The sequence below is a fragment of the Durio zibethinus genome, chromosome 5, assembly GCF_047325235.1.
Source record: "Durio zibethinus cultivar Kanyao isolate XHJ-2024 chromosome 5, ASM4732523v1, whole genome shotgun sequence".
NCBI lineage: Eukaryota > Viridiplantae > Streptophyta > Magnoliopsida > Malvales > Malvaceae > Durio > Durio zibethinus.
Window position 1 is genome coordinate 1,966,165 of NC_143166.1, and position 72,089 is coordinate 2,038,253.

The window sequence follows — 72,089 nt, forward strand, 5'->3', positions numbered from 1 at the left end:
TAAATTATCATTTTATTATACAAGAGATACACAAAGGTACCATTGTGCTACCGCATATTTCTTCCGAATCATAAGTGATAAATCTTTTTACAAAATCTCTTTTAAGTTCATGTTTTTGTTATTTAGTTTCTAAACTCTAGATGTTTCATTTCGAATCATCTTCAGTTTGAGGGATTGTTAAAATGTATATTATATTTAGTTGACTTATAAGGTTAAGTTTTATTTTTGAATACATCTTATGGGCTTTAAACCCATTGATACATTTATATATATATATATATATTTTTACACTGTTAGAAATAATATTGGTTTTTCACTCTCCCAGTTATCAGTTACAGGTAAAAAAGAACTTAATTAACAATTTTTAATTCTTTACTTAACTTGACCTAAGAAAAGAAAAAATTTTCGCAGTTGACTCCAATTATCCGATCCTTGCTAGATATATCTCTCTATAGCCATCCGGTCTATCTTTTATCCTTTAAAAGAATAAATTACAAATGTGGGGATTTGAATCAAAACCGTTAATTATATGGATAAATCGGAGCTGGAACAGATGCAACTTTGCTTTCCAAGAAAAAATAATAACCCATGAAGCAATCCTGTCACTGTCAACACAAATTAATTTACGGAACCTTCCAAGAATTGTAATGGTTTTCTAGAGAAGAAAAGTTTACCCAATTACTTTCTGTGGAAGACTAGAAAAAGACTTATTGTCAGTATTTAATTAATGAAACTGTGAAGCTAGTATTCTCAGTTGCAACAGAAAGATTCTTATAATTTCCCTGTTTTCATTTCTTTAATGGCTATGCTTTTATGTTATGACTGTTGAAATACAAGTTACTTTCCAAGTGCAATGAAGCAATTGGGACTTTTGAGGAATAATCAAAGAAACATCCGCGTGCTTTTGCATGGAACTATGCTTTCGACTTGATTCTCGTCAATTCGAAAATGAAAGGCCAAAGTTTCCAGGAGGACCCAGCCAATAGCTATGGATCAGACAAATTTGGAATGGGAACATCGGACCAACGACCCCTTTACATTTGATTACCAATTTAACAACCTAGTTATTGGATGTTTCGGCTACGCTTGCCTATCTATCTTCTTCTCTTCCTTGAGCAGCTGTTACAATCTTGCCTCTATGAAGAAAATTTCCAATTCCTACGCTTCATGCATATCACTTTTTTCTTTGCTTCACCTCAGCTTCTTGTTCAATTCCTGGAATTGTTTTTCCTCCTCGGACCAAGTAATTCTTGACGGCAGATATGCAGGAAACTCATCGTTTGATGGTAAACTTGGATTGGGGATGTAAATCTTTTCCCGGATTATTATGAAGAAACAAGGATCGGCCGTGTGATTTCAAATATAAACGGAAAGGTTCTGGGGAATCCATATGCAACTGCACGCTTCTTTCGTTCTTCTTTCACCTATAGTTTCCCTATCTGCCCCGGCCTCAAGTTTATTCGCCTTCATTTCTACCCTACTTCTTACACTGCCATGGACCAAATCTCCAGGGCCGAATTCTCTGTCACCTCTGGCAATTACACTTAAACAATTTTAGCCCTTCTGCAATGGCAAGCATTTTGAAATCAGCTTATTTCACTAAAGATTTCCTCCTTAACTTAAAGAAACAGTTTTTGAATATCACCTTCGCTCCATCACCAAATATTTCAGACGCTTTTGCCTTTGTAAATGGGATAGAGATTTACTCAATGTCCCTCAAACTCTCTGATTATGAAGTGAAGAAAACTTCCAATGCTACCTCCAGTCAAGACGAACCTGCGCTTCAGATACTTCACAGAATCAACGCAGGTAGTGACAGTCTGAATCAGCCGTTCGGGATTGGGCTGGATGACCATCTACACATACAGGGTTCTAGAAATGGCACTGCTATTGAAGCATATGATGTCATATAGACTACAATAAAAGCTCTTGGACATTAAGTGAATATGGAGCACCCGGGGACCTGTACAGTACAGTCAGGACAATTGGTGGTAGTGATGAGGCTGACAATGTGGGGTACAATCTGACATGGACATTTCCCGTTGACTCAGGTTTCAAATACATTGTTAGGCTTCATTTCTGAGAGATTCAACTATATGTAACAGAAGTGAAAGAGAGAGTGTTCAACGTGTATATCAACAACAAGACAGTGGAAAGCTGCCTGGATATAGTTTCTATAGCTGGTGGTCCTTTGGTTGCAATGCATAAAGACTATATAATCACGGTTTCAGGAATGAAAGAAGGAAGAAATGATCTTTGGCTTGCCTAGCAGCCTAACACTGATTCAAAGCCACAACTTGCTGATGTAATACTGAATGGAGTTGAGATCTTGAAGTTGAGCGATACTAGTAACAATCTTGCAGCTCATGTTCAAGTAGATAGTCGGGGCAAGACTACTCCATCTAATATCTACCTTGGATTGGTTCTGGGTATGGTTTTTGGAATTTGTCTAGTCTCTCTAACAGTCTACCTGGTTTCTCATTGGATTTCGAAACATTACGAGAAAAACCTTGGTAAAACAGGCAGCCTAAATGTTAAATCTTCAGATCATTGCCATTCAATTTCCCTTGGAAGATATAAAAGCTGCCACTAATAATTTCAGTGAAGCTCTTGTGCTTGGTTGTGGCGGGTTCGGTCAGGTTTATGAGGGTCTACTGGAAGATGGGTTCACCAAAGTGGCAGTTAAGCGCAAAAATCCTGAGTCCCACCAAGAAGTCCAAGAGTTCAAAACTGAAATCGAATTGCTCTCCACTTTTCGTCACATGAACATTGTATCTTTGCTTGGATATTGTCAAGAGGACAATGAGTTGATCCTGATATATGATTACATGGCTCATGGCACTCTACGTGATCATCTCTACGGGACTCAAAATCCACCACTGTTATGGACTCAGAGGCTCAAGATTTGCATTGGTGCTGCTCGTGGATTACACTAACTCCACACGGGCACAGAGCATTCCATCATTCACCGGGACATCAAATCAACAAACATACTCCTGGATCAATATTGGGTGGCCAAAGTCTCAGATTTTGGCCTGTCAAAAGTAGGCAAGACTGCGAGATCCTCTAGGAACCGAGTCAACTCAGGACCAAAGGGTACCTTTGGATATTTGGACCCTGAATATGGCAGAAACGGAACTTTAACTCGCAAATCAGATGTTTACTCTTCTGGTGTGGTTTTAATTTTGTTAGGAAAATGGGGTCCAGTCTCATGTAAGTAGTTTTGGATCAAGTAAAGGCCATGGGCCTTGATCTTTTATTTTACACAGAGCCCTAGCTATTTAATAAAAAAGATGTGGGGTTGTTTAAGGTGTGTGTCGACAACCAAGCAGAGAAAAAGAAGAAAAGCAGAGAGAGAAAAAGGAGAAGGGAGAGTTGGTTAAACGGAAGTCGATCCGTGGTTCGATTGAGTTGGAACCTTGTCAGTAGGTTTATGATTCAGAGTTATACATTCTGAACGGTGAAGATTGGGTTTTAAGCTCTCTAGGAACAAATCTAGGGTGTATTTGTTGAATCACTTATTTGGTGAGATTTCTCCAATTGTTTCTCTAGTTGTTGATTAGTTCTAGTTTTAGCTAGAGAAGAACTTTGTATAACTATTATTTGAGAGTGAAGATTTTTCTGGTGGCCCGTGGTTTTTTCCTATACACTGGAGGGTTTTTCATGTAAATTTTGGTGTGCTTTATTTTTTCTGCACATTTGATTATTGATTGTTGTTTATTGCTTCTGTATTGTTGTGATTATTGTTTCAGGCGCAACAAATTTTGTATATATTGTATAAGTTTATTTAAAGAAAATGAAAAATAAAAACAAATGTCAAACCTCTTATGCTCATTCAATACTTCATCAACAGACTGCAAGAGTTTTTCCACCGTTGCAGCGGCAACATCAAGTGATTCTTGTGTTTCAGCCTCAACTAAAACATGCAAGTTCCTATTCTTTGAAGGTTCGAGTGAAGGAGACCTAGCTCCCTCAAGTCTAACATCCAATGGCAATCCAGATGGCAACATTCTTTTAATCTCTAACAACCTACTATCCAAAGTTGGAATTTCAGGGTCAAATTGGATACCTCCAGTAAAATCTTTCATGAAATGAGGAAGGTGAATTACCGGCTTCGGCTCATCATTTGCCCACCGGGAATTTCTATTCTTGGTTCCATTGCCCAATCTCATCATTACCGCTTTGGTTGTTGTTTGAGTCGGAAGGCGGGTCCTACCTGCTCCTCCTTTGCCTTTGGCTGATGGTTTCCTCTAAAGCTTTTTTAGAACTAAACCCACAACACCGATAGAAGCAACATTGAAAATGAACAGCCTAAAAAGAAGGCTTCTTTTTTCTTTCTTCGTTTACGGAGATTCTAATTCAATAGCGCGTACCAACAGAGGTTAAGCGATCAGAACTTTGGTGAGCCATTGCCATAAATTACAGTGGTACAGAGTTGTTGATAGATTTATTTTGTTTGTTTAGTGTAGTGTTGTTGAGTTAAAAGGAGTTAGAAAGAAGAGACTAGAGAGGAGGGGAGGCGTTGGGAGTGATGGAGGGAAAAGGAAAGGATTAAGAAAAGCAAAAGGAAGGGAATATCTGCCTGTAACGTAGAGTTGGCAAAACACCACCTGTCCAACTGCTGCTTCCCCCAACCCGAGCAGGTTTTCCCTAAAACATTTATAAAAAAATGGACACGTGGTGGTTTTAGAATCCTTCGAGATTCTGTATAGATTATAGTAGATTCTGAATACTACGCTAAGTTGATAAGATCCATGCACGTGTTCAAATTTGGTGAAAATGATTTAATTAATTAAATTAAATATTTAGTTGGTTAAAAATTTTAATTGAAGATTTATCACACTTACTTAGATTAAGATAAAAGACACATAATTTGGTCAATTAAAGTTCAAAAACTCATAATCTAATCAATTAGAATTCACCTTTGAATCATTATTTATTTTATAACTAATTAAATTAAAATAATTTAAAAATAAAATCAAAGTAATTAATTTTTTTAAAAAAATTTTTTTACGTTACAAATTAAATCACATTTTATCGAAAACTATTCCAATACAACTCGATCAAACCCAATTCACCATTGCACATTTTTCATAATGTTATAGACATGTATCCTTGATAATTTTTTAAGTTAATTATTTTGTCCCTAGTTAATGACTTTTTATTAAATTAAAATATTGATTAGTTTTATTTATTTTTTTATTAACACTGAAGTTTTTAATTATTAAAATAAACTTTCCTTAATTAATTTTGTTTCTTAAATTAAAATATTAACTAATCATTTTATTTTCCTATTAAGTATTAATATTGAACTAAAGTAAATTATTGTGTTTGTTTAGAGGACCAATTTCAAATTAAATTGGTACCTTAATGCTTTGATTGGCCAAAAAATCCAATAATGAGATCTTCCCAATGTCATTTCATTATAGTCTTGCAATTTTTGGTTAGTGAGAATTTGAACAGATTTTGGTAAAAAAAAAAAAAAACTAAAAGGTTAAATTAAAACATAATAAAAAAAAATCAATCAGGCGAGTATTTTGCACCATTATTGTGCTATATTTTTATGCCTTTCCACAAAATGGATGGAACATTTACTCTTGCCATAATGATGCAAGCTGCAACAAGTTAAGGACTAGCAGTTCATTTGAGAGTCTGATAAGAAGATTTTCATTGCACCGCAACGTGCATTTTATGAATGGACCCTTAAAAATTCAAAATAAAAAGCAAGAAATGGATTGATGGTGATTACAAGATTATATTAAGGTTAAGTATGAATTGTCAATTGTTGGTTATTGTTTTTCTTATAACCTTTTGATACAGGACATTTTCCAGGTAATTGGAAGACATGACTATTTTTTTTAATTTTCTTTTCTTGTTCCATGAATTGGGTATGATTATGATTTTTTTTTTGTAGGCAGATTTTAATTGATTATATCATTTATATAAAAAAATATAAATAAAAGTGTTAATAGTGATCGACTTAAATAGCTTTATAAATTTTAAAATTAATAAATTTATTCTGAAATATATATTATTAAATTATTTAAATTTAATTAAAATCAACTAAAATTAAAAATAGAGTTTACATGAAATTAAATTGCTTAAATTTTTAAAATTTTGATTCCAAAAGTGTTAAAAGTAATTGGATAAAATATCTTTACTAAATATTTTTATAAATTTTAATTTAAATGAATTAAACTAAAAAACTATTAAACGTGATTGACTAAAATATTATTAAGAAAATTAAATCCAAAAATATTAAAAGTAATTGATTAAACTATCATTAAAATTTTTTTTTTATAAAATTTAATTTAAATAACTTTTTTATTATTATACTAATTTTATTAGTAGAATGATTTTGCGCATCAAATGAAAATACAACTTTTCTTAATTTATTTATGTTTAATTTAAATCAATTAAAATTAAAAGTAGAGACTATTTAACATTTTAAAATTTTAATTCCAAAAGTGTTAAAGTGATTGGTTAAAATATATTTAGTAAATTTTTTTATAAATTTTAATTTAAATAATTTTTTTATTATTAGACTTTTTTTATAATTAGACTAAAAAGTGTTAAAGGTGATTGATTAAAATACCTTTAATAAAATTTTTGATGACTTGAATAGTGAAAAATCATATTGTTTTTAGGGTTATAAAATACACGCATATATATACACACATGTATAAATGGGTTTAAAGCCCACGAGATATATCCAAAAATAAAGCCCAACCTTATAAGTCAACTAAACATAATATATATTTTAACAACCCCTCAAACTAAAGATGGTTCGAAATGAAACATTTGGATTTTGGAAACTAAATAACAAAAACGTGAACTTGAAATAGACTTTGTAAAAATATTCGCTACTTGTAATTAAAAAAAAATGCAATAGCATGATAATGCCTTTGTGTATCTCTTGTCTGATAAAATGACAATCTATTCTAATATTTTTTGTCCATTCATGAAAATTATTATTATGAGCCAGTTCAATTACACTTTTACTATCACAAAAGAATGGAATAGAAGTAGGCATGTCAACACCTAAATCTATAAGTAATTGACACAACCACATAATTTCTGCTATAGCATCCAATAAAACTCTATACTTTGCTTCAACATGTAAACGCACCATAATTATTTATTTTTTGCTTTTCTAAGATATTAAAGAATCACCCAAAAAAATATAATAACCAGTTGTAGAATGTCGATCATTAACATCACTAACTCAGTTAGAATAAAAAAAAAGCATGAAGTTTAAGTTTAAAAGTTGATAAGAACAACAAACCTTTATGTAGCATTCCTCGCAAATATCTCAATATCCTAAGAACTGCAGCAAAGTGAATTATCTTAGGTGCTGTTATAAATTGGTTTACAACTCGAACTACATGACTAATATCAAGTCTTTAACTATCGAATATATAAGACTACCAACCAACTGTCTATTCAAAGTAGCATCATTGAGAAGTTCTCCATTAGTAGCTTTTATTTTGACATTAGTTTTGAGAGGAGTGTCAAACGTTTTATTATCAGATACACCAGCTTTAAAAATAAGATTAGAAGCATATTTTACTTAAGACAAGACATATCCATGAGAGGAATAATCAACTTCAATTCTTAAAAAATATCATAATGGACCACAATATTTCATCTCAAAGGTTTTGCTAAGATGATTTTTTATATTCTAAATACCAAGGTTATCATTTCCAGTTATCACCATATTATCAACATAGAGAAGCAAAAATACAATACATTTTCTAGATCGACGAATAAATAATGCTAAATCATAAAGACTTTCCACAAATCCTGAGTTAAGCATAATAGTGTTGAATTCTTAAGCCAAGAACGCGATACTTGTTTTAAGACCATATAAAGCTTGTCGAAGCTTGCACATTTGATTAGTTTGGCAAAACAATCCAAGAAGAGATTTTATATAAACTTTTTCACAAGTATCTCTATTCAAGAAAGCATTTTTTACATCCATTTGTGATAAAATCCATCATCGAATAGAAGCAATAGCTATAAAAGTTTGAACAGAAGTCATTCAAGCTACAAGAGCAATGGTTTCTTCATAGTCAATACCATACTTCTTAGTAAATCCTTTTGCAACCAACCTAGCTTTATATCTCTCGATAAACCCATCTAATTTAGTCTTTGCCTTGTACACCCATTTACAATCCATTATAGATTTTCAAAGAGGTAAATCAATAAGATTCCAAGTATGAGTTTTCTTTAAGGCATCTAATTCTTCTTTCATAGCTGCTTGCTAAAGAAGATTAGAACTTGCTTCACGATAATATTTAGGTTTACAAATAGAAAGAATGGTAGATAAGAAACAATGAAAATCATGATAACATTTTTAAGGAATTCGCTCACGTGTTGAACATCTAAGTTTTGAAACAAAACTGCTCTAATGAATTAGACAATGGTGGTGTATGATTACTTATGGTAGAGTCAGTAATGGGACAAGTTTTATTTAGATGAATCTACTGAGGAATTGGAGAACTTTGAGACACATGGGAAGATTAATTAAAGTCATTTAAATCAACAAAAGGATAAAAAAAGATATGAAACTCATGAGGATCATTGGTAGATTTTTTAAAATGAGGAAATGAATACATCAAAATATTTTTTTAAAAAGTAACAACTGAGAAATACGAAGTTTTTGTGCAATAGGATCATAGCAACAATATTGTTTTTGTCCAATACCATACCCTAAAAACACATAAATAGCAATTTTTTTTAGATAATTTATCACACTGAACTTTAGGAAGCAAAACAAAATATGTAAAACCAAAAATATGAAGCTTAGAATAATTAGGAGTATTGTTATACAAGCATTCAAAAAGAAAAATTCCACCAATGACAGATGAAAAAATTCAATTAATAACATAAACTGAAGTAAGTGTAGCTTTTCCCCAAAATTTCTTAAGAACCAATGAAGATAACAAGAAGGCTTTAGTGGTTTCCATAATATGATAATACTTTCTTTCAACAGCACCATTTTGCTATGGTGTATTAATATAAGATGATTCAAAAAAAGTATCTTGAGAAGCAAGAAACTCATTTAAATTACTTGATTGATACTCTCTAGCAGAATCAGCATGAAAATGTTTAATAGTTTTAAAGAACGGTGTTTTGATCATGGCGAAAAAATCTTGATAAATTTTAAGTAAATTCGAACAATGCTGAAACAAATAAATCCAATTGTACCTCGAATAATCATTAATAAAAATAACATAATAATAACCCCCATAGTAAGTAAACAAGATGGGCTCATATAGCAGAATGAACAAGATTAAAAGAAAATAAAGAAATTGATTCACTTTTATTGAAAAGTAAAATAAACTATTTTGCTTGCTTGTAACTAATACTATTATTGGACGTTTATAACTTAACATAACCTAAGTTGCTACTAGATACCAAATATTGAAGTCTAAGACAAGAAACATGTCCTAACCTACAATGCCAGAGGGAAAGAGATGAAAGCTTTTGAATGCCAGAAACTAATAAGGATTTTTGCATAAAATGATGATCATATTGACCAAAAGGATGATGTGACACATGTGTGTTTTCCAAAAAAAATAATCTTCCAATTTTATGGCTTGTCCTAACCATTTTCCTTGTTAAGCAATCCTACACCACACGACCATAAGAGTAAAAAAATGACATCAAGAATTTGATCATATAATTGACCAATAGATAGCAAATTCATAGAAAGTGATGAAACCAAAAAAACATTATCAAAAGAAACATTTTGAAAACATGAGACCGAGCCAATATGAGTAGTAGATATATTTGAATCATTAGTAGTATGAATAGAAGGTGAATAACTAATAGGACTTAAAGAGTCAAAGATAGAATTATCAAAAGTCATATGATTAAAAGCTCTAAAATCAATGATCCAATCATTAAAATCAGTACCTAGAGTAACTGATAATGCAGATGTAGAAGAATTATTACTCATAGAGTTGTTACTCATACTAGAAATAACTTTTTGAAAAATCTCTTGAGTTTGATTTATAGTGGAGTGAGAGTTAACATTAAAAGTTTCTATAGACAACGTTGCAGCAGCAACTCACCCCATTTTATGCAAGCCAAATTTTTTTTCAATTATGGGTAATTATGCTTTGTATGTCCTAACTCATGATAGTAGTAATGTTTAATCATAGAAGAATCCATTCATTGAGATGAGCAAAATGAATTGGAGATAAAATTTTTTAAACGTGCAGCAATTACTAAAATAGTATCATCTCTTCATCTGGATTGATTGAGGATGCCTCTTCTAGTTTCTTTAGCTATCAATTCTGACAAAACAATGTCAACAAAAAGAGAAGGGACATGATGTAGAATAGAAGCCCGAATAGACTCAAAATCATCTTGAAGTGCCATTATGAATTGTGTAAGATGACTTTCTTTCTGTGTCGTTAATATAATTCTACATCAACAATCCATTTAGGTTTTATAAAAGCTAATTGATCCCAAATAATTGACATTTTAGAATGAAAATAAGAAATTGATTGTCCCTTTCTTTGTTTCAAAGTAGCAAGATCCATCTCAAGCTTATATCTTCTAGCAAAATCAATTTGAACATAACATTTGTCAAGAAAATCTCAAACTTCCTTAGCAGTGTCAAATTTCCCAAGTTGCATACTAATTAAAGGAGCAACAATATTAACAATCCAAGTAACAATTTTGCTATTATTAATCTCCCATTATTCATATTCAAACACAAAATTTTCCAATTTGTCAAGAGCTTTTGGACATTTTTTTATCACCTGTAACATATTTCCAAAGTATTTTTCCTTTTAAAAAATTTCACATCAAATAAGACCAATGAATGTAGTTTGTTCCATCTAATTTCATTGTAATAGGCTGTGATGATTCCAAGAGAGCCATAAGAGAAAAATAATTCAAAGCCAATACACTAATTAACCCATAACAAGCCAATAAATTGATCAATTCGTAACAAGTGAAACAGATAAGCCAATTACATAGGCGAACAATCCAAAACCAATAAAGTATTTAGTTAACCCGTAGACAATGAATAAAAGTAGGAAAAAATTTTAGTAGCCTTTAATATGATTTTGGTAATCATTGATATAATTTCTTTAACTTATATTATAATTATAGTAATCATTTATATACTTTTGATAACTTTTATAAAATTTTGGTAATCTTGAATACAATTTTGGTAATCTTTGACAAGATTTTATTAATATATCGATATAAATTTAGTAAATTTTAATAAAATTTGGTAACTTATAATATAATTAATTAGTATTGCATGCGTAAATTAATGATGAATTAAAATAAATCAAACTAATAATTTATAAAAAAAAAGGGCTAAAAGTTATACAATATTAAAAAACTAAAACTATGAGCTTCAAAAACAAAAATGTAAGGATTGCATGAAATTAAATTATATGAATATCATATGCACAATATAAATAGTAATTGAATATTTTTAATAATATTTTATCAGCATGGAAAGAAATTGTTTTGACTAGAAAATGAAAGAGACATAATAATAAATGTCAACATACTTTGATTAGAAAGAAATATGCAAAATTTAAGGAGCTAAATATTTTTATGTTTAAAACAACCAAATTACGAATATAAATTACAAAAATAAAAGTGCTAACAACTCATTAAATTTATCATTCAATGAAAAAAATTAATTTTAAAAGCACCAAAATGGGAAAAATAGATATGAAACATTAGTGAATTGGGATTTTAAAAGTAGAAGGGGGTAGACATGGCCAACAATACATTAAGAGTTAACTTAGTAGTAAACCTGTGATAGTAACTATAGACACCCAATTTGGTCCAGGCTCGAATCAATTTGGCCTGGTTCAAATGGGTAAGCCTATTTGCATTTTTATTTTTATTTTTTTAATTTTTTATTACTATTATTATTTATTAATATATATTTTTTAATTATTTATCTATTAACATATTTTATTATTTATCTATTAATATATATTTTTATTATTTATCTATTCATATATTATTATTTATCTATATATTTTTATCTATTATTATTACTATTATTATTTTTTTCTTGACTTTATATTTTTCTTGATTGATTTTCAGCTGGGATTAGGATTAGAAAAAATTGAAATTCTGTTGTGAATTTGGGATTCAATCAGAGTCTGGATTGGATTCAAAGATTGAATCCCAATCCAAGATGGAATTGGGATTGATCAAAAACTCTTATGATCAATCTCTATAAATAAGTCCATAAATCACACAAAAAACACATAGAAGAGAACAAAATAAAACAGAGGCAAAAAAAAAATTTGAAGGCAGCTCTAGAATTTTTAGAAAATTTTTTGGAGATTTTAGCATTTTTTTTTGGAAAATTTCTAGATTCCGATGAATTTTTCGGTGAAACTTGAATTTTTCGACAAAGTTTCTGACAAACTTTGAAGTTTTCGACGTGTTTTTTCAGATTTTGGTAGAACATTCAATCGAAATCTGAAATTGTTTAGAGAAAAGGGGAGAAAAGAAGGGAAGAGAGAGAAAAAAGGAAGGAAAATCTGAAGGAAGATCGAGTTTTAACCTTATATACCATCTCCAACACGACTTCATTTTTGCGTTAGTAAACCTAGAGGATCTGTGCATTTTGTCAAGATCCGACCCAACCCATAGTGCACCCGAACCGGTGACCCTTTTCTCCGTCTGGGTTCCAATCGAGCCTTTTCCTACTAAGCCGCACATTTGAGTCGATTCTGTCTCTTAAGCCGAGCTAAGTCATTCCAAGGTTTTTTTTTAATTTTATTTATTTATTTTTATTTTTATTATTATAATAATAATAATAATTATTAATTTAGAATTATTTGGTATTCCTTAATTTTAATTTTAATTTTTTCTTTTTCTTTTCAATAATTTTTTTTCTAAAAAAATAAAAATTACAAAAAAAATATTTTTTTAAGAGAAAGTTGAAAGTATCAATTTTCTTGAAAAATAAAAGGTTTTAAAAAACATATATTTTTAGGGAAAAGTTAAAAGTATCAATTTTCTTCCAAATTAAAATTTCAAAAATTAAAAAAAAAATTTGAGAAAAGTTGGAAGTATCAATTTTTCTTAAAAATAAAAATTATCATGAAAAGCATTTTAAGAAAAAGTTAAAAGTATCAATTTTTCTTAAAATAAAAACTCTAAATGCTTTAAGGAAAAGTTGAAAGTATCAATTTTTTTTGTACAAAAACAATGAGTTTTTTTTTTTAAAAAAAATTAAAAGAAAAAGGATTTGCATAAAAAATTGAATCATTATTCCTTTTTTTTTTTTATCTCATTTCTTCTTTTCTTGAAAATTTTTAATATTGAATAATCCGACGATAGAGCATCTGTAAATAAAATAGTAGTTTTCTTGCATACTCTTTAGGTGAAGAGATTTTTTTAATTTTAGCTAAAAGTATTTGAGTTAATTAAGAATAATTTTTAATAATTAATTACTTGATAAAATTTTTAAGGCTTATTGAATAACACAAATTTAAGCTGGTACCATCTTTGATGGGCGTTGTGAGGGTGCTATAACCTTCCTCACATATAACCAAACTCTTGAGCCATATTCTGGTTAGTAGACCTGAACTTATTTTTTTAAGGACTTTTAGTCAAGCTTAGGTGTTCCTTGAAAGGATAAATTTCTAGGTGACCAATCGCACCTAAACAAAAAAGATTGGTAGCAACTCTTTAAGTCAATGTCAAGTGATAGATCCCCAGATCTAAACGTAATGACAGTTTGGCGACTCCACTGGGGACGTCTGAGAGTCAGGCCAGCAAATAAATTTATGTTATCCAAAAACATAATAAAATTGAACCTTTTGTATAGATTTTTTATTCATTCATATTTATTTACTTTGTTAATTTTGTCATTCATATGCATATGCATAACATGAGCTCTATACCTGAGCTCCTTCCCTCTTGGAGGGAGTAAAGTACCTATTGCTTTTGTGAGGTTTAATGCTTTCGTAGTGGCTAGCGAAATACTCCCACTCAAATTGAACTTTTTTCGCTTGTAACCTGTAATGGGTGAGGATTGAGGTGCCTTACTAGTCTGTAATAGGCAATGATGTAAGGAACAATTTGGGAACCTTTAGACTTTTAACCTTGAACCACATATAGTTAACTTTAAGAATGCCTAACCTATAGATAAAGCCATCTCTCTCCCTTTAGAATTGACCAAAAGCATAGGGTTCATTCCTTTTATTTTGTATGATGTTTTAATTTACTTAGTTATTTATTTTTTTTCTCCTTATTTGGTATACTAACCTTTTGTTCTTATTCTTTTGCATTGTTTCATACTCATATCATAAAGTTGCATGAAGAACATTTGTTTGAAAGATGATATTCAACAAAAAATGTTTCATAGACTTCACAGAATGATTAGTTTGCTCCTCATCTGTATTAGCTCCTTGTGAGCCACCCAATGAAGTAAAGGTCCGGTCAGAAAAGACTTAACTAAAGAAAGAAGATTGCCTACCAATTGGTTATGATTCCACTTTGACATAAAAAACATCCATCCTCCTTAGATAAAATAATCTAGAAGATTTAGTTGATATATGGAAGAAGATGAGTCCGACTAGACAAGAAGAGTTTTACTAGAAGCATGGGCATATAGCACACCTCTTTGCAGTTAATGTTGACCATTAACTACTTAGAGCTGTAATGCATTTCTGGGATCCTGCATACAAGTGTTTCATTTTCAATGAAGTTGACATGACATCCACCATTGAAAAATATTCGACTTTGCTAGGTTTGCACCTCAAGGCTCCTGACAAGATATTTATTAAAAAACATAAATAAGGATTTTGTAAGAATTTGGCCCATCTCATGGGGATAGACAAGGAGATTATGGATTCTCATATAAAGGAAAAACAAGATAGGTTTGCCAACCTTGAAAGTTCTTTCATGATTTTTTAGTGCAACATGTCGATGAAGAATAGGGGTTAGACATATTTGCCTTAGCCATATACGGAATGGTGATATTTCCAAAAGTGCTGGGTTATATTGAACTAGCAATGATTGACTTTTTTAAAAGTATGATTAATGACTATAATCCTTCAATGATAGTATTAGCAGAGATTGTCAGATCTTTGAGTTACTGTATTTGAAATAGAGGACATTTTATAGGTTGTATACAGTTATTGTACCTATGGATGAAAGCCACTTCGAATGAAAAAAAGGTGCTTTCTCGAAGCTTTATATCTATAATCGAGCTTTGATTAAGGAATTTTACGAAAGTAGGTGGTCAGAAGAAAAGTCTAAGAAAGAGTGGGAAACTTTATTACAAAAACTGACAAGCACTAAAGTAAAATGGTTGGTCTCATGGATTAATCGTGAACCTATGCTATATCAATATGGAGATAACACTGTGGTCCCACTACTGGGTTTATAAGGAGTAACAAGTCATACACCACTTCTAGTGAAAAGGTAGTTTAGGGTAAAATAGTTCATTCCCATGACGTATGAGCTTTATCAATCAGATTTTTCTTACAGTGGGCCAAAAGCATTTCAGAGGATGAATGAGATGATTAAGGCATGGAAAAACCCTCGTAGAATGAGTCCTAGACCATTCATTGATAAAGTCACTCAAGGCTACTTAGTTTGGAGAGTGAGACGAAGATAAGAAATGGTATTCGCTTATGAAAGCTTTCAATCGCCAATAAAAGAAAAGTTTGAAGAGACACCATCAGAATTGGAGCTTACGACAAAAGAATTTAAGTCTAAAAAAGATAAGTTAAAGTAAGAAATCCAAAAGCTTCGAGAGAAGAAAGATCAATGAAAAGATAAAGCTAAAAAACATGAAGTCAAAGTTTGCAAGATTGCTATGGAATGTGACATAGCTGTTAAAGACTTATCAGAGTTACATTATGAACATAAGAGGTTGTGTGTGAGGGTACAAGCCAAAGAGATAACAATTATTGAGTTGACTGAAGAGAATGCGTGATTGAAATAAAAATATGCTGAATTGGAAGGAAAAAGCATCCAAGTACAGATAGAAAATAACATGTTGAACAATTACCTAAGTAGGTTAAAACAGCAGTTGAATGAACAAGAAGACTACATTACTGCATTGGTTAGAGAGCATAGAGAGTTATCATATCGAGTTTGGTGTGGTAAAAGAGAGAACTTAGGAAGATAAAAGTACATTGAGCACTTAACGACCCAAATTTGTAAAAGGGTATGTAAGGCAAGAGAGATGGTAGAATAGGCAGAGACATTGAAGCAAGTGGTAGCCTAGTAAGAGAACATGGGCAGCGTCTCCTAAACTTCATCGAAGAAGCTAGAGCCCAGTATAAACAGATCAAACAATTTTATGGTTATAACTCTAGGATGATAAACTCTATGTAAATGTAAGTTCTTTGAAATAAATGAAATATTTTGGTTGAGCACTATCTTAAGGCAAATGTTCTTTGCACACATGCATTTTCATTCATTGCATCCTCATTCATTACATTTAACAAAGTAACCATGAGATAGTCATATAAACTTGCTAATTCTAAGATATGGTATTCAAGATTCAAGGATAGCTCTATCCAGTAAGAACCCCATCCACTAATATAACACAAGAGCCAGAGCTAGACAAATGAAGCAAGAAAACTCTCATCGATTTGAAAAATTGGAAAAAACATAGGAAAAGATTGAGAATGAGTTGAGCAAGATTCTGGATGCTCTCAATAAGCTAAACAAGTGAAAATGAATAGAAAAAAAATAAGCCAACAAGGCCCCCCATCATAAGAAGTGACTGACCCTTTATATCTTTCAGGTTTTGATCTGCAACAAGCCCAGTCCACATAGGATATACCACCACAGTAGTTCACATATCCTGTATACCCTTGAAATGCCATCAGTTTCAAGCCCAGGGCATTACCATAGCTATGTAAATCTTGTCTTTACTGAAAAGGTAATAGAACCGATCCATGTTCCTGACCTAGATGACTTGAGATATAAGGAGAAAGAAAAGGCAAATGTGGTGGAATCTTAGGAAGGTTCGAAGATTAGTATGTTTGAACAAATGTTACGGGCTATAGAAGGAATTAGATTTTATGGTTCTATCAATGCTGCTAGGTTTTGCTTAGTCCCAGATGTAGTTATTCCACCAAAGTTCAATGTACCAAAATTTGAGAAGTATGATGGTATGAAGTGTCCAAAAACTCATATCACCATGTACTATCAGAAGATGGTAGCCCATGTCTATAATGAAAAACTATTAATACATGTTTTTCAAGATAGCCTTACAGGCTCTGCTGCCAGGTGGTATGTGCTGGACAGAACCCGTATCCATTCTTGGAGCGATATGGTCCATGACTTCATCAATCAATATCGACATATTATGGATTTGGCTCCTGATTGTTTGTCTTTATAGAACCTAGAGAAAAAAACAAATGAGTCTTTTAAAGAATACACCCAGAGATGAAGAGATATAGCTTCTCAGGTGTAACCTCTTCTGACTGATAAAGAGACTACAGTGCTGTTTGTTAGCACTTTGAAATCTTCCTATTATGAAAAGATGATAAGAAATGTAACCAAAAATTTCGTTGACATGGTGATTTCAAGAGAAATTATTGAGAGTGCCATCAAGAATGACAAGTTGAAAGGAGTCGAAGCATCCAACAAAAGAGCCCCAAAAAAGAAAGAGACTAAAGTTCAAGCTGTGAGCTTTGATAGACAATAATTCAAGGGTTATTAACCCTACTCACTATAAGAATACCCTCCATATTACCCTTCTGTGAATAACACTTCCCCTTACTCATACCAACCAATCCTACAATCCTCTTATTCTCAAACATATTAACCTTCTTTTAGGCCTCAAAACACCATATACAGTCCTAACACTTAACTACCTTAAGACCTTAAACCCGTCTAGCTAGCTCAATAGGTGGTTCACGAGAGCAACGAACTACTCGTGAAAAGTCTGTATTTGACCCAATTCCCATGACTTATATAGAATTATGTCGTGAGCTTTACAACAGTCATCTAATTACTTCTAGCAAATTAAAGCCACTCAAAACGCCTTACCCTAAATGGTATGATCCCATAACCCATTGTGACTATCACTATGAGATTATTGGTCATTCCACTGAAAGTTACACTGCCTTAAAACACAAAGTGCAATGGCTAATCAAGGATGGAATGATTAGCTTTGATACAAGAGGGGTAACTGTACCAAACGTTAGTGACAATCCTTTGCCTAATCATAACGTAATGCCTTGAATTACGAATAGAAGTGTCATGTGAAGAGAAAAATTACAGATATTAAGACTCCTCCAAGTCAGCTGTTTGATGTTTTATGAAAAGCTAACATAATACAACCAGTAATTTTTGTTTCACAAAAATGTGCAAATAAGGCAGCTGTAAACACCTAATTTGGTCCAAGCCCGAATCAATTGGGCTTGGTCCAAATAGGAAAGCCTATTTGTATTTGTATTTGTATTTTTTTAATTTTTTATTACTATTATTATTTATTAATATATATATTTTAATATTTAACTATTAACATATTTTATTATTTATCTATTAATATATATATTTATTATTTATCTATTCATATATTATTATTTATCTATTAATATATATTTTTATCTATTATTATTACTATTTTTACTATTGTTATTATTTGTTTTCTTGACTTTATGTTTTTCTTGATTGATTTTCGACTGGGATTAGGATTAGAAAAAATTAGAATTTTACTGTGAATTTGAGATTCAATCAGAGTCTGGATTGGATTCAAAGATTGAATCCTAATCCAAGATGGAATTGGGATTGATCAGAAACTCTTCTGATCAATCCTAGTTTCTGATCAATCCCTATAAATAGGTCCATAAATCACACAGAAAACACACAAAAGAGAACATAAAGAAAACAGAGGCAAAAAAAAATTCGAAGGCAGTTCTAGAATTTTTAGGAAAATTTTTAGAGATTTTAGCATTTTTTTTTTGGAAAATTTCTAGAAAATTTCCAGATTTCGATGAATTTTTTGACAAAACTTGAATTTTTTGACAAAGTTTCTTATGATCTTTGAAGTTTTCGGCATATTTTTTCAGATTTCGGTAGAACATTCAACTGAAATCTAGAATTGTTTAGAGAGAAAGAGGAGAAAAAAAGGGAATTGAGAGAAAAGGGGAAGGGAAATCTGAAAAAAAATTGAGTTTCAGCTTTATATACCCCCTCCAACACGACGTCATTTTTGCATTAGTAAACCTAGAGGATCGATGCGTTTTGCCAAGATCCGACCAGACCCATAGCGCACCGGAACCAGTGACCCGCTTCTCCACCTGGGTTCCAGTCGAGCCGAGCCGTTTCCTACTAAGATGCACATTTGAGCCGATTTTATCTCTCAAGCCGAGCCGAATCCAAGTCGATTCGAGCCGTTTCAAAGTTTTTTTAAAATTTTTATTTATTTATTTATTTATTTTATTATTATAATTATTATTAATTTATAATTATTTGGTATTCCTTAATTTTAATTTTATTTTTTTTCTCTTTCTTTTCAATAATTTTTTTTCTAAAAAAATAGAAATTACAAAAAAATATTTTTTTAAGGGAAAATTGAAAGTATCAATTTCCTTGAAAAATAAAAGGTTTTAAAAATATATATTTTTTAAAAAAAGTTAAAAGTATCAATTTTTCTTAAAAATAAAATTTTCAAAAAAAATATTTTAGGGAAATTTCCCATGAAAGTAAAATTTTCAAACATATTTTTGAGGAAAAGTTGAAAGTATCAATTTTTCTCAGAATTAGAATTTCAAAAATTAAAACAAAAATCATTTTTGGGAAAAGTTGGAGTACTAATTTTTTTTAAAAATAAAAATTATCAAGAAAAATATTTTAAGGAAAAGTGGAAAGTATCAATTTTTCTTATACAAAAGCAATGAATTTTCTTTTTTTAAATAAAAGAAAAAGGATTTGCATCAAAAGTTGAATCATTATTCCTTTTTTTTATCTCATTTCTTCTTTTCTTTTCTTGAAAATTTTAAATGTTAAATAATCCGACAATAGCGTATCTGAAAATGAAACAATAGTTTTCTTGTATACTCTTGAGGTGAGAGGATTTTCTTAATTTTTTGTCAAAAGTATTGAAGTTAATTAAGAATAATTTTCAATAATTAATTACTTGGTAAAATTTTTAAGGTTTATTGGATAACACGAATTTAAGCTGGTACCATCTTTCGATGGGCATTATGAGGATGCTATAAGCTTCCTCACACGTAACTAAACTCCCGAACTTTATTCTGGTTAGTAGACTTGAACCTATTCTTTTAAAGACCCTTAGTTAAGCTTAGGTGTTCCTTGAAAGGATAAATTCGTAGGTGGCCAATCGCACCTAAACAAAAAAGATTGGTGGTGACTCCTTAAGTCAATGTCTAGCGATAAATCCCCAGATCTAAACGTTATGACAATAACAAATCAATATAAACTTAGTGGTAAACTATCAAGAACTCATTGCTAAATTAGTTATAATGTGAATGATAATAACAGAAATTAATGATAATTTAATATAAAATCAATATTAACTTAGAAGTAAATTATCATTAATTTAGTAATAAATTATTGATAATTTAATAGTAAATTATTTATAATTTAATGGTAAATTAATGATAAGTGTTAACTTAATAGTAAATTATAGTTTATGAACTTAGTGGAAACTTCTAAATAGAAAAATCAACCTAGAAAAAAATTAGATATTTATTTTTATTAAATTTCATTTTAAAATTTTTGTTATATTTATTTACTTTAAAAAATAAATTTAAAATTTCAATTTAATTTAGTATTACGATGATTTTTTCAATTTCATTACTAAAAACAAATATTTAATTATTTAATTATATTATAATTATAATATCGTTAAGAATCACTTGCAAAGCACATGTCACGAAAACTAATTCTTCCAAAATATAATCTAATTTATATAATCGGCTCACAAGATTCTATAAATGACAAGAAGAATGCAAGAAAATTTTGAGTTCTAACACTTTTTTCTGATTAAATTTTATTATAAAAAAATGCTCCAAATGAAGCCAAAAGCCGGCTTCTAAAGCATCAGTAAATCTTATATAAAAGAATGAATTAATGTTTAGTACATAAAAACATCTGAATTCATTGCTAAGAGACGAAAATGAATTCCACAGCAAAGCTTTTAATCCTTCTCACAAGTTTTCTGTGCCTGTTTCTCATCATAACTCTATTCAAAATCCTTCACAAATATTGGTGGATACCTTTCCGCATACAGTACGCACTGAGTTTACAGGGAATCAAAGGACCTCCTTGTGAATTCATCCATGGAAACAACAAAGCATCTGTCCAATTCAGAAAAGAAGCATTAAGCAAACCTATGGCTGCCTTGACTCATGATATATTTCCCAGGATGCTGCCTCAGTTTTAGTCCTGGATCAACATATATGGTGAGATAATTCCGAAGTTTTTCACTTGGAATTTGTTTCTAACTTCAAATAAAAAATGAACCCTTTCTTTTGTTCTTTTTTTAGAGAAGAATCATCTTACCTGGGAGAGAAATCAAGCTCAACTGGTAATTTCAGAACCAGAACTAGTCAAAGAGGTTCTTAAAAAAATTGAAGTATCTTTTCCGAAAAGGAAGGCTGAAAACTTTATCTATGAGATACTCGGGGACGGGCTTGTGTCAACCGAGGGTGAAAAATGGGCCAGGCAAAGGAAGTTGGCAAATCATGCTTTTCATGTGGAGAGCTTAAAAGTAAAACTTCGAAAGTCTATTTTGTACTGACATTAAGAGTTATGAATTAGTTTCTTACAAAATGGATGGTTGTGTTTGGCAGAACATAAATCCAGCAATAATTGCAGCCGTTGAGACAATGCTAGAGAAGTGGAAAGGCCAGGAAGGGAAAGAGATCGAAGTGTTTGAACAATTCGGGTTACTGACTTCAAAAGTTATATCTAGAACAGCTTTTGGTACCTGTTACTTGTAAGGGGAGAAGATTTTTCAAATGTTGATTAAATTATCAATACTTGCTAGCAGAAATTTTCATAAATCTCGGATTCCGGGCATCAGGTAAGTTAATTTGTAACCTTCTAATCGCACATAGACATTATAAAGATATGCTATGATATATGCATAGATTTAAATCCATAATGCTTTGTGAGATAGAATCACAGAATCTTCGAGTCAAATTGAATAATATCTCCCTTAGGTACCGTCTTTACATTATTAGTCTAGAGTCAAGAGTTTGTCCCTGATTTCCAATAGAGAGGAAATACTAGAAGTCACTTGAGTGCAAAATCTGAAATATGATCCAAAAGGATTTATTTCCTCCTTTTCTCCATGTATATGGCTTATACCTTTGTTTGCTTTTGCAGCAAGATTTGGAAAACTACTGATGAAATAGAATCAGAAAAGCTTGCTAAAGGAATACATGAATGTGTGATGGAAAATGGTTAAGAAAAGGGAAGAGAAAATACTGGCTGGCGCAGCTGACAGTTTCGGCAGTGATTTTCTAGGATCATTTGTAAATGCTTTCCATGATTCGGATGAGAAAAACAGGCTCTCCATAGAAGACTTGGTAGATGAGTGCAAAACATTCTACTTTGCTGGACAAGAAACCACTAATTCCTTGCTTGCATGGACAGTCCTTCTTTTAGCAATCCGTACAGATTGTCAAGAGAAAGCAAGACGAGAGGTGATCGAGGTATTTGGTGACAAAAATCCTCATTCTGAAGGCATTTCCAAACTAAAAACTGTAAGCAAAACTGCAATCTCTGACCATTTCAATAGTGCAGATGAACATGATCATCAACGAAACCCTGAGGTTGTATCCTCCTGTATCTGCCATGTCTAGAAACGTTTCAAGAGACGTTCAATTGGGAAAGCTCATTATTCCTGTTAATATGGAGGTTATGGTCCCAATCACAGCACTTCACCATGACCCTCAACTATGGGGTGATGATGGGCATCTTTTCAAAGCAGAGAGATTCGCAGAAGGTATTGCGAAAGCTACCAAATACAATGCGGCTGCATTCATTCCCTTCTCATTGGGACCTCGATCTTGCGTGGGTATGGGCTTTGCAATCACAGAAACAAAGACTGCTCTCTCAATGATCCTACAACGCTACATCATTACTCTCTCCCCAGCCCATATTCATGCGCCATTTCCTCAACCTATGGTTCAGCCAAAACATGGACTTCAAGTAATGCTTCATTCCCTACAGAGTGATGCCTAAAGTTTTTAATGCAATAACTGCTTCTATTAGTGTCTAAGATGGTAAAATATTCATAGTAAGTGAGAAACAGTTTTAAATAATGGTGTGATCAATGTACAACACACAGTTCTTACCAGCCATTTTTGGCTCCTGATTGTGTATCAATTCAAGTTTTTAAATTGGGTGATCCTTGACTTGCTGTCAAAGCCTTTCAGCTTTAAATAATTCGTTTCTCTTTTCCATAGTTGTTGGCTACTTACTGGCGCAGGGAACCGGGTAACTGGTGGATTTGTCTACTACTGTATCCAGAATGCCAGTTGCAGTAAGAAGGAAAAGCAAAAAACTTGGAGGTTATTTGATCACCACGAAGCTGCAAAAGGATTTCTGGCTCTTGGCTTAAACAAAACGGCATTATTTTTTTAATTAGCCTTCAACTCTTTTCAACAAAGGGGATTCTAATCTTACTCCAGAATATATGTGATTTTCCTAGTGTTATGGTTTGTAAATAATACTTTTAAAGTAAAAGGAAAAAGTGGGTTTGGTGTGTGAATGAAAAAGTTTGCGTTGTGTCATTATTCATGGCCCTGGATTATGTCTAAGGAAAGACAATTGGGTCCCTTGACCCCTTTAGGATCTCGTCCGGATGCTACAGTGGCCTAAAAGAAGCACATGGTTTTACAACTTTTGTTTTTTTGGAACTCATACCTGAATCTGCAAAACTCCATAACTGTATCTTGCATGGTTGTACTTGCAATAATTTGGCCTTTTGACAAGGTTTCAGCTTGAATCTTGCACCTTTTTTTTTATCAGTTGTTTTACAATATAAGTGCTTTCAATCTGATTAACTGGTAATTTTTGTGTGATATTGCCATGTCTGTAGACCAACTCATTCAAAAAGGCCATTTCAAAGTGGGGATATAATTGATCACCAAATCAACCTTGTATACTAGAATGTTCATGATATAAATGATAAAGATTTCTAGAAATCTGAATTCAAATTTTAGCATATTCAAATATTAAAAAGAAAATCTCATTTAAAAAAAATTATTGATCAAGATCCTCTATGATACTACATCAAATTTGCAAAATTAAAGTTCACATATTCTTTGATCTTTTCTACATTTCAAAAGAATAAGCCATTTTGTTTTCAAGCATTTAAAGTTTTTCTAATATTTTATAGTATTAATTTTTTTTTTCTTTACATTGTGATGTTATAAACTATTAAACACAATATTGAAATATTTCTTAAAATTAAAGTACAAATAGCCTATTTCATGTTAAATTAAATATGAATATTTGTTTTGAAATGAAAGAACTGAAATAGTATAAAAAAAAAGGGAGATATATAAGCATCTGCATGAGAACTAAGTAAGAACATCTAATTCTTTTTCTTTTTCTTTTTCTTCTTCTCTGCCTTCTTAATAGTAAGAATGTAGAAAGAATTGAATTCACTAATTTTTTTGGCCAATCAATTCACTAATTCAAGCTATATTTACATTTTTTATATACACGACTAGCAGTAGGGGTGCATAGAAACAAGAGGCAAATTGTATATATTTCTTATGATTCTATCAGCTATAACATTGTCATTATTTAAAATTTTCAAGTAGAAGATTAATTACCATAAAAGAACATTTGCTTTAAATTTTGTAAGTAGGATAAATATTAATGTTCTATGAAAATGAATGAATGAATCAATGTGGTTTAGTCATCAATTACTTACACGTAAGGATTTAAATGAAATATATATCTTATCATGAAGTAATGGTTCATAATTTTTTTTTCAATATATTACTTAGGTAAGTTATGTTAAAAAATTTTATTTCCAAATTTAATTAAACTTGTCCCTTGTTTGCAACCCCTTACCCTCTTTCAAGCCACAACAAGAAAAAAAAATTCTAAGAATTCGAAAAAAAAAAATTCAAAAGAGACTTTAATCAATTTTCTATTCTTTGCCTAAGCTTTGGATTAAAAGAAAATGTTTGAACAACAATACAAATCATTTTCTATCAATTCATCCAAATTTTTATTTCATTGTCTTAGTATAAATTAAGTACAAAGCATTAAAATTTTCTTCAGTTATACATATTTTGCAATGTATGTTATAACAAATTTGATTTTTTCTAATTGTTAGTAAATAAGAAAAAAAGTAGGTTAAAATAAATAAATATGACAATATATAATTAAATAAGTAAATTAATTACTAAGAAATAGATGCCTACCTTTCAATATATTAAAATAAATATTTTTATCGTTTACTTAATTGTGATTAAGATGGGTACCTTTTATGTGAATTTTTTTAATCAAGTTATTTGATTAAAATGTATTTTAATTTAAACATTTTAAATATCTTGTTCTCTTACCACAATAATTCTATAATTCCAAATTGTTAAATATGTTCCTTTGCACCAGAATCTCTTATTAACTTCAGTTGTTTAGGGTAGGCCTAACAATCTCAAATACAATATGATGATAAAATATGAAAATAACACGAATAAAAGATACGAAGTTGACATGATTTAAAATTTTAGCAAAAACCATAATAGGTTTAACAAAACAAAAAAAAATATATTTCATGTTTTTGTATCAATGTGAACTATAATATATAATTTTTGTATAAAACGTGATATAAATATATGAATTATCAGTATTTTAAATAATATGAATATACGAATTGTCAGATCTAGTTTAGTTGAATTTTTTATAATTGTTTTTAATCATAATTGCAATTAATATCAATTTTTTGCTAAATTAATATCAGTTTTTTTACAAAACTACTTTTTATTTAGTAATTTAACAAAATTTCAAATTTTTAATACGATTTCTAAAAATTGCAATCACAATAGTATATTTTACAACCCTAAAAATAATATTGGTTTTTCATTCTTCAAGTCACCATGGTATTACAGTTTTCGGTGACTGCTATTTCTATTTGTTTCAAGTCACTTTAATTTGCTATTGTTTGAACTTTTTTTCCTTAATAACTGGTTGTTGCATTTGGCTTTTTTTTTTTTGTCATTTTATGGAATTGGTTTTCATGCCATTGATTACAGCTTGGGTTTTGTGAAATTAGAATTGCCTTTGCCTTTTCCTGCTTTTATTCATTGGCTATAGGTTGACTAAATATTTTATTGATTCTGGATTACTCACCTGTGTAATTGACTTGTTTATTTCAGTTGTTGCAAATTGATTAGTTTATTGGCTTGTTATAGGTTGATCAGTGTATTGGCTTTGAATTGTTTTTTTTCATGGCTTTCTCGGAATCATCATAGCCTATTACAATAAAATTAGATGGAACAAACTACACTTATGGGTCTTATTTGATGCAAAACTTTTTTAAAGGAAAAAGACTTTGAAAATATGTTACAGGTGATAAAAAATGTCCGAGAGCTCTTGACAAATTAGAAAATTTTGTATCTGAATATGAACAATAGGAGATTAACAATAGCAAAATTGTTACTTGGATTGCTAATATTGTTGCTCCTTTAATTAGTATGCAACACGAGGAATTTGAAATTACTAAGAAAGTTTGGGATTTTCTTGAAAAACATGATATTCAAACTAATTTTGTGATGGATCTTATTAATTTGAAACAGAGAAAAGGACAATCAATTTCTAATTTTTATTCTAAAATGTCGATTATTTAGGATCAATTAAATTTTATAGAACCTAAATGGACTATTGATGCATAATTATATTACTATATAAAGAAGGAAGTTATCTTGCATAATTCATAATGGCACCTTAAGATAATTTAAAGTCCATTCATGCTTCTATTCTACATTGTGTCCCTTCTTCTTTTGTTGATGTTGTTTTGTCAGAAATGGTGGCCAAAAAAACTAGGAAAGGGATCCTCAATAAATCCAAAGGAAGGGATGATACTGTTTTAGTAGTTGCTGTACGTCCAAAAAATTTTACCTTTAATTTAGTTGGCTGATTTCAACAAAAGGATTTTTCTAAAATTGAATGTTACTATTGTCATAAATTAGAACATACAAAGCATAATTACCCATAATTGAAAAAACATTTTGGCTTGTATAAAATGGGGCGAGTTGCTATTGTGATGTCATCTATAGAAACTTTTAATGTTAACTTTCACTCCACTGTAGGTCAAACTCAAAAGAATAGTCAATAGGTTTTTTCTAGTATGAGTAACAACTCTATGGATAATAATTCTTTTACATCTGCATTGTCAAGTACTACAAGTACTAATTCTAATGATTGGATCATTGATTCTAGAGATTTTAATCATATGATTTTTGATAATTCTATCTTTGACTCTTTAAGTCATATTACCTGTTCACCTTCTATTTATATTGTTAATGATTCAAATATTTTTAATACTCACGTTAGCTCTGTTTCATGTTATCAAAATGTTTCTTTTGATATTGTTCTTTTGGTTCCATCACTTTCCATGATTTGCTATCTGTTGGTCAATTATGTGATCAAGGTCTTGATGTCATTTTTCACTCTTATGGTTGTGTGGTGCAGGATTCCTTGATAGGGAAATTGTTGGGACAGGGCATAAAATTGGAAGATTATTTGTTTTAGAAAACTTACATGTGTCATATCATCCTTTTAGTCAATTTGATCATTATTTTGTGTGAAAATCCTTATTAGTTTTTGGTGTTCAAAAGTTTTAATATTTTTCACTTTGGCATTGTAAATTAGGACATGTTTTTTGCTTTAAACTTCAATATTTGGTATCTAGTGGTAAGTTTGGTTAAGTTAAGTAAAAAAACATCCAATAATTGTATCAGTTGTAAATAGCAAAATAGTCTGCTTTACCTTTCAATAAAAGTGAATCAATTTTTTTTTTATTTTCTTTTGATCTCGTTCATTCTAATGTACAGGGCCTATCTCATTTACCTACTATGGGGGGTTCTTGATATTATGTTATTTTTATTGATGATTATTTGAGGTACACTTTGATTTATTTGTTTCAGCATTATTCATATTTACTTGAAATTTATCAAGATTTTTCTACCATGATCAAAATACAGCTTTCTAAAATAATTAAATGTTTTCATGCTGATTTTACTAGAGAATATCAATCAAGTAATTTAAAAAAGTTTATTGTTTCTCAAGGTAGTCTTCTTAAGTCATCTTGTACTGATAAACCGTAACAGAATGGTGTTGTTGAAAGAAAACATCATCATATCATGGAAACCACTAGAGCCTTGCTGTTATCTTCATTGATTCCTAAGAAATATTAAAAGGAAATTGCACTTACTTCAGTTTGTGTTAGAAAACGTATTCCTTCTTCTATCACTGGTGAATTTTCTACTTTTAAACGTTTATATAACAATACTCCTAATTATTTTGAGCTTCATATTTTTGGTTCTACATATTTTGTTTCATTTCCTAAAGTTTAGTGTGATAAATTATCTTAAAAAACTACAATTTGTGTGTTTTTAGGGTATGGTATTGGACAAAAAGGATATTGTTGCTATGATCCTATTGCATGAAAGCTTAGTGTTTCTCAACATGTTACTTTTTGGGAAAATATTTTGATGTATTCATTGCCTCATTTTCAGATCTATTAATGATCTTCATGAGCCTTTTATCCTTTTTGATAGTTCTCCAACTCCTCAGCAAATTCATCCAAATGAAGCTTGTCCCATCACAAGCTCTACCATAAGCAATCTTGCATTACTACTATCAAATTCGTTAGAACCGTCTATCCCATAACTTAGACATTCAACATATGAGCGAATTCTTTCATAAAGTTATCATTATTTTCATTGTTTTTTATCTACAATTCTTTCTATTATTGAACCTAAATCTTATTGTGAAGCAAGTTCTAATCCTCTTTAGCAAGTAGCTATAAAGAAGAATTAGATGCCTTAGAGAAAACTCATACTTAGGATCTTATTGATTTACCTCTTGAAAAATCTATAGTGGGTTGTAAGTGGGTGTACAAGGTAAAGACTAAATCAGATAGGCATATCGAGAGATATAAAGCTAGGTTGGTTGCAAAATAATTTACACAAGAATATGGTATTGACTATGAAGAAACCTTTGCTCTTGTAGCTCGAATGACTTCTATTTGAACTCTTATAGCTATTGCTTCTATTTGAGGATGGGCTTTATCACAAATGGATGTAAAAAATGCTTTGTTGAATAGAGATTTTCGTGAAAAAGTTTATATGAATAGTTTTGGAAAGACTTGGAGTTCAATTTATTGAAAAAGGAAAGATTACACAGAGAATAAATTTTGAAAAGAAATCCTAGATTCAATTGAATTAATTTCTCCCAAATTGAAGGGATTCAATTCCTGTATAAAAAACCTTAAATCTAAGATCAAAAAGGGAGCCTTAAAGTAATTCACTTCAAGATCAAACAAAAATCATTGGCAAGAGAAAAAATTTAAGTAAAGTTTTAAACCAATAAGGAAGAAGCAATCAAGCAAAAAAATTTACAAGAAGATCCAGTTTGAGTTTTTAGAAAGAAGACTAAGATTTATAGTATGAAGCATCAGTTTTTGAAAGGTGAAAAATTATTGAAACTTGTGATTCATTGAGGTAATATTTGCTTTCTTTGTTTTGTGATTTTTGTATAAATTTTATAATATTTAATTGCTTACTCTTATTTTTATATTTATTTGCATGGTTTATATATTTTTATTTGCTTGATTATATATTTATTTGCATAGTTTATATATTTTTATTTGTATGATTATATATTTAATTTCATGTTTATTTGTATAATTATTAATATTATTATTTGTATGATTATATATTTAATTATATGTTTATTTGCATGATTTACATTGTTAATTGCATGATTATTAATTTATTTATTTGTGTGATTATATGATTATTAATATATTTATTTCCATAGTTATTTGTTGTTATTATTGTATGATTTTATGTTTGTTGCATGATGTGATATTATATATATTATCGCATGATTAATATTATATTTGAATGATATTTAATTGCATGTTTCTATATTTATTGTGTGCATAATTGCATGATTATACACAATTACTAATATATTTGTGTGATTATTTTTGATTACATGATTATATATTTGCTTGAATGGTTATTAATATATTTGTATGGTATTTTATATTATTGCATGATAATATATTTGTATGATATTATATATTTACATGATTGTTATTATTGCATGATAATTAACATATTTGCATGACATTCTTGCATGAATATTTTAGTATGATCTAGGCATGATATTATTACATGATATTGGGTATGATTTATAATATATTTATATGATAATTTTTGCATGGTATGATTTAATATTTATTGCATGATTACTTGATATTTTTGATAGAATTTTTGTATCACCATGTTTGTAAATAAATAAAAAGATTGGAATTGTTTGATTTGTATGATAAAATCATCTTTGATTAAGGTTTAATTTAGATAGCACATAATTAATTTGGTACTAATTTTGAGTGTAAAAGGGTGCTAATACTTTCCTTGCACGTACCCGACTCTTGAACCTTAGTTTTATTGATGTAGACCAAAACCTATTCTTTTTATGGACCTTTAGCTTAGGCTTAGGATAACCTTAAAAAGGATAGATTCACATAGGTGGCCAATCACACCTAGGTAAAAACACATCGGTAACGACTCCATGATTTTTGTGTCTAATTGGTAGTTTTCCCAAACTAAACATTATGACAATTTGGTAACTCCACTAGAGACATTAGAGAGTCAAGCCATTAGTGTTGTCTTAAGCCTTACTTTGATAGTTTTTATTATGTAATTATTTATATGGACTAACTTATTTGTTTGTGAATTCTCATTTGTTTGTTTTGTAGATATTATCTTTTATTCACACCTATTTATTTGATTATTCAGCATGTCCTTTTACACACTACACTTGCATTCATGCATAAGCTCTATACTTAGGCTTCATCCTTAATTAGGATGGAGCAAGTACCTACACTTTCGTGAGATAATAACCTTCATATGAACTAACAAAAACTCTCACTCAAATTAAACCATTTCCATTTTAGCCTATAATGGTGGGCAAAGATTGGGATGTCTTACTAGTTTATAATGGACAATGATGTGGGGAACAGTTTGGTAGCCTTTAGATTGTTAAGTCTTTGAACTCAGCATGTACATGAACTCTAAGGATTCAAACCTAAGCTAGAGCCCTACCCTCTCTTTACTTAGAAAAAACCTAAATATGACACATGATGGGACATTTATTATTCTTGTAAGTTTATGTTATTATTTGTATATATTTTTGCATACTAATCTTTTATATTTTGTTATTCTTTACATATATTATATTATGTTAACTAACATTTTTTTTCTTCACTTTATTGTACATGCATAGATCATTAGATTTATATAAGGAGTGTTTGTCACAAAACAATCTTAACAAAAAGAATCTTAATTATATCCATAAAGAGCTTATCAAAGTTCCCTATGTGCCTGAGAATAAAGCCCAAGGAAGCTCAACTTAAAGGAGGTGATTATTTGCCAACCAATTATGCAACTACTCTATTTGCCAAAATACATCTCAATCTTAAAAAAAATGATCTTAGCAATTTAGTTAGTATTTGGAACCAATGGAGTGTTAATGCCAAAGAGACTTTCCAAAAGAAGTTTGGGGACCTTGCATTACTTCTTTCAATCCTTGTTGATGATCAGCTTATTAGGGTCATGGTTCAATTTTAGGAACCTTGATATCATTGCTTTATGTTGAATGAGGTTGACATGGTGCCAACTATTGAAGAATATTCAACTTTCATTCACTTGGATCTTTCCAATCCTAATAAGGTATATTGGAAAAATAAAAAGACTAGTTACCAAAAAAAGCTACTCAAATGATGGCCATAGATATCCAAACTGTTGATAATTGGGTAAAAGGAAAAAAGTGAAAGTGTTGGTATTCCTTGGTCTATTGTTAGTGACTTTATATCCAAATATTTAAGCATTGAAAGAGGAATGGATTTGATGGCATTGGCTTTATATAGGATGATGGTATTTCCAAAAGTAATTGGTTTTATTAATGTTGCAATGGTGGATTTCTTTGATCAACTTGGTTACCAAATCAACCATATTCCCTCAATTTTGGCTGACACTATTAGATCTTTAAATTATTGCTGCTGAAATGGAAAGGGTCATTTTACTCTATATGCCCAATTGTTAACCATTTGGATGAAAAATCATATAAAAAATAATGGTGGTAAATTTCACAGGCCCTATTTCACTTCAAGCACTCCTATTAAAAAATTTTGTGAAAATCTTACACAAAAGTCCAAAGAAGCATGGATCTTATTTTTATGTAAGCTCGTTAGCTAAAATGTGATATAGAGAGCTGTTTTGATACCTTATAGACCAATGTTGCATGGTTGTGAAGATAAGCTTTGGGTTTCTCTCTTAGGCCTTTTGGGTACAGTGAGTTATTCTCCCCGTCATGGTACAAAGCTATGAACAATTTATCCTAGCCACTTCTAGACTTAGTAAAATGGAGTTCTCATATATTGAAACTGATGCCTTCATAAAGGTAGCCAAAATCTTGCAAACTTTGAATTTTGCCTCTAAAGGAAGATAGAAAGAGATGCTTAAATGAAGTTACCCTTGAGTACTTTGTGTGGCACATTAGACAAGGTAAATACATTAAAATCCTTGAAAAAACAACTTTAAATGGCCTAATGAAATCATCACCTCTTATCCCCTATTGATAGTGAAAAACGCTAAAAGATAGCTTCAAGTTGAAAAAGATGAATTAGAGGCTAAAAAGAGAGTTAAAAGGAAGAATGGACAAAAAGGTTCAAGCACTCAGATAAGAAAGAGGTGAATGGAAGAATCTTTTTTTTTTTTATCTCAACATCACACAGTCATCCGCCAATCATGAGTTAGCCTAACTTTTAAAAGAAAATATACAATTACAAGCAAAGATACAAGAAAAAAAGAAAATATTCACCAAGTACAAAAGCATGACCAAATGCTTAGTGGAGAAGTGATCAAAATTGAAACACAAATGGATGTTGTTACTGAAAAATGTGAGCAAACAAAAGAGCCATATGTGAGAAAACATAACTAGTTAGAGTGCCTACTTGATCAAATCATTATGACTACTTACAAAAGTCAAGGACATGGTAGAAAAAATTTAAGAATGGAAGACAAAGGTGCCACTAGTGTAAAACATATGGCCAAAAGCTACTAGCTTTCCTTAATGAAGTGTAAAGCTAATATCAACAAATTAGAGATTTCTTTCCATAATAAATTTTAGACTTTTCATAGATGCAATATTGGATTTAGTTGGAAATAACTTTCAATTCAATAAAAATTTTCTTTGTTAAAAATTATTATGTGGAAAATCCTCTTTATTGCATTCATGCATTCATGCATTCATATATAAACATCTCTCCAAAGTGCATTATAATAAATTATCCCAATTCTTAAAAATTATGAAAAATCAAGATTCAAGTATAACTCAATCTTCAAATAATCTAAGTGCTACAACACTAGATATCAAGCAATGATCATGGAAGAAGAATACACTCTTCAACTCCAAAAGCTAAAGAAAGCACAAGAAGAACTGAAAAGGCAGTTGGAAACTATTACCAAATTGTTAAAAAACATTAGCAAGATGAGGAAAGTGATGGAAGATGTGGTAATACAAAATGAGACTAATCCATTATATCCTTTAATTTTGGCCCATATTCAGCACATATATCCTAAAGGGCCTAGCACTAAATGCCATTTACTACAAGTTATCTTTATATGCAGACTGAGATGATGACACCTGTTACTCATGCTCTCATTTCCCTTATTCTTAACGTCAAGACATCTAATCCTACACAAGATTCAAATCTTAATGATCTCAAGGAATAAGAAAACCTGAAGATAAGGTCTGTTGAATTAAAAAAAGCTCTGGTTCTCAAAAGATAGACCTCATAGAAAAAGGCTTAGAGCCATTAAAGGAATAGAATTTTATGGGCCAATAGATGTTGTAGACACCCAATTTGGTCCAGGCTCGGATCAATTAGGCTTGGTCCAACTGGGTAAGTCTATATATATATATATTATTTTTATTTTTTGTATTTTACATTTTTATTTTATTTTTATTATTATTATTATTATTATTTTATATATGTATATATATATTTTTTCTTTTCTTTTATTATTTTTTTTATCTTAGGTATTTATGTATTTATTAATATGTATATATCTTTATTATTATTTTTTTCTTTTTTTTGTTAATATTTATGTAATTATCTGTTATTTAATTTTAATTTATCTGTTAATTTTTTTTATTTATCTGATTTATTTTCATTTGATTTTTTCTTTTATTTTTTTTATTTATCTGACTGGAAATTGAATTGGGATTCAATCAGAAGAGTCCAGATTGGATTCAAAGATGAAATCTCCGTCCAAAAAGGAATAGGGATTGATCAGAAACTCTTCTGATCAATCCCTATAAATAGATATAGAACACAGAAGCAAATGACACAGAAAAAAATAGTGAGTAAAGTTACTGATTTGAGAGAAAAAGGGCGTATAGAAGGCCAAGAAAAGGTTTAAAAGTGTTCAAGGAATTAGCAAAAATTTTTTGAAGATTTTTGGTGATTTTTTTTTTGGAATTTTTGGAAATTTTCAGATTTCGGTTGAATTTTCTGACAAAAGTTGCATTTTTTGACGAAAATTCCAGCCAACTTTGAAATTTTCGGTGAGCTGCCCAGTTTTCGATGAAGGATCCCAAAAACCGACCAACTTTTCGGCCAACTTTTGACCAACTTTCGATGAAAAACTCAGATTTTGATGAAATTTTCTAGAATTCGGTGAACATTCAACCGAAGTTTTTCGATCGTTTAGAGAGAAACGAGAGAAAAAAAGAAGAAGAGAGAGAGGGGAGAAGCTTTCTGTCGAAAAACAGAGGGAAGAGTCTTATATATCCTCTCAAAATGACGTCGTTTTTGCCTTAAGTGACCCAGAGGATCCGTGCATTTTGTCGAGATCCGACCCGACCCGATCCGAGCGTCGACCCGCTTCCTGACCCGTGCGTGTCTCCCCCCTTCGAGCCGATAGCTGAGCTGAGCCGGAGTCCCAAGTTACTTCTCCGAGCCGTTTCTCTTCCTTGAGCCGAGCTGAACCGAGCCGTACTCCAAGCTGCTCCAGGTTTTTTTTTTTTTTAATTTTTTTTATTTATTTGTTATTTGTTTATTTTTTATTTATTAGATTAGGTTTATTTAATATTCTTTTTATCTTTATTTTATTTTTATTTTTGTTTTACTCTTCTTTATTTTTTTATTTTTATTTATTTTCACTTTTATTAAAAATCAAAAAAATATTTTTGGGGAAGAGTTGAAAGTATCAATTTTTCTTAAAAATAAATTTTCAAAAAATATTTTTGGGAAAAAGTTGAAAGTGTCAATTTTTCTTAAAAATAAAATTTCAAAAAAAAGGGTTTTTGAGGAAAGGTTGAAAGTATCAATTTTCTTTAAAAATAAATTCCAAAAAATATTTTTGGGGAAAAGTTGAAAGTATCAATTTTCTTTGAAAATAAAATTTCAAAAAAAGGGTTTTTGAGGAAAAGTTGAAAGTATCAATTTTCCTTAAAAATAAATTCCAAAAAATATTTTTGGGAAAAAGTTAAAAGTATCAATTTTCCTTGAAAATAAAATTTCAAAAAAAGGGTTTTGAGGAAAAGTTGAAAGTATCAATTTTCCTTGAAAATCAAAGTTTCCAAAAAAATATTTTTGGGGAAAAGTTGAAAGTATCAATTTTCCTTAAAAAATCAATTTCAAAAAATCAATTTTTGAGAAAAAGTTGAAAGTATCAATTTTCCTTAAAAATAAATCTTCAAAAAAAATTTTTGGGGAAAAGTTGAAAGTATCAATTTTCTCTGCATAAAAATAATCATTTTTTTCTTTTTATTTAATGTTAAATAATCCGACGATGGAACCTCTGCAAGTGAAATAATAGTTTTCTTGCATACTCCTGAGGTGAGGGGGTTTTCTCAATTTTTTGCTAAAACTATTAGAGTCAATTGAAAATAATTTTCAATAATTAATTACTTGATAAAATTTTAAAGCTCATTGGATGACACAAATTTAAGCTGGTACCATCTCTTGATGGGCGTTGTGAGGGTGCTATAACCTTCATCACACGTAACCGAACTCTCGAACCCTGTTCTTGTTAGTAGATCTGAACCTATTATTTTAGGGACCCTTAAACTTAGGTGTTCCCTAAAATGATAGATTCTTTAGGTGACCAATCGCACCTAGATAAAAAAGATTGATGGCGACTCCCTTAAGTCAATGTCTAGCGATAGATCCCCGGCTCTAGATGTTAGACAGCTTGACGACTCCGCTGGGGACTTTGAAAGTCAGGCTAGCAAATAATCTGTGTTATCCAAAAGCCTAATAAAATTGAACCTTTTTGTATATATGTGTTATTATTCATTCATGTTTATTTACTTTGTTAATTATGTCATTCATGTACATGTGCATAACATGAGCTCTACACCCGAGCTCCATCCCTCTAGGAGGGAGTAAAGTACCTATTGCTTTCGTGAGGTCTAATGCCTCCGTAGTGGCTAGTGAAATACTCCCACTCAAATTGAACCTTTTTCACTTGTAGCCTGTAATGGGTGAGGATTAGGGTGCTTTACTAGTCTGTGATGGACAAGGATGTAAGGAACAATTTGAAGACCTTTAGACTTTGACCTTAAAATCGCATATAGTGAACCTTAAGAGTGCCTTAACCTAGGATAGAGCCTTTTCTACCCAATGATAAATATACCCTGAAATTAAGACACAAAAAGGGTGTTTATCTAATCATTTTAATTGTTTAACTTTGTGTTTCATTTTCATTATCATATGTAATATTATACATCAGCATCACTTTCATTTCATCCATGAAACTAACTATGTTGTTTGTCTGATTGTATGCATATGCATTATTTTCATGATCATGTTTTAACACAATCATTTGCATCCATTTCATACTAGATTCATTCAAAAAAATGTACATTTCATTCGTGCATCAAAGCATCATACATAAAGCATAGCATAACATTTCTAATCATAAGTATGGTACTCAAGGTCTAAGGATAGCTCCATCTAGCGAGAACCCTGCCAATCGATACAACACAAGATCCAGAGCAAGACAAATGGAGTAGGAAAATTCTCATAGATTTGAAAAGATAGAAAAAGCACAAGAGAAGATTGAAAGTGAGCTCAGCAAGATTATGGAGGCTCTTAATAACATGAATAAAGGAAAAAAAGTTGAAGAAAATACAAGCCAACAAGTTCCCTCGCTGCAAGAAGTGGTTGACCCTTTATATCCTCTAAGTTTTGGCCCACCTCAAGCCCAGTCTGTTCAAGATGTTCCATCATAACACTTCGTATATCCAATATATCCTGGAATGCCATCAGCTTCTAACCCAAGGCAGTATAATAGCTACGTAAATCCTGTCTTCACTGAAAAGGCAGCAGAATCAATTCCTGATCTAGATGATTTAAAGGAGAAGGAGAAAGAAAAGATAAGAATGGAAGTTCAGGAAAGCTTCAAGATTAGTATGCTAGAGCAAAGGCTACGGGCTGTGGAAGGATTTAGCTTTTATAGGTCAGTAGATGCTGCTGGGCTCTACCTAGTCCATGATGTGGTTATTCCTCATAAGTTCAAAGTACCAAAATTTAAAAAATATGATGGTACAAAGTGTCCCAAAACTCACACCATCATGTATTGTCAGAAGATGGCAGCTCATGCTCATGATGAAAAACTCTTAATGCATGTCTTTCAGGATAGCCTTACAGGCTCAGTGGCCAGATGATATGTTCAGCTGGACAAAACTAGCATTTGTTCTTAGAGCGATATGACACATGACTTCATCAGTCAATATCGACATATTATCGATTTGGCCCCTGATCTTTTGTCTTTACAGAATCTAGAGAAAAAGGTAAATGAGTCTTTTAAAGAGTATGCCCAGAGGTGGAGGGATGTTGCTTCTCAAGTACAACCTCCTCTGACTGAAAAAGAAACTATAGTGTTATTTGTCAGCACTTTGAAGTCTTCTTATTATGAAAAGATGATAGGGAATGCAATAAAGAATTTTACTGACATGGTGATCTCTGGAGAAATTATTGAAAGTGCCATTAAAAATGGTAAGTTGAAAGGAGAAAAAACCAAGAAGAAATCAGAAAAGAAAGAAGCTCAAGCTCAAGCTGTGAACTTTGATAGACAACAATTCAAGGGTTATCAACCCTATCCATCCCAAGGTTACTCTCCATACTATCCTACTGTGAATAATGCCTCATCCTACCAATACCAGCTAGCTCCACAACCACCTTATTCATCCACATACCGATCAATTTTTAACCCTCAAGATCTTACATATAGCCTTAACATTCAAGCTCCTGTAAGAACCCAAATTCGTCCTATTAACCCAACAAGTGGTTCATGAGAACAACGGACTACTCGAGAAAAACCTGTATTTGATCTAATCTCTATGACTTATACAAAGTTATATCGAGAACTCTATAATAGCCATTTGATTGCCCCTAGCCATGTGAAACCGCTTAAACCACCCTATCCAAAGTGGTATGATCCTACAGCCCGCTGCGATTACCATTATGGAATTATTGGCTATTCTACTAAAAATTTCACTGCTTTAAAGCATAAGGTACAATGGTTGATCAATGATGGAATGGTAAGTTTTGATCAGGAAAAAGTAACAACACCTAATGTTAGCGTACTGAGTGAAAGTCAAGAACAGAAGGGATCCGGAGAGTCACAATGAATTGAGGGGCAAGATGTCAATAGAGATTTTTCACCTGATCATATAGGGGGATAATTTTTAAGAATGGAGATAAGGCTGGTTGAAGGTTTTTTTTGTCATTTTAAGATTTTTTTTCGAGTAATGTTAGATTTCTTTTTTTGCAATATGATTTCACTTGTTATCATCTTAATAAAGGCAAGTTAATGCATTTCATTATATTTTTCTCTTTCACTTGACCATTACTCCATGCTCTGTTACCTTTCATAACTTTATACTCCCATTCTTAAATTTTAGATGATGAATATTTAGACAATGATAACAATAATTCTAAGATTTAATTTTGAGAACTCATCCATATTAATATGAGGAGATGATTTAAGCAAAAAAAAAGAGGTAAGCCATTACCAAAGGTGAAAGATATGTAATCTTTTATACATGATCATGAGCTTTGTTCAATAGATGATGTTTAAGAAAATTATTCACAATTGAGATGAAAAATGGCCATCTTTCTTTTACCATTTGAAAAACCATTTATTGTTACCCCTTTGAGCCTATTATGATTTATTTTTCGGAGGAACCCCAATCAAGGATCACCCTCTACACCGAGGGGCAATTTTTGAAAAAAATCACAAAAGGTCTCAAAAATAAAAAAAAAGAAAAAGAAAAATAAATGCCACACATGACTTGGGGCAAGGTAATGAGAATTCTTTGTGTGAGAAAAGAAAAAGTAGTGAAATGATGTGGGGCAAAATGTCAAGTTATATAAAATGATCATTTCGTTTTGAACCTTGTTAATACATGTTTTGAGCCTATTATATCCATTTTTTTTATGACCCTTCACCTTGGCCTACATTACAACCGTGAAAAGTCCATTTGAATCAAGTGTGAATACTCAACTTGAATGATCATATGTTGAGCAAAGGTATACTCATGATAAAGCAATGGAATCATGCTACTTTGCTTTAAAGTTTGATATATGAAAGATATCAACAATGGATGAAAAATGAGAAAAAAAAAAGATGATGAAAAAAAAAAAAAAAAAAGAATGAATGAATGAAAAAATGAGAAAACTCAAATTGAAAACCTGAAAGGGTGATTTTGGTAAAGGAAGATCCAGGTCAAATGGTTCACATGAATGGAAGATCAAAGACATTTGAAGATCCCTCAAAGACTGGGGCAAAGTTCGCCAAGCTCAAGATAACTTTAACAGTAAATGGAATGAGTTTTTAAAAAAAGAATCTTAGATTAATGTTGAGAATTGTCTGAATATTCATCATTTGGACATACAATTCATCCTAATGACATGTATCTAATTTATTTCCTTTCCCATTTTTTTTGTACCGAAATAGATTTTCATTGATTATCTTTACCATAATTCACCTTGTGTTCTTTTATTGTTACACCCCTAGAATAAATTGAAAAAATGCTTGATTGCATTGTATTTGTCAAGATTTGAAATGATAATGAATGAATGAATATGGGTTTAAAAGAGTCTTGCATTCATTTGAAAAGAAATCTAAGATGATGGTGGTAACAAAATGAAAAAATGGTAGAAACTTAAAAGAGATGATTTGAAAGGATATATGATGCCACCAAATGGAGAATATGATGAGGCAAATCTTGAAAAGTGGTATAACCAAGTGATGAGTTTAAGGATGAATTGGTCGATATGACTTGCAAGTTATGATTGAATGATGAAAATAATCAGTGGACAAAGTTTGTTTTGGAATGGTTAATGCTGATACACCCAGGAGTAATGACCCAGTGATGGTGGATAAAACTTGTTTTGAAATTTGTTAATGCTGAGAAATTCATTGAATGATGGTCAAGTGATGATCGATTGATGAAGCTTATTCCAAAGTATTGAGAAACTGAACAAGGAAGAATGTGAGTGAAAAAGATAATTGAGAGCTACATTGGTTTGATCTTAAAAGAACAGTATAATTGGATCTCTGAAGAATCAAAAGGCTTGATGCCCAAGGAAAAAGCTTGAAAAACTTGAGTACCATACATTGAATAGGAATTAATTGGCCAACATTTGCATAACATGCATTGAAATTCATGCACATTGCATAGCATACACTATTTTCAAGAAAGTATAGTGTATAAATTCAAGAAACAGGGGTGTTTCAACATCCCACATAGAGAAGACAGGTATGAAGATATTTTTGAGAAGAAACTTGTCAGGTAAGTTCATAATCCTTGAAATAGGATCTCTTTTGGTATCAGGGTTGATTTATAAGACCTTTGGGCATAATCTCCTGAAATTCCTTCAAACATAACTTTCAACTCCTTTGGACATGAGTGTCAGGGAGCAATTTACTTTTCCAAAGTCATGGTGACTCTGTTTAGAGGAGCAATTTACCTTTCCAAAGTCGTGGTGCTTTCCAAAGTCGTGGTGCCTCTGTTTACAAGAGCAATTTATTTTTCAAAGTTCTGTTGCCTCTATTTAGAGGAGCAATTTACTTTCCTAAAGTCGTGGTGTCTCTGTTTAGAGGAGCAATTTACTTTTCAAAGTCATGGTGCCTCTGTTTAGAGGAGCAATTTATTTTCCAAAGTCGTTGAGCCTCTGATTAGTGGAGCAATTTATTTTTCAAAGTCGTTAAGCTTCTGATTAGAGGAGCCATTTATGTTTCTCAAAGTCGTTGAGCCTCTGCTTAGAGGAACTTTGGTCAAAAAAACAAAAAGCAAAAAAAAAAAAAAAAACAAAAAACAAAAAAAAAACAAAAACAAAAAAACAAAAAATGAAGATGTTGAGTTGAGTCTTGATTGAGTGTCTACGTCTTTGCGCAATTTCTGTTTCACAGAAAATGTAAAAAGAGGGGCAACTGTAAACACTCAATTTGATCCAGGCCCAGATCAATTGGGCTTGGTCCAAATGGGTAAGTCTATATATATATTTTTTATTTTTATTTTTTGTGTTTTACATTTTTATTTTATTTTTATTTTTATTATTATTATTTTATATATGTATATATATATTTTTCTTTTATTATTATTTTTATCTTAGGTATTTATGTATTTATTAGTATGTATATATCTTTATTATTATTTTTTTTTCTTTTTTTTCTGTTAATATTTATGTAATTATCTGTTATTTAATTTTAATTTATCTGTTAATTTTTTTTATTTATCTGATTTATTTTCGTTTGATTTTTTTTTTTATTTATCTGACTGAAAATTGGATTGAAATTCAATCAGAAGAGTCCAGATTAAATTCAAAGATTGAATCCCCGTCCAAAAAGGAATAGGGATTGATCAGAAACTCTTCTGATCAATCCTTATAAATAGATACAGAACACAGAAGCAAAGGACACAAAAAAAAAAAGTGAGTAAAGCTATTGATTTGAGAGAAAAGGGGCATATAGAAGGCTAAGAAAAGGTTTAGAAGTGTTCAGAGAATTAGCAGAAATTTTTTGAAGATTTTTGGTGATTTTTTTTCTAGGAATTTCTGGAAAATTTCAGATTTCGGTTGAATTTTCTGGCAAAAGTTACATTTTTCGATGAAAATTTCGACCAACTTTAAAGTTTTCAGTGAGTTGCCCAGTTTTCGATGAAGGATCCCAGAAATTGACCAACTTTTCGGCCAACTTTCGGCCAACTTCCAGTGAAAAACCTAGATTCCGGTGAAATTTTTCAGAATCTGATGAACATTCAACCGGAGTTCTTCGACCTTTTAAAGAGAAGCGAGAGAAAAAAAGAAGAAGAGAAAGAGAGAGGGGAGAAGCTTTCTGCTGAAAACAGAGAGAGGAGCCTTTATACCCTCCCAAAACGACGTTGTTTTTGCCTTAAGTGACCCAGAGGATCCGCGCGTTTTACCGAGATCCAACCCGACCCGAGCGTCGACCCGCTTCCTGACCTGCGCGTGTCTCCCCCCTTCGAGCCGATAACTGAGTCGAGCCGGGGTCCCAAGCCGTTTCTCCGAGCCGTTTCTCTTTCTTGAGCCGAGCCGAGCCGAGTTGTACTCCGAGCCGCTCCAGGTTTTTTTTTTAATTTTTTTAATTATATTTGTTTATTTGTTTATTTATTTATTTATTAGATTAGGTTTATTTAATATTCTTTTTATCTTTATTTTATTTTTATTTTTGTTTTACTCTTCTTTATTTTTTTATTTTTATTTATTTTCACTTTTATTAAAAATCAAAAAAATATTTTTGGGGAAGAGTTGAAAGTATCAATTTTCCTTAAAAATAAATTTCCAAAAAATATTTTTGGGGAAAAGTTGAAAGTTTCAATTTTTCTTAAAAATAAAATTTCAAAAAAAGGGGTTTTGAGGAAAAGTTGAGAGTATCAATTTTCCTTAAAAATAAATTTCAAAAAATATTTTTGGGGAAAAGTTGAAAGTATCAATTTTTCTTCAAAATAAAATTTCAAAAAAAAGGTTTTTGAGGAAAAGTTGAAAGTATCAATTTTTCTTAAAAATAAATTCCAAAAAATATTTTTGGGAAAAAGTTGAAAGTATCAATTTTTCTTGAAAATAAAATTTCAAAAAAAGGGTTTTGAAGAAGAGTTGAAAGTATCAATTTTCCTTGAAAATCAAAGTTTCCAAAAAAATATTTTTGGGAAAAAGTTGAAAGTATCAATTTTCCTTAAAAATAAATTTTCAAAAAATATTTTTGGGGAAAAGTTGAAAGTATCAATTTTTCTTAAAAATAAATTTCCAAAAAAAATATTTTTGAGAAAAAGTTGAAAGTATCAATTTTCCTTAAAAAATAAATTTCAAAAAATCAATTTTTGAGGAAAAGTTGAAAGTATCAATTTTCCTTAAAAATAAATTTTCAAAAAAAAAATATTTTTGGGGAAAAGTTGAAAGTATCAATTTTTCCTACACAAAAATAATCATTTTTTTCTTTTTATTTAATATTAAATAATCCGACGATAGAACCTCTGTAAGTGAAACAGTAGTTTTCTTGCATACTCCTGAAGTGAGGGAATTTTCTCAATTTTCTACTAAAAGTATTAGAGTCAATTGAGAATAATTTTCAATAATTAATTACTTGATAAAATTTTAAGGCTAATTGGATGACACAAATTTAAGCTGGTACCATCTCTTGATGGGCGTTGTGAGGGTGCTATAATCTTCCTCACACGTAACCGAACTTCCGAACCTTGTTCTGGTTAGTAGACCTGAACCTATTATTTTAGGGACCCTTAAACTTAGGTGTTCCCTGAAAGGACAGATTCTTTAGGTGACCAATCGCACCTAGATAAAAAAGATTGGTGGCGACTCCCTTAAGTCAATGTCTAGCGATAGATCCTCGGATCTAGATGTTATGACAGATGCTATTAGATTATGCTTGGTTCCTGGTGTCATGATTCCACCAAAGTTTAAAGTGCTTGAGTTTAAAATGTTTGATGGGACCGAATGCCCTACTTCACATATTATGATGTATTATCGCAAGATGGTTGCATATGCTCATAATAAAAAGTTGTTCATCCATGTTTTTTAAGACAGTCTTACTAGTTTAGCTGCTAAGTGGCATGGGCAACTACATAAATCTCACATTCGTGGGTGGAGAAAACTTGTAAGGACTTTCATTACACAATACAAACACATTATAGATCTAACACTAAATCACATGTCTCTACAAAGAATGAAAAAGAAAGATACTGAAAGTTTCAAAGAATATGCCCAAAGATAAAGGGATATTGCTGTCCTAGTTCAACCACCATCACTGAAAATGAGATCACAATCTTATTTGTCAATACTTTCAAGACTCCCTACTATAAAATAAGGATTGAAAATGCTACTAAAAATTTCAATGATATGGTAATTTCTGAAATATCATTGAAAATGCCATCAAGAATGAAAAACTTGAAGGTGGTGATGCAAATAAATGGGTAGTGCTAAAAAAAAAAAAGAAAGAGATGCTCAAGCTTTAATTCATGAGGGGCAACAAGTTGGAGGCTTCACTCCATATTATCCTTACCTGATGTACAAACCTTACTACCCAACCATCAACAATGTTTCCCCAAGTCTTTATACTTGTGAACTAGTCATACAGTCATCTAACTCTTGGTCAGTTGCTTAACTTAAAAATCAGGTGAAAAGAGAAAAAGCTAAAAATCAGGTGAAAAGAGAAAAAGCTAAAAATCAGGTGAAAAGAGAAAAAGCTTTTATAGATCCAATTCCTATGACATACACTGAGCTACTCCCTTAACTCATTAAAAACCACAGTGGGGCATAATTTTGAAAGAGTTTTTATAAATGTCTATCACCTTAAGAACTTTAAGAAATAATGTAATTTTGTAACATTTGACTATTTTATCTCAACCTTTTATTTATCTTTCATCATTTCCATAAGTGATAGATGCATTTTCATTACATTTTTTTATTGTTCAATTGCTTTTATATACATGCCTTTCATATTTCACCTACTCCTATCTTTTAAATAATGAATGTTCAAATAATCATGACAATAATTTTGGATTCGATTTTGAAATAATTATTCATATTGATGGAATTGATAAATTGAGACTTTTAATCTATTGGGATCATTAAAGTAAAAGAGAACAGGTTTTATGAAATGAAACTAGCATGAGATTTTGCTCATTTGTAGACTGAAGTGATGTGGTATGTGGTTTTCTTATGATGATTCACTCAAAGTTTGCTCTTAATCAATAAATGTTCTTCCTTGAGAGTATTTATATTTGAAATGAGAAATGACCATCTTTTTTCTACCCTTCACGCAAGGAGTAAAATTATCCATTTGTTATCTCATTTAAGCTTATTGAATTTTTTTTGAAAAAACCTTAACTAAAGATCACCCTCTACATTAGAGAGCAAAGTTTGAAAAGGTTTGATCATAAAGAAAAAAATAAAGAAAAAAGAATGTGAAGATCTTTATTGATTTCAAGGACAAAACAAAAAACCTCTTTGGTGCTCAGATCTTTCTTGAAAAAGGATGAAAAATGCAAATAAAAAAATCTAAAGAAAAGAAAGAAAAAAGAAAAAGAGAGAACTAATGAAGAATGGGGCAAAAAACCAAGTTGCATCATATGATAAAAAATGATCCTTTTATTTATAACCTTTTGAACTAATTTTGGGCTTATTATATCTTTTTTTTTTTAATAATCCTCTCACCTTAGCCTATGTTACATCTCTTAAAAGTCCAATTGGATCGAATGTGAAAGGTCGAAGTAGAGTGTCATGAATTGAACTAAGATAAACTTATCATGGGATTGTTGGAAATTTTGATTGAGATGTCACTGCTAGATTAAAAGAAAAGGGAAAATGAGAAGGAAAAGATGTGATAGATGTTCAAAAAAAAAAAAGCAAAAACAAAAAAACAAAGAAAAAATGAAGACTTCAACTAAAATCCTAAAAGGGCAATTTAAGTAATAAAAAAGAAACTTAGGAAAATAGCCTTGATAAAGATCCTCAAGAAATAGGGATAATGCTTGAATTGATGAAATATTAAGAATATCAATGGAATGAGCTTTGGAAAAAAATTTAAAATTAATTTGTCTAGAATTGTCTGAATATTCATTATCTTAGATGTTGTGTATCCTTGCTAGTGTTTATCTTGATGATTCATTTTGAAATGATTTCTTTGCCTATTTATTCTTTACCAGACTTATTCTTATAATGAATACCCTTTCTTTGATTTTTCTTGTTCTTCACCATTTATTTCTTCCCATGATGAATTAAAGAAATGTGATGGGTTACATTTGGTATTGAATTGAAATAATGATGAATGAATAAAGAACTATTATGAAATATCCTTGCATTATTTTTAAGTGACTAAGGCATATTAAAAATGAAATGTGAAAAATGAAAGAAGTTTAAAATGATTTTAATCTTTGTTGCTTACAAATGAAAAGAAACATTTCAAATGTTGAAATCAAATGATAAAGCTAATGAAGAAGAATTTTGGATAACAAATTAGTTGATACAGTTGCTAGCCGATTTCAAAGAATTTGAAGAAAAACATGATGAAAAGCTAAAAAGAAGACACAAAAAAGAGTCTTGAGATCCCATTAAAATAAGAAAACTTTGGATTTAGATGATATAATGGATAAGACTACTTAATAATGCATAATAGCTCATGTTAAAAACCACAAGTGTTGATGAGTTAAAATGAGTCAAAATATAAATCAAGAGTTTTGATAACTCCTGGATTTACCATAATTGAAAATGAATTGCATAGCATACATTGCATTCATCACATGCATTACAAGCATGCATCATATTGAGAATATGACACTCATTTATGGCATTCATCATGCATATTTGGAAAAGAAAAAAAAGTTTAAAGTTTGAAATTGCATAGGAATTTTCCATTCATGTGTTGTATTCACTACATTCATTACATGTTGCATATATCATCTTATTTATTGCACTTATGCACTTCATGTTTGGAAAAGAAAGATCAAAGTTTAAGCTATGAAATTAAGATGGAATTTTAAAAAATCTTTGGCTCATGCATTCATTGCATGCATACATTGTGTTTATCATATTCATCCCTTGCATTATGCATGTTTAAAAGGAAGAAAAATTAAAGTTTGAATCTTGAAATTGAATTTGAGAATTGTAGAAAATCTTTTCATTCAAAACTTTAGTTGTGGTAGAATATTTTATTTTTCAAAGTTTCAAAGCCTCCGTTGTAAAGGAGCATTTTATTTTTCAAAAGTTTAAAAACCTTAGTTGTGAGGAGCATTTTTCAAAAAAAAAAAAAAAGTTTCAAACCTCTGAGGAGGAGCTTTTGCAATTTTTTTTTCAATTTTTCTTGACCCGAACAACATGGATGTCTTTTGTCTTTGTACAATTCCTATTTCACAAAAAATGTATAAAAAGGTATAACTGTCGACACCCTATTTTGCCTAGAGATTTTTTAAAATTCATTTGATTTCAAATTTTAATTTTGATTATGCAATTGAGCCTTAATTGGAAAAGTAAATTTTAGGCCCAAAGATTAAGCCCTAAATTTTATTTGTATTTTAATTTTTTTAGTTTAATTTTTGGTTTATTTTTTATTTTTTTAGTTAAAAAAGACAAAGTCAATTAGTAAAAAAAAATTTTCAAAAGAATAAAAATAAAAAAAAAATGTAGGATTTTGCATAGAAAATCTTGGATTTAATTCAACTCTTGGAGTCAATTCAACTCTTGAATTCTATCTCAAATTTTAACTTTAATAATTGAATAATTTTGGAAAGACTTGAGGCTTAATCTATTGAAAAAGGGAAGATTACACAAAGAATAAAATTTATAGTGAAATCCTAGATTCGGTTGAATTAATTTCTTCCAAATCGAAAGGGATTTAATCTTTATAGAAGGACCTTGAATCTAATATCAAAATGAGGGTCTCACAGCAATTCACTTTAAGATCAAACAAATATCATTGAAAAAGAGAAAAAATTTGGGCAAAGTTTTGAACCAACAAGGAAAAAGCAATCAAGAAAAAAATTTTGCAAGAAGATCTAGTTAGAGTTTTTAGAAGGAAAGCTAAAATTTATAGTAGGAAATATCAATTTTTAAAAGCAAAAAATTATTGGAACCTGTGATTTATTGAGGTAATATTTGCTTTCATTTTTTTTTTTTGTGATTTTTGCATAACTTTTATAATATTTATTGTTTACTCTTATTTTTCTTTTATTTATTTGCATGGTTTATATATTTTTAATTGCATGATTATATATTTAATTGCATGCTTATTTACATGATTATTAATTTATTTATTTGTGTGATTGCATGATTATATATTTAATTGTATGTTTATTTGCATGATTTACATTGTTAATTGCATGATTATATATTTAATTGCATGATTATTAATTTATTTATTTATGCGATTGTAGGATTATTAATATATTTGTTTGCATAGTTATTTATTATTATTATTGCATGATTTTATATTTATTGCATGATATAATATTTTATGTTATTGTATGATTAATATTATATTTGAATTATATTTAATTGCATGTTTCTATATTTATTGTGTGCATAATTGCATGATTATACATAATTACTAATATATATGTGTGATTATATTTGATGACATGATTATATATTTGCTTGAATGGTTATTAATATATCTATATGGTGTTTTATATTATTGCATGATATTATATATTTACATGATTGCTATTATTGCATGATAATTAATATATTTGCATGACATTTTTGCAAGAATATTTTAGTATCATCTAGGCATGATATTATTACATGATGTTTAGTATGATTTATAATATATTTGCATGATAATTTTTGCATGGTATGATTTAATATTTATTGCATAATTACTTGATATTTGTTATAGAATTTTTGTATCACCATGTTTTGTAAATAAATAAAAAGATTAGAATTGTTTGATTTGCATGATAAAATCATCTTTGGTTATGGTTTAATTTAGATAACACATAATTAATTTAGTACCAATTTTGGGTACAAAGGGGTGCTAATATTTTTCCTGCACGTAATTGACTCCCAAACTTTAGTTCAGTTGATATAGACAAGAACCTATTCTTTTTAAAAACCTATAGTTTAGGCTTATGATAACTTAAAAAGGATAGATTCATGTAGGTGGCAAATCACACTTAGGTAAAAAAGATTGATGCCGATTCCATAATTTTTGTGTCTAATAAGTAGTTTTTCTCAACCTAAACGTTATAACAAAAAAAAAAGTTGCATTGAAGATGTTTTATGTACTTGATCTAAATTTGGAACCAATTTCAAAATAAACTTTTAAAGATTATGATGTTGTTAAGGCAACAAAAGGCAAACATTGATAAGATGAATGAGTCTGTCGAGGTTATATTTTGAATTCATTATCTGATCGTCTATATGACCTATATAGAAATATGAAAACACCAAAAGAGATATGGACTGCTCTTGAACACAAATACATGAACAAAAAGAAAGGTAAGGATAAGTTTTTGGCTTTGAAATACTTTGAATTTTCAATAACTGATGACAAACCAATCATGGACCAAGTGCACTAGTGACAAATTTTGGTTTCTAAGTTAAGGGAGCTAGAAATAAAGGTTCCTGATTCACTTCAAGTCAGAGCTATTTTGTCAAAACTTCCTCCTTCTTGGAATGAATATAGGAATAAAGTTCTGCATTCAATAGATATTTTCACTATTGAAGAATTTCAGACTCACATACAAATTAAAGCAAAAAATCGTGCAAGAGATGCACACTTTCTTAGAGGTTCCAACGTGAATTATATGAGTGGACAAAATTCTAAAAAACCCACAAGTCTTCTGATAAATTTCAAAACATTTTTAACGTCAAGAAGAATGGATTTAAGAAATCCAAATTTAATAAGAATAAAATGTGTTTCCATTGTGAAAAGAAAGGACATTTGATTAAAGATTGCAGATTTAAAAATGTTGGAATTAAGATTGGTTCCAGTTTTAAAAGCAAGGCAAATCTACTTGAGCAAGAAATTAATGAACTTGTTGCAATAGTGACTGACATATAAATTGGAATGATCATTGAAGTTCATATGGCCACTACAAATAAGTCATCTAATTGGTGGCTAGATTCTGGTGCAACAATTCATGAAGAATAGTTCAAGACTTATGAAGAATGCAAGAGACCAGAAAACATCATTATAGGAAATCATGTTCCTACCAAAGTGATTGGAAAAGGAACAATTGAATTGAAATTCACCTTAAGACAAAAACTAACTTTACTTAATGTTTTTCATGTTCCTGAGATTAGAAAGAATTTTGTATCTGTAAATCTATTATGTAAGAAAGGCTTTAATATTGTAATAGAGTATGATAAAGTTATAGTGTCCAAAAATGGTGTATTCATTGGAAAAGGATATTCCAATGATGGTATGTTTAAACTAAGCATTAATGAAATAAATAATGTTTCTACTTATATTGTTGAGCATTCTTCTTTTTTATGGCATACTAGATTACGACATTTAAATTATAAAAATATGAATCATATGACTTAGGATAGTTATGTAACATACCAAAAAAATCATGACATTAGATGTGAAATCTGTGTCAAAGCAAAAATGACTAATAAACCTTTTCCTAAAACTGAAAGAAATACAGAATTATTAAAACTCATACATTTTGATATTTGTGAGTTAAATGGTTTATTAACAAGAGAAGGAAAAAGGTATTTTATAACATTTATAGATGATAGTTCTCATTATACTTTTGTGTATCTAATGAGAACAAATGATGAAGCTTTTGATAAATTCAAAGAATATAAATTAGTTGTTGAAAATCAAAATTCTTCAAATTGATAGGGGTGGTGAATATTTTTTCGATTCATTTTCTCTTTTTTGTGAAGATAATGGAATTATTCATCAAAAGACAGTCCCTTATGCACCCCAACAAAATGGTTTTGTCAAAAGAAAAAATATAACCTTGGTTGATATTGTAAATAGTATCTTGTTAAATGCTAAATTACCTCTAAATCTTTGGGGAGAAGCACTTTTAGCAGCATGCCACAAACATAATAGAATTCTTTCAAAGAAATTCTTAAAGACACCATATAAACTTTGGAATCATGGTAGAAAATCAAATTTGGATTATTTTAAAGTGTGGGGTTGCATTGCCTTTTATAAAATACCTCATCCTCATAAATCAAAATTATGACCTAGAGATATTAAAAGTATTTTTATTGGTTATGCATAGAATTCAAAAGCATATAGACGATTTAAATATTAATGTTATTATCGACTCTATTCATGTAGAATTTTTTGAAAATAAGTTTATATGTGATACTGAAATTGATGTGGAGAAACAAATTGAAATGATTCCTATGACTAGAAATAAAAGAAAAGAAAGTAATGATTTTGTTGAACTTAGAAAGAGCAAAAGAACTAGAAAAGAGAATATTTTACCTTCTGATTTTGTTTCTCCAAATTCTATAGTATTTATAGTAGAAGGAAATAGAACCAAAGTGTTTAAGAAAACAAGAATTCTACTAAATATAGATGAAGGCCCTAAAACATTTAATAAAGCTATAACTTCAAGAGATGTTGTTTTTTGGAAAAAAGCTATTAATGATGAAATGGACTCAATCATGTCCAATAATACATGGGTTTTGGTAGATTTACCTTCAGGTTTTAAACCGATAAGATGTAAATGGGTGTTTAGAAAGAAATATAATATAGATGGTTTTGTACAAACTTTTAAAGCAAGATTAGTTACAAAAGGTATCAAACAAAAGAAAGGCATAGATTATTTTGATACATATGTTCTGGTAGCTAGAATAACATCCATTAGAGTTCTTATATCTTTGGCTTCATTTATAAATTACATGTGCATCAAATGGATGTTAAAACAATATTTTTAAATGGTGACCTAAAGGAAAAAGTATACATGAAACAACCAAAAGGTTTTATTCTTCCAGGTAATGAGAATAAAGTTTGTAAATTAATTAAGTCTCTTTATGGGCTAAAACAAGCTCCTAAACAATGGCATGAAAAGTTTGATTCAACCATAGTAGCCAATGGTTTTAAACATAATAGAGTGGATAAGTGTATTTACTTAAAATTTGCTAAAGAATATGGAGTTATAATATGTCTTTATGTGGATAATATGCTAATTTTTAGTACTAATATAATTGGCATAAATGAAACCAAAAGATATTTGATTTCTAACTTCAAAATGAAAGATTAAATGATGTTAATACCATTTTGGAAATTAAAGTTAAGAGATATAACAAGCATTTCGTACTTAATCAAAGTTATTATATTGAGAAACTACTTAATAAGTTTAAGTGTCTTAATATAAAAGAAGCCAATACTCCATATGATACAAGTATAAAATTAATAAAAAAATCAGGGTTATGTAATTGCACAACTTGAATATACTAGTGTTATTGGAAGTATTATGTATGCTATGCATTATACTAGGTCAGATATAGCTTTTGCTGTTTACAAGCTATCAAGATATAAAAGTAAACCTAGTATAAGTCATTGGAAAACCATAGAAAAAGTTCTAGATTATCCTAAAAGAACTAAAGATTTTGGCTTATTTTATTTCGGAGATCCAATTGGTTTGGAAGGATATTCATATTCAAGTTGGATCACTAGTATAAGTGACAATAAATCCACTTCAGGATGGATGTTTGCCCTTGGATATGGTGCAATTAGTTGGGCATCCAAGAAAAAAACTTGCATTTCACATTCAACTATGAAATCTGAATTTCTAGCTTTAGCTACAACAAGCAAAGAAGCTAAATGGCTAAAAAATTTATTAATGGATATAGAGTTGTGGCCACAACCAATGACAGCCATTTCTTTGTACTGTGATAGTGAAGCTACTATGTCTAGAGCTTATAGTGAAATTTATAATGGAAAATCTAGACATATTAGTTTAAAACATGATTATATCAAAGAATTATAAAAAATGAGATAATTAACATAATATATGTTAAATCTACTAACAACTTAGCAGATCCTCTTACCAAGGCACTACCTAGAAATTTGGTAAGAAGCACCACAATTGGAATGGGTTTAAAATTCCTTTTAGACACCAATAATGGGAACCTAACTTTGAATTAGTAACCTCTAATTGCAAAGTTTAACAGTTAACAACGAGTTTTTATTATGTGTTTGTAAACACTAGTCAACCCATTCTAAATATTTGGAATACTAGTATAAGCCATTGCATAAATGAAGGATGAGATTGAACTCTTAATGGAGTTTATAATTAAATGTCTATAGCAATAGAGACATAAATAAGAAACTTCTCCTACATAAACATAGAAGTGGTGCCGCTTCAACAAGAAAGTTGGAAACTTTCTTGTAAATGTTTATAAATAAGGATAAGCACATGGCTATAATAATGCTAAAGCGGTTATAAACCTCTGACAGAATATTAAATAAGTATTATATGTGTTATATCTTCAATTTTAACACTAGGAGTTAAGGTTTAATCTATGGACGCCATAAACTTTGTTAGAATTTTAAGGTATATATGCTAATTGAAGGTTTCAATTAAAAGATACTTTCTTGTATTCATAATATTTATTTGTGTGAAAGGTTAAAAATTAAGCACCTACATTCCAAACCAGTGGGGGATTGTTGGTAATTTAGAATGTAGTGTATCCCACATTGAGTAAAAAGATTATTTATATGTGGTTTAAAAGAGATTACTTATATTATTTAAGTAATTGAGCTAAATGTTAGAGTGGGCCAAGTCAGACAATTTTAAAAGTCAAAGATGGGCACTTGGGCGCTTAGGGCACTTAGGCTTGTTTGGCAAATAGATTTAATTTTTAAATCTTTTAAATTTTGTATTATTTATTTATTTCAAAATATTACTAATTTTGAATAAATATGTCTAAACAAGAAAACATGACTATTTAAATAAAGTTTATTTCAGCAACAAAATATAACTATACAGAATATCATGACTTTTTTAAATGGCTTGATTAGTGACTGTTCATTTGTTATAAATAGATCTTTTTACTTGACCAATTTCACTACTTCTGATTTAGAGAGTTTTTAAGGCTTTGTTGTATCCTATAGGTATAATTGCCTTTAAGATAGTGTTCTTTACGACTCAAAATCATATTTTATTCTTTCTTATTATTTCTATTTTCTTAAATTTTCTAACAAAAGTCTTGTGTGCAAGACCAGCTGTTAATCGTGAGCCAGAAGAGGATGATCAGTCAAACGTAAGATTGGCTAGATGGGTTGTTCATTGCTATCGAAGTGAAAAATTTGATGTCTTGATTGAAACATACCTAAGAGGAAAGATCATGTCCGAGTGCCTTACCACATTAGTGGACATTACAGTAAGGTGCCTAGCCAGTAGGCCAATAGATCGACCATCAATAAGTGATGTGCTCTGTAAACTCGAACAAGCATTGCTGTTGCAGGAAAAGGCTGATGTTAATCTCCAAATCAAAGATGTATGACCAAATAGTGATAGCAGTAACAGAGCATTAATATTTTGGATACATATTGTACAAATTATAATAGAATTTGAATGCTACAATAAAATTGGTAAGATGCATGCACATGTCCAAATTTGGTGAAAATGTTTTAATCAATTAAATTAAATATTTAATTGGTTAAAAATTTTAATTGAAGATTTACTAAAATCACATAGATCAAGATCCAGTCAATCAGAATCCACTTATAAATAATCATTTTTTATATCTAATTAAATGAAAATAATTTTAAAATAAAATCAAAGTGATTAAATTCTTTTGAAATTCTCTAACATGCCAAGTGAGATGATATTTTATAGGAAGTTTTTGTATAATAGCCTCCATTGTCAATTATGCAGTTTACCAATAGCATATTTGCTATTTCCATCCTCTCAATTTTATCAAGCTGCTCCAATCCAACCCAACCCACTATTACACATTCTTCATAATGCTATAGACATATATGTCCTTGATAATTTGTTAAGCTAATTATTTTATCCTTAATTAATGATTTTTTATTAAATTAAAAAAATGATTAGTTTTATTTTTTATTAACACTAAAGTTTTTAATTATTAAAATAAACTTTCCTTGATTAATTTTCTTTCTTAAATTAAAATATTGACTAATTATTTTATTTTCTTATTAAGTATTAATGATGAACTAAAGTAAACTCTTTTTTTTGTTTGGAGGACCATTTTTCAAATTAAATTGGTACCTTGATTCTTTGATTGGCCAAAATAATCTAATGATGAGATGTCCTCAATATGTCATTTCATTATAGTCTTGCATTTTTTGGTTAGTGAAAATTTAAAAAGATTTTTGTAAAAAAAAAAATACTAAAAGGATAAATTAAACATAATCGAAAACAATCAATTATGCAAGTATTTTGTATCATTATTATGCTACATTTTTATGCCTTTCCACAATATGGATGGAACATTATCCATGTCATAATGATGCAAGCTACAACAAGTCATGGGCTAACAGTTCATTTGGGAGTTCGATAAGCAGATTTTCATTACATTGCCATGTTCGTTTTATCAATGGATCCTTAGAAACTCTAAATAAAAAGCAAGAATTGGATTGAAGGTGATTAGAAGATTATATTAAGGTTAAGTATGAATTGTCAAATGTTGGTTATTGTTTGTCTTATAACCTTTTGATGCAAGACATTTTCTAGGTGATTGGAAGATATGACTAATTTTTTACTTTCTTTTCTTGTTCAATGAATTAGGTATGATTACGATTTCTTCTGCAGATAGATTTTGGTTGATTATATCATCTATATATAAAAATATAAACTTTAAAAGTGTTAATAGTTATTGACTTAAATATTTCTATAAATTTTTAAATTAACAAATTTATCTTTACATATATAAAGTTTTATCAATTTATTTAGGTTTAGTTTAAATCAACTAAAATTAAAAATAGATTTTATGTGAAATTAAATTACTTAAAATTTTAATTTCAAAAGTGTTAAAAGTGATTAGCTAAAATATCTTTAGTAAATGTTTTTATAAATTTTAATTTAAATGTATTTTTTATTATAAACTCTTTTTATTATTAGACTAAAAAGGTGTTAAAAATGATTGACTAACAATAATATATATAGATGATTTTAATTCTCAAAATATTAAAAGTGATTGATAACAATATCATTAGTAATTTTTTATAAATTTTAATTTAAATGACTTTTTTTAATTACCGCCTTTTTTTATAAGTATAATAATTTTTCACATTAAATAAAGATACAAATAGAATGAGATCAAAGTTTAACATGCATAAGAATAAAGCTATTATATGGAATTTGTAGTTTTACTTGTTATCAAAATAATTCTATAGGTAGTTAATGTTGATAAATAAATTCATTAAAGATAATCATAATTAAGTCATTTAAGTATTTTTATTTTTTTTATTTTTTGTCTTTCAAATTTTTTGTTTTAATATATTACTTATATATGTATGTTAATGATTTTGTTATTTATATGTTTTATGAATTGATCATTTGATTATTGATAACATAATTAAATCTTTTTAGTTCTTAAAAATAATTTTTTTAATATATTATTTTTACAGTTTAGTTTGACCCCTATAATTAATTTCTTTTTTTTTTCTCTAGAATTTTGTAATTGTTATTCCCAAGAATAAAACTAATATTAAATTAAATGCAAATAAAATTTACCCTTCCATTAATAATTAGCAATATGTGATTCATTGAACTTTTTTATTGAACTTTCTACTTGTAAAATTAGATGATTCAGGAGGTGGTGGAATTACAAGTAACTCAAGATTGGTTCCGTCAAATTGCTATAAGAATTATTTACTATGATCGAAATAATAATTAATTTAATTTTCTTTTAACTTTTATCTTAATATGCACATGTATGATTATTTTATATCTCAAGATTGATATCTAAAGATTATTTAAAATTTCTTAATTATATTAAATTACTCACTTTTTTTGTAATCTAGGTAATTGAACAACCTAATGTGAATTATTCTAAGTAAAAAAAATATCAAGTGAAGTAAAATTAATTGTTTTTGGAGAATTATTTCAACAAAATTCATTGGAATTGGCTTTTAAATGTGTTTATGTCAAAGTTATATTCATTCATAAAAATTTATGTTGTTAATACTGACAAGAAAATCATTATAAATTGTATAAGTAGTATATAATAAGTATGTATCTATGTTGTTAATATTAAAAATTATGTATTTTTAATATTTTTATTTAATAAAAATTTATGCATAATAAAATTTTTTAAATAAAAGAAAAATTAAGCTTTCAATTTATATAATGTACAATGACATTCAATTGATGGAAGCACCAATCCAAAATTATCCTAAGTAGAAAAATGAAATAAAAGATTAATTGATTATGCATAACTCTATCTTTTTCATATGACAAAGAAAATTAGTATTATATGATGTTTAAATAAAAAATACACAAATGTATTAATTTCAAATTTCTTTAGGATTAATGTGAAACTCTTTTATTTAGAAAAACATTGTATACTCCTTTATTTTCTTTTTTATGTTAGTTGAAGAATATTCATTGTGATATACAAAATTTTAAGATTGTCATATTAGGTAATATTTGTTCAAAGAATTGAAATTCATCAAATTAATTATCACATTACATTTACTATAAAAATATTATTATAAATTAAAATTTAACTAAACATAAAAGTGATAAAAGAGCATTTATTAGTAAAATTCATTTGATAAATCTTTATTTAATTGTATATTTAGTACTTCAGTCATTTTGAATTTTTACTTTTCATTCTTTCAAGTTAGATTTTAGATATAGGATCAACAACCAATTGGGTTGAGTCAAGTTTTATTATATACTTTTATTCATATAGTACTCAATTATTCATTTATGCAACTATGCAAATTTGACTTAATAATTGGTTTATACTTCAACTAATTCAACCACAAAAACAATAAAAGTAAGACATTGAAGATGAATGGAAAAAGAAAAAAACTTAAATAAAGAACTTTTAAATTGTTACAAAAGATGAATAAGAAAAATTGGATTTTCATTGGGTTACTATATCAATTTGGATTATGGTTATGTTCAATCATTTTGGGTTTTAAATAAATATTAAGTTGTTAGTTTTAAAAATCAATTGAAATTGAGTTAAATTAGTTCATTTTTATAATTACGTATATTATATTATTTTTAATTAAATTAAAATTTAAAATGAGTAAAAATTTATTTATACTCAATTTGAATTTTGAATTAATTAATTCATATTCTTTGAACTATACTTTTATGACATCGATAATAAATTTCAAAATAGAATGAAAGTACAATACAATAAAAATTTAATTAATTGCAAAAATGATGGAGATACTAAAAATAATTCAAGAAGAAAATTTTTATGTTCAAGTTTTACAGAGATTAAAAATATATTATCTTTTGAGAATTTTAAATTTGTATTACAAAACTATTAATTTAAATCAATGAGTTTATAATTGCTTATTTGTTGATCAAGTTGTTGCTATATGAAATGAGGAAAACAATTCAAATATTTCATGTAAAAGAGATATCGTAATTCATACTTATTTAGGAAGACAACATAGATTTAAATATTAGTTAGATTGTTATGATCCCTTACAATATATTTTTAGTTTTTTCGAATAGAGAAGTTCATTAGTATCAAAATATTAAAAAAATCATTTTGAATGATGGTAAGAGGAATGAAGTAATAATTAAAAATATATTATATTTTGTTTGTTAGAAGAAATTTTTTATGAAGAATGCGAAGATAATTATTGTTAATTGAATAGTTTAAAATTATTGTCTATTTAATTTTTATAAATTTTATTTAGTACATTTGTTTTCATTACTTTTATCATATATTTAACAAAATTTTTAAATAAAATTATATATTTAAAAATAGAAACATAAGACAAAATTTATTATTTCCATTAGTGACAGAACATTTTAAAAGTTTTAATATTTTATATGTAATTGTACTTCGTTAACAATTTAGAAAACACATACACTAATAATTTAATGAAATCATCAATAAAATTTATCTTAATGTGTACTATTTTATCACAAACTAAAAACCTTAAAGAATATTTTAAAAATATTGACTTAATATATATTTGTATATATTTATTTAATTTAGTTTTAATATTTGCATTAATATAAAAAAGTTATTATTTTAACTTATTATTATTTGCTAAATCATTGATAGTAAATTAAGAACATTTACTCATATTTTTTAAGTTATTTATACCTGAACTTTTTCTTCGTTCTTTCTTTCATTTACAAATTATATTTTCTAACATAAATTGTGATTACTTTTTTGGATATATACAAATAAATGATAATATAGTAATAAATAATTAATAGCTTAGTAATTAATCATTAAAACTTAAATATAATCAGTATAATTTAATAATAATTATTGATAACTTAGTAGTAAATTAGTGATAACTTAATAGTAGACGAATGATAATTTAATAGTCAATAATTGATAGCTTTTTAGCAAATTAATAATAATACAATAATAAAATGCGTAATACCTTGATGGTAAAGTAATTATAATAGAGTTGTAAATGCATAACAACATAGTACTACATCAATAATAACTTAATAAAAAATAAGTGATAACTTAATAGTTAATTATTGATAAGTTAATAATAAATTAGTGATAATTTAATAGTAAATTAGTGATAATTTAATAGTAAATCAATTTTAGTTTAATAGTAATTAATTTATTGTAGTAAATCATAAACAAATTACTAGTAAATCAATTATAAATTAGAAGTAAATAATTGATAATTTAGTAGCTAACCATTGAAAATTTAAAAGTAAATTAGTATACCTTAATAGTAAATCGTTGATAACATAATAGTTAATTAGTGATAACTTAATAGTAAATTATGCATAATTTAATATTAATAAATAATAATTTGGTAGTGAATCATTGATAATTTAATGGTAAATTGGTGATAATTTTGTAATAAATAATTAAAAATTTCGTAGTAAATTAATGATAATATAATACTAAATACAAAAAAATATAATAGTAAATTATTAATAATTTAATAGTAAATTGATAACTTAGTAGTAAATCATTAATAACATAATAGTAAATTAATAATAACTTAGTTATAAACTATTGATAATTATGTGGTAAATTAGTTAATCATTAATAACTTTTTAGTAAATAATCAGTAAATTAGCAGTAAATCACGGATAATTTAATGATAAACCATTTATAACTTAATAGCAAATCATTCATAAAGTAGTAGTAAATAATTGATAAGTTAATAGTAAATAATTGATAACTTAGTAGTAAATAGCTTTATAATTTTAATCATTAATAACTTTCTTTATTTTTAAACTTGCTAGAGAATAAACCCTTATTACTAGCAGAAATGAAATCAAAACTTTTATTTTGGAGTTAGGATAAACCTACTATGAATCTATTCAGAAAAAAAAATAGTGAAAGATTTTAAAACTTGAACAAAATAATAATGTTATTATATAAAAAGAACATTATCTCATATATTATTAGTGGACTTTTAAATTTCATATTTCATAGTTATAAATATCTAACAATATATTAGTAAATTAATAATAGGTTAATAAAAAACAAGTGATAATTTGCTAGTTAATAATTGATAACTTAATAATCAATTAATGATAACTTAATAGTAAATTTGTGATAATTAATAGTAAATCAGTTTCAGTTTAAAAGTAATTAATTAATAAACTTAGTAGTAAATAATAAATAACTTAGTAAGAAATCAATAATAATTGTGTTATTAATAATTGGAAACTTAAAATAAATTAATATAATTTAGTAGTAGTTAATCATCAATAACTCAATAGTTAATCAATAATAACTTAATAGTAAATTATAGATAATTTAATATAAATTAGTTATAACTTGATAATAAATCATTGTTAATTTAGTAATAAATCTATGGTGATTTTTTAGTAAATAATAAAAAATTTAAGTAGTAAATCAATGATAACATAATAGTAAATTACTAATAATTTAGTTGTAAATCAATGATAATTTATAGTAAATTAATTAATAATTGGTAATTTTATCATAAATTATCGATAAATTAATAATAAATCAGTTATTATTTTATAACAAATTATCAATAATTTAATAATAAATTATTAATAATTTAATAGTAAACCAATTATAAATTAGTAATAAATCATTCATAAATTAGTAGTAAATCAATATTAATTTAATAATAAATCATTGATAATTTAGTTGTATATCATTGATAGCTTAATAGCAAATCATTAATAACATAGTAATAAATCAATAATAACTTAATTATCAATTACTAATAAATTTTTTATACTTAAAGTTGGCAAGAATTGACCTTTGATACTAATAGAAACGGAACTAAAAATTTCATCTTTGGAGGTTAAGATAAACTTACCATAAATTTATTTAATAAAAAAATTATAAATTTGAATAAAACAATAATGTTATTATATAAAAAGAAAATTATCTTATACTAGAACTAAACTCATACTTTCTTACTAGAATCTGTTGTTAAATATATGATGACACAAATTTTATCAATAATTACCAAAAATATATCATAAGTTCCCAAAAAATTACTAAAATTACATCAAGAGGTTATTAAAATATTGTCAAAGATTAGTAAAATTGTATCAATTGTTACTAAAATTGTATCAATAGTTATCCAAATTATATCATAAATTACCAAAATTGTATTCAAGTTACCAAAAATTTATCAAAGGTTATCAAATTTTACTTATATTATATCAAAATTAAAATTGAATTATTAGTATTTATTATTATTATTATTATTATTATTATTATTATAGTATAAAAAATTATTTATTGACATGAATTTCTAAAGATAAAAATTACTCATGCATTATACATGTATCACATTCTAAAATATAATCTAATTTATATAATCGGCTGACAAGATTCTAGAAATAACATCAAAAGATTATTAAAATTTTTTCAAAAATTATCAAAATTATATCAATGATTATCAAAATTGTATCAATAATTACCAAAATTATATCATAAGTTACCAAAATTGTAGTGAAGTATCAAAATTTACCTATATTATATCAAAATTGAAATTAAATAATTAGTATTTATTATTATTATAGTATATAAAAAATTATTTATTAACACAAATTTCTAAAGATAAGAATTACACGTGCATTATGTATGTATCAACTTCCAAAATATAATCTAATTTATAGAATCAGCTGACAAGATTCTAAAAATGACACCAATTAATAATGCAAGAAAATTTTGAGTTTAATTAATTTTCTTTTCTTGTTTCCTTTTGATTCCTTTCGTATTAAATTTGTTATGCAATTCTATAAAAAATATCCAAATGAAGCCAAAAGCGGGCTTCTAAAGCGTTAGTCTTCAGCTCATAAAAGCTTAATGTTTAGTACATAAAAACATCTGAATTCATTGTTAAGAGACGAAAATGAATTCCACAGCAAAGCTTTTAATCCTTCTCACAAGTTTTTTGTGCCTGTTTCTCCTCATAGCTCTATTCAAATTCCTTCACAAATATTGGTGGATACCTGTCCGCATACAGTACGCACTGAGTTTACAGGGAATCAAAGGACCTCCATATGAATTCATCAATGGAAACAACAAAGCAACTGTCCAATTCAGAAAAGAAGCATTAAGCAAACCTATGGCTGCCTTGACTCATGATACATTTCCCAGGGTGCTGCCTCAGTTTTGCTCCTGGATCAACATATATCGTGAGATGATTAGTATGTTTTTCACTTGGAATATGTTTATAACTTCAAATAAAAAAATGAACCCTTTTTTTGTTCTTTTATTAGGGAAGAATTATCTTACCTGGGAAGGAACTCAAGCTCAACTGGTAATTTCAGAACCAGAACTAGTCAAAGAGTTTATGAAAAATATCGAAGGATCTTTTCCAAAAAAGAAGGCTGAAAACTTTATCTATAAGATACTCGGGGACGGGCTTGTGACAACCGAAGGTGAAAAATGGGCCAGGAAAAGGTAGCTGGCAAATCGTGCTTTACATGGGGAGAGCTTAAAAGTAAAACTTCGAACAAAGTCTATTTTGTACTGACATTTAAGAGTTATGAATTAGTTTCTTACAGAATGGATGGTTGTGTTTGGCAGAGCATGAATCCAGCAATAATTGCTGCTGTTGAGACAATGCTAGAGAAGTGGAAAGGCCGAGAAGGGAAAGAGATTGAAGTGTTTGAACAATTCAGGTTACTGACTTCAGAAGTTAATCTAGAACAGCTTTTGGTAGCTGTTACTTGGAAGGGGAGAAGATTTTTCAAATGTTGACTAAATTATCAATACTTGCTACCAGAAATCTTCATAGATCTCGGATTCCTGGCAACAGGTAAGTTAATCTGGAATGTTCTAACCTCACGTTGAGACATTATAAAGATCTGCTATGATATATGCAAATATTTAAATTCATAAGTTTTTGTGAGATACAATCACCAAACTTTCGAGTCAAATTGAATAATATCTTGGTTAGGTGTGGTCTTCACTTGATTAATCTAGACTCTAGAGTTTGCCCCTGATTTCCAAATAGAAAGGAAATACCTAGAAGTCACTTGAGTGCAAAATCTGAAATATGTTCCGAAAGGATTTAGTTTTTCTCCTTTTTCCATGTATCGGGCTTATACCTTCGTTTGCTTTTGCAGCAAGATTTGGAAAACTACTGATTAAATAGAATCAGAAAAGCTTGCTAAAGGAATGCATGAATGCGTGATGGAAATGGTTAAGAAAAGGGAAGAGAAAATAGTGACTGGAGAAGCTGACAGTTTCGGCAGTGATTTTCTAGGATTACTTGTAAATGCTTTTCATGATTCGGATGAGAAAAACAGGCTCTCCGTAGAAGACTTGGTAGATGTGTTCAAAACATTCTAGTTTGCTGGGCAAGAAACCACTAATTCCTTGCTCGCATGGACAGTCCTGCTTTTATCAATCCATACAGATTGGCAAGAGAAAGCAAGACGAGAGGTGATCGAGGTATTTGGTGACAAAAATCCTCATTCTGAAGGCATTTCCAAGCTAAAAACTGTAAGCAAAACCGCAATGTCTGACCATTTCAATAGCGTGTATTACCAGCATTTAATAAATTATAAATTTATTTTGCTCGCAGATGATCATGATCATCAATGAAACCCTGAGATTGTATCCTCCTGTATCTGCCATGTCTAGAAATGTTGCAAGAGATGTTCAATTGGGAAGGCTCATTATTCCTTTTAATTTGGAGGTTATGTTCCCGATCATAGCACTTCACCATGACTCTCCACTATGAGGTGATGATGTGCATCTTTTCAAACCAGAGAGATTCGCAGAAGGCATTGCCAAAGCTACCAAATACAATGCGGTTGCATTTATTCCATTCTCATCGGGACCTCGATCTTGCGTGGGTATGAGCTTTGCAGCCACAGAAACAAAGACTGCTCTCTCAATGATCCTACAACGCTACACTATTACTCTGTCCCCAGCCTATATTCATGCGCCATTTCCTCAACTTATGCTTCAGCCACAACATGGACTTCAAGTAATGCTTCATTCTCTACAGAGTGATGCCTAAAGTTTTTAACGCAGTAGCTGTTCTATTAGCGTCCAAGATGGTAAAATATTCATAATAAGTGAGAAACAGTTTTAAATAATGGTGTGATCAATGTACAACACACAGTTCTTACCAGCCATTTTTGGCTCCTAATTATGTATCAATTCAAGTTTTTAAATTGGGTGATCCTTGACATACTGTCAGAGCCTTTCATTTTTAAATAATTTGTTTCTCTTTTCCATATTTCTTGGCTACTTACTGGTGCAGGGAACCGGGTAACTGGTGGATTTGTCGACTACTGTATCCAGAATGCCAGTTGCATGGTAGTTGCAGTAAGAAGGAAAAGCAAAAAACTTGGCGGTTATTTGATCACCACTAAGCTGCACAAGGATTTCTGGCTCTTGGCTTAAACAAAACAGCGTTACTTTTTTAATTAGCCTTCAACTCTTTTCAACAAAGGGAATTCTAATCTTACTTCAGTATATATGTGATTTTCCTAGTGTTATTGTTTGTAAATAAAACTATTAAAGTAAAAGGAAAACGATGGTTTGGTGTGTGAATGAAAAAGTTTGTGTTGTGTCATTATTCATGGCCCTGGATTATGGCTAAGAGAAAGACAATTGGGTCCCTTGACCTCTTTAGTATCTCTTCCGGATGCCACATGGCCTAAAAGAAGCACATGATTTTACAACTTTTGTTTTTTTGGAACTCATACCTGAATCTGCAAAACTCCATAACTGTATCATGCATGGTTCTACTTGCAATAATTTGGCCTTTTGACCTGGTTTCTGCTTGAATCTTGCAACTTTTTTTATCAGTTGTTTTACAATATAAGTGCTTTCAATCTAATTAACTGGTAAATTTTGTGTGAGATTGCCATGTCTGTTGACCAACTCATTTGAAAAGGCCATTTCAAAGGGGGGATTGACCACCAACTCAACCTTGTATGCTAGAATGTTCATGATATAAATGATAAAGATGTCTAGGAATCAGAATTCGAATTTTAGCATATTGAAAGATCAAAATAAAATCTCATTTTTTTTTTCAAAAAAAATATTGATCAAGATCCTCTACAATACTACATTAATTTTAAAAAATTAAAGTTCATATGATCTTTGATTTTTCTACATTTCAAAAGAATAAACCATTTTCTTTTCAAACATTTAGAGTTTTTTTTTTCTAATATTTTATAGTATTAATTTTTTTATTTCTTTACATTATGATGTTATAAACTATTAAAATCAATATTGGAAATTTTCTTAAAATTAAAGTGCAAAAAGCCTATTTCATGTTAAATTAAATATGAATATTTGTTTTGAAATGAAAGAAGTGAAATAATATAAAAAAAGGGAGATATATAAGCATCTGCATGAGAACTAAGTGAGAACATATATTTCTTTTTCTTTTTCTTCTCCTCCAACTTAATAGTAAGAATGTAGAAAGAATTGACTTCACTAATTTTTTTGGCCAATCAATTCACTAATTCAAGCCATATTTAAATCTTTTGTATATACAAGTAGCAGTAGAGGTGCATAGAAAGAAGAGCCAAATTGTATATATTTCTTATGGTTCTATCAACTATAACATTGTCATTATTTAAAATTTTATTTAAAATTTTCTAGCAGAAGATTAATTACCAAAAAAGAACATTTGCTTTAAATTTTGCAAATAGGATAAATATTAATTTTTATGAAAATGAACGAATGAATCAATGTGGTTTAGTCATCAATTACTTACACGTAATAATTTAAATGAAATATATATATGTTAACGTGAAGTAACGATTTCATAATTTTTTTTTCAATTATATTACTCAGGTAAGTCATGTTGAAAAATTTGATTTCCAAATTTAATTAAACTTGTCCCTTGTTTGTAACCCCTTACCCCCTTTCAGGCCACAACAAGAAAAAAAATTCTACGAACTGAAAAAAAAAAATTCAAAAGAGGCTTCAAACAATTTTCTATTCTTTACCTAACCTGTGGATTAAAAGAAAATGTTTGAACAACAATACACATCATTTTCTATCAATTCATCCAAATTTTTATTTCATTGGCTTAGTATAAATTAAGTACATTGCATTAATTTTCTTTAGTTATACAAATTTTGCAATGTATGTTATAACAAATTTGATTTTTTCTAATTGTTAGTAAATAAGAAAAACAGTTGGTTAAAATAAATAAAATATGAGAATATATAGTTAAATAAGTAAATTAATTAGTGAGGCAGAAAATAGATGCCTACCTTTCAATATATTAAAATAAATATTTTTATCTTTTACGTAATTGTGATTAAGATAGGTACCTTTTATGTGAATTTTTTTAATCAAATTACTTGATTAAAATGTATTTTAATTTAAACATTTTAAATATTTCGTTCTCTTACCACAATAATTCCACAATGCCAAATTGTTAAATATGTGCTTTTACACCACAATCTCTTATTAACTTCATATGTGTAAGTTAAACCTAACAATCTCAAATACAATATGGTGATAAGATACAAAAATAATATGAATAAAATATATAAAATTAAGACGGTATAAAATTTTAACAAAAATCATAAATATGTTTAACATAACGAAAAAATATTTTTCATGTTTTCGTAACAATATGAATTGTGGCATGTAATTTGTAAACACCATTTTTTTAATTATAATAATAATAATAATTATTTTTTTCTTTTTCTCTTTCTTTTCTTTCCGTTTCTGTGTTTGTCTTCTTCTTTCTTTCTTTTTCCTTCTTCTTCATCCTTATCCGATTCAAATCTAGTGCATTAAATGCACAATCCATAAAGTCCAAAATCACTGCCGCTAGTCGTCAACGGCCGACCGACAAGCCGCCAATCACGAATGACAAGCGTGATTTTTTAGTTGAAAAATGAGATTCGAATCCCAGAAGATCTAGGATTTGAATCCCAACAAGCTCTATAAATAGAGCTTGTTATTTGCAAACGGAGGATCGGAGGGAGAACCGAAAAAAAACGGCAAAAAAAAAATACAACAATCCCCTGGAACGGGGAACCTAGTGCCAGAAAGCCACCTAAAAAAAAAAAGAGATCAGTCGATTCTGTCCAAAAAAGAAAACAAGAAAAGGAAAGGAGATCGAAACTTTGAGCCCTGATCTACGTCGATCGGGGCTGTTTTCGGTAAAAAGGACATCGGATCTGGAAAGATCACGTCGAAGAGAACTTTCAGAAGAATTTTTACCTTTTTCGGTGACCAGAAACAATTGGCAATGACTGTCGGCTGCGACCCAAACACGGCCTGCACGGTGGTCCGACAACCGACTGACGAGCTCACCCCAGAGCTCTCTTCTCTTTTTTTTTTTGAAAAATCGAAAGAATGAGCAAAAAAAAATTTCAGTTATTTATAGAAATCATTAAAAGCAAAATGACGTCGTTTTGAGCATAGGGTCAAAACGACGTCGTTTTGGCTAAGGAGGATCTGCGCGTCGACCCGTGACCTGACCTGGGGTCCGCACACCCGACCCGACGACCCGCTTTCTTAATCAACCTCTGACCGGTCTGACTGGATCGAAACCAAACTGTCCAGACCGTACCGAACTGGTACTGAACCACCCAGATCGATCCAAACCGTCGGGCGAACCGCTGAACTGAACTGCGCATTAATCGGACCGTTGACCGGTCTGGTTCAGGTAAAAAAAATTTTTTTTTGAATTTTTCTTATGTTTTATATATTATTTTATTAATATTTATGCATATTAAAATATTTATATTTGTTAGATTAAATGATGAAATTGTGGTTAAATTTTTTTTATATAATTATGTTAATTTTTAGAATAAACTTTAAAAACAATAATATAAAAATAAATTTAATAATAATACTAAAGTAATAAAAAATGAAAGAAAAGAAAATTTTTATCCGACGATGAGATTCAAAGGTATTCCGAGTAGTGATGCCTACGAAATCTCTAGGTGAAAAGATTTTTTTAAAATACTACCAGTGTATTGGAGTATTTATAAAAAAATTTTCAATACAATAAAGATTTTCTTTTTTTTAAATAATAAATAAAAATTGGTTAATAAATTAAAAATATATGTAATAAAAATAGGAAGGAAAGAAATTTAATCCAATGATGGGATTCTAAAAGTATTCCGAATAGAGATGCTTTAAGAAATCTTTAGGTGAGAAGATTTTTTGTAAAATATTACCAGCGTATTGAAATATTTATAGAAAATCTTCAATATAATTAAATTCCTTTTTTTTTCAAAATTTTAATTAAAATAAAAAAAATTAATAAAACAATTAATAAAATTTTCGAAAAAGAATAAAATGTGTGCATCAACATGTTATTATTTGCATTGCATACATGACATAATTTTTTACGAAAAGTAAATTTAGACCTCCCAAAGATAAGATTCTAAAAGTATTCCGTGTAGAAATGCTTTAAAAAATCTCTAGGTGAGAAAGAGTTCTTTTAATGTTACCAATGTGCTGGAACATTTTAAGCATTATTTCAATAAAAAGATTTTAATTTATTTTTCTCGAGAATAAATTTTTTTAACATGACATTTTCTTACGAAAAATAAATTCGAGCCTCCAAAGATGAGATTCTAAAAGTATTCCGAGTAGAGATGCTTTAAGAAATCTTTAGGTGAGAAAGAGTTCTTTTAATGTTACCAACGTACTGGAACATTTTAAGAATTATTTCAATAAAAAGGTTTTGACTTATTTTTCTCGAGAATAATTTTTTTTTAATAAATAAAAAATCAAGGAAATTATTTTTCAAATACTGAAAATAAGACTGTTTTTATCAAAATCAAAGGATAACATGTTGTTAATTAGTACTGTTTTTAACGGGTGTTGTGGGGGTGCTAATCCTTCCCTAAGCGTAACCGACTCCTGAACCCAGACTGTTTCGCAGACCGTAAAATTATCTTTTTAATAAATTTTAATTAATTTTAAGATTTCATTAAAAGGATATGTTTTAATAGGTGGCCAATCACACCTAACCAAAAAAGATTGGTGACGACTCCGTTATTTTTTATTTTGTTTGTCGGGCGGACACAAAACCGTTACGACATAATTTTCGTATAAAATAGGGTACAAATACACAAATTATTGATATTTTATATGACATAAATACATAAATTGTTAGATCTAATTTAGGGTGAATTCTTGATAATTGTTTTTAATCATAATTGCAATTAATATCAATTTTTTTGCAAATTAATGTCAATTTTTTTACAAAACTACTTTTTATTTAGTAATTTAACAAAATTTCAGTTTTTTAGTAAGATTTCTAAAAATTGCAATCACAATAGTATAATATCTATATTGTCATTTTTGTTTTAATAAGACTTTTTTTTAATTTGTTGATTAGTATTACAATAAAATTGTATTTAATTCCATTTTTTATACTTTGAAATTCATTTGTAAAGTTTTGTCAACTTACATGTGATGCATAAGAATTAAAAAAAAGCATAAATTTAAAATATTTTATTTGTGACTATAAGTTATTAGATTTTTACTCTGAAACAAGTTCTTACTGTTAAAATGTATATTATGTTTAGTTGAATTATAAGGTTGAGCTTTATTTTTGGATATATCTCATGGGCTTTAAACTTATTTATACATTTGTATATATGTATTTTATAATTCTAGAAATAATAATGGCTTTTCACTCTTCAAGTCATCATAGTATCAAAGTTTTTGGTGTCTGTTATTTCTCTTTGTTTCAGATTACTTTGATTTGCTATTATTTGACCTTTTTTTCTTTGATAAGTGGCTGTTGCATTTATATTTTTTTTGTTTTGTCATTTTGTGAAATTACGTGGAATTAGTTTTTGTGCCATTAACTACAGCTTGGATTTTGTGAAATTGGAATTGTCTTTGTCTTTTCCTATTTTTATTTATTGGCTATGGGTTGACTAAATACTTTATTCGTTCTGGATTGTTCACCTATGAAATTGGCTTGTCTATTTCAATTTTTATGAATTGATCAGTTTATTGGCTTGTTATGGGTTGATCAGTGTATTGACTTTGAATTGTTTTTTCTTATGGCTCTCTCAGAATTATTACAACCCATTACAATGAAATTAGATGGAACGAACTACACTAATTGGTCTTATTTGATATGAAACTTTGTAAAAGGAAAAAGACTTTGGAAATATGTTACATGTGATAAAAAGTGTCTGAGAGCTTTTGACAGATTAGAAAATTTTGTGTTTGAATATGAACAATAGGAAATTAATAATAGCGAAATTGTTACTTCATTTGCTAATATTGTTGCTCCATCATTTAGTGTGCAACTTTAGAAATATGGCCTTACTAAGAAGTTTTAGGATTTTCCCGAATTACATTATGTTAAACTGATTTTGCTCAAAGATATAAACTTGATAATGATCTTGCTATTTTGAACCAGAGAAAGGGACAATCAATTTTTTATTTTTATTCTGAAATGTTGATTATTTAGGATCAATTAGCTTTTATGGAACCTAAATGGACCATTGACACAGAATTATATTATCGATACAGAGAAGAAAGTCATCTTGCACAATTCATAATGGCACTTCAAGATGATTTTGAGTCCATTTGTGCTTCTATTCTACATCATGACCCTTTTCCTTTTGTTAATGTTGTTTTGTTAGAATTGATGGTTGAAGAAACTAGGAGAGGCAACCTCAATCAATCTAAAGGAGGGGAAGATATTGTTTTACTAGCTACTGCATGTTTGAAAAATTTTATCTCCAATTCATTTAGCTCATTTCAACAAAAAGATTCTTCTAAGATTGAATATTATTACTATCACGAGTTGGGACATACAAAGCATAATTTTTTAGAATTGAAAAAGAAATTTGGCTTGAATAAAATGGGCCGAGTTGCTACTGCAACGTCATCTACAAAAACTTTTAATGTTAACTTTCATTCCACTACAGATCAAACTTAAAAAATTATTCAATAGGTTATTTCTAGAATGAGTAACAACTTTATATGTAATAATTCTTCTACATATGCATTGTTAACTACTACATGTACTAATTTTAATGATTGGATCATTGATTTTTGAGCTTTTAATCATATGACTTTTGATAATTCTATCATTAACTCTTCAAGTCCTATTGCTTGTTCACTTTCTATTCATACTATTAATGGTTCAAATATGTCTGTTACTCATATTGGCTATGTCTCATGTTCTCAAAATGTTTTTTTTTATAATGTTCTTTTGGTTCCATCACTTTCCATGAATTTGCTATCTATTGGTCAATTATGTGATCAAGGTTTTAATGTC

General features: G+C 29.0%; 3 pseudogenes; all 3 read left to right on the forward strand.

Moving 5' to 3' along the window:
* The first annotated feature begins 2,171 nt into the window (after positions 1-2,171).
* Positions 2,172-54,739, forward strand: LOC149518655 (receptor-like protein kinase FERONIA pseudogene; annotated as a pseudogene).
* Positions 22,690-23,207, forward strand: LOC149518656 (cytochrome P450 CYP749A22 pseudogene; annotated as a pseudogene).
* Positions 54,740-62,735: 7,996 nt separating the features above from the next.
* LOC111281477 (cytochrome P450 CYP749A22-like) lies at positions 62,736-64,860 on the forward strand (annotated as a pseudogene).
* The last annotated feature ends 7,229 nt before the right edge of the window (positions 64,861-72,089 follow it).